At 46.8% G+C, this 70,427-nt stretch overlaps 3 protein-coding genes and 1 long non-coding RNA gene across 6 annotated transcripts; 2 read left to right on the forward strand and 2 right to left on the reverse strand.

Annotated features, from left to right (window-relative positions):
- Positions 1-1,211: 1,211 nt before the first annotated feature.
- On the forward strand, positions 1,212-7,387 carry ZNF343 (zinc finger protein 343). Its single transcript, XM_038572983.1, is given in 4 exon segments — positions 1,212-2,889; positions 3,055-3,113; positions 7,227-7,269; positions 7,272-7,387. Coding segments are annotated over 4 exon segments (252 nt in total). The 5' UTR covers positions 1,212-2,855.
- A 6,163-nt stretch (positions 7,388-13,550) lies between these two features.
- LOC111092082 lies at positions 13,551-15,435 on the reverse strand. 3 transcript variants are annotated; one of them, XR_005377665.1, is made up of 3 exons: positions 15,136-15,435; positions 14,351-14,547; positions 13,551-13,659 (listed from the first exon to the last, which is right to left on the reverse strand). It is a non-coding gene; the product is annotated as an uncharacterized LOC111092082 (long non-coding RNA). The 3 variants fall into 3 exon arrangements; XR_005377663.1 differs by having other exon boundaries at positions 15,183-15,431; XR_005377664.1 differs by lacking the exon at positions 13,551-13,659 and having other exon boundaries at positions 14,348-14,547; positions 15,183-15,429.
- Positions 15,432-24,787, forward strand: SNRPB (small nuclear ribonucleoprotein polypeptides B and B1). The gene is made up of 7 exons (XM_038571793.1): positions 15,432-15,589; positions 18,014-18,165; positions 20,293-20,404; positions 22,548-22,700; positions 23,232-23,370; positions 23,699-23,824; positions 24,506-24,787. Exons 1-7 carry the CDS (start codon positions 15,587-15,589, stop codon positions 24,514-24,516), a joined length of 696 nt encoding a protein of 231 aa, XP_038427721.1. The 5' UTR covers positions 15,432-15,586; the 3' UTR covers positions 24,517-24,787.
- Positions 24,788-37,126: 12,339 nt separating this feature from the next.
- TGM6 (transglutaminase 6) lies at positions 37,127-54,787 on the reverse strand. The gene is made up of 13 exons (XM_038572984.1): positions 54,706-54,787; positions 54,317-54,490; positions 53,334-53,576; positions 52,490-52,608; positions 51,068-51,196; positions 49,444-49,621; positions 49,065-49,203; positions 47,147-47,250; positions 46,827-47,069; positions 45,795-46,136; positions 43,188-43,342; positions 42,760-42,893; positions 37,127-41,918 (listed from the first exon to the last, which is right to left on the reverse strand). Exons 1-13 carry the CDS (start codon positions 54,785-54,787, stop codon positions 41,765-41,767), a joined length of 2,196 nt encoding a protein of 731 aa, XP_038428912.1. The 3' UTR covers positions 37,127-41,764.
- Positions 54,788-70,427: the final 15,640 nt, after the last annotated feature.

Consider the following 70,427-nt stretch of genomic DNA (forward strand, 5'->3'; position numbering starts at 1 on the left):
ATTGATATAAATAAATGTGAATGTAAATAAAGACAGGTTTGTTTCCTGTAAATCATCAGTTTTACTAATTTTCTATGTATCCTTCCAGTATTTTGTTTTTATGAAAAGACAAAGATTAAACACACACATACATGTTTATGCCACCCCACCTTTCTTTCCTAAAGATGTCTTTGGTTAAACTGAAGTCTTTAATCAATATGTAGTAAGACTTATCCACTTCTTCCTTAATGGGTTCTGGATTTTATAGTGTTATTTTTTTTTTTCTATTTTAGAGATCTGTCTTTCCCCACAGTCCTCTATATATTCTTCTATATGTTTCTAAAATGTTTATATTTTTTTTGTTTCTAATCTTTAACTCTTAAACTGCTTGGAACTTATTTTTATGTAAGATGTGAGCTAAGAATCTCATTTCCAATCAGATAGCAGCTTGCCTCAATCCTTTATGAAAAGAGGCCATCCTTTCCTGGCTGTATTGAGATGCTGTATCTACCATACACTAAAACCCCAAATATTCATGGAGTCTATTCTCTTCCATTTACTGTCTGTTCCTGCCCTAACACCACAGTTTTATTTTTTGTGCCATTATATATTTTCCCTTTTATGATAAAATACAACACAGGAAACAAAGCCACACAAAAGGGGTATGTAGAATGAGAAGGAAGTGAACACCGAGGTCAAAAAGGAGAACTTTGTTGGTCTCCCCTTAGATGTCCCTCCATTTGTTTCATTCTGATCACAACTTCGTCCCTCCCTTCCAAAAGTAACCTTTTCCTCAGTTTCACTAAGGCCAGTCACCTAAATATGCATCTCTAAACCTTATAGATTAGCTTTTTTTTTTTATAGTTTAGCTTTTTTATCTTAAAAAACCTAATTATGATTTTTCAAAAAGACTTTATTTATTTGAGAGGGAGAGAGAGAAAGAGAGCATGAGCAGGGGAGAGAGTCAGAGGGAGAGGGAGAAGCAGGCTCCCCACTGAGCAGGGAGCCCAACCTGGGGCTTGATCCTAGGACCCCAGGATCGTGATCTGAGCTAAAGGCAGATGCTTAACAGACTGGGCCACTCAGGTGCCCCCTAATTATGATTTTTTTCAAAGTGTCTTTTATTTATTTTTTTAAAATATTTTATTTATTTATTTGAGAGAGAAAGCGAGAGAGCACCAGCAGGGAGAGGGGTGGAGGGAGAGAAGTAGACTTCCCACTGAGCAGGGAACCTGACATGGGGCTCCATCCTAGGACCCTGAGATCATGACTTGAGTTGAAACCAAGAGTTAGATGCTTAACCGACTGAGCCACTGATACCTCCAAATGATTGTATTTTTATAAGGAAATAGATTTGTCACAGTGGACTTGGCAAACAGAAAAGGACAGTGAAATGAATCTGGATGTACTGTATATAAATTGTATAACTTGCCGTGTCTGAGACGCCTGTTACAGTCAGTGCACTGCCAGAAGATCCTGTCCATGAGGGACTGTTGAGATGTGGAATTTTGTGACACATTGTGCTGACAATTTTTGTTTTCTGCAGATGTATAATATGAATTATACTTTCTGTATAGCCATAGATAGATTCTCATTCCTGAGGTCTCTTGTAATGGAGTAAGAGAGATATTTATTCACCATTGGGAAGATGAGACAGTGAAAATAAGATATTTTTTTTAAATAAGATAATTAAATTGATTTCTCTGGGAAATAACAATATCCAGATTGAAGTTGGTTTTTTACACTCATTTATATATTTTGTAAATATTTAAGTCCCTTAGATCCCATCTTTCCTATATTTTCTTATGACAATCTACATGCATGCAGAAAACCTGAAGGGTTTGCTACACTGAATGTCCGTGTACCCACCTGTGTGGATGGATAGATGTGACGACGCCAGTACAGCAAAAATGTGAACAGTTGGGTCACATGTTAACAAGGAGATTCTCAGGTAGAAATATTTTACCTTAGATTTATACACACGTATCCACACACATATATATCCAAACACTTATACACCTAATCAGTTTACTAAAAGACAACTGGAAGTTGTCCTCTCATGGTAGGTTTTCTGACATTAAACTGTCTTGTCCATTTCTGGGATAAAGTCTACTTGGTGATGATGTTTTATTATTTCTTTAAGGTACAGCTGGATTTAGTTTCCTAATGTTTTATTTAGGATTTTTGCATCTAGTTTTATAAGTAGAATTGACTACTGGTTTTCTTTCTCTCTCTCTTTTTTAAGATTTTATTTACTTATTCATGAGAGATACAGAGAGAGAGAGGCAGAGACATAGGCAAAGGGAGCAGCAGACTCCCAGTGGGGAGCCCGATGTGGGACTCGATCCCAGGACCCCCGAATCATACCCTTGAGCCAAAGCCAGACGCTCAACCATGGAGCCACCCAGGTGCCCTGGAATTGTGCATTTTGACAGATAAGGAAGAGTGGCAGGGGCCAGACTTGAGGGTATACAGGCTGGAAAGGGATGAAGAAGTGAAGTCCGAGGAAGCCCTGGAGCCTGAGGCGCCACGTCAAATGAGGAGGTATGAGAGGACAGGGCCCCTGTGGAGGAGGCCTGGGCTCCGGCCCACAGTCAAGCTCACTGCATTGTCGAATGGCATCTCCGTAGCACAGGTCCTGGCTTCATGGAAGCAGGATGGGCTTTTACAAGTCAGACACCGAGAAGTCAGCCCAGGCAGCACAGGCAGCACAAGTTGATCTGGAGATGAGGTAACTTCCACTGGCCCTTGGGCAGAATTTCACGGCAGATGCCAGGCTGACTCTGGGGCCATGATGTTGCCTGGCCCTTCTGCCCACTGAGAGCAGGGCCAGGGGATGGGTGTTGCCTCTGAAAGAGAGGGGCGACACAGAGACCATGAAGGAACGGACTCAAAATCACACAGTGGAAGGTGAGAGCTGGTGGGCCTGCAGAGGCACCGGGGCGGGGACAGCGAGCTGGGGTTTGGGGAGGATGATTCAGTGCCAGGGGCTCCTTCCTGCCCCTCCGGCCCAGAGGAGCTGCTCTGGGGGCGTCATAGGCGCCGACCCCTCAGAGCTGCTGTTTCTTCCCCCAGGTTTGCCTTCTCCAGCTACTGACGGGCTCCAAGAAAAGGAAGGCAAGCCCCAAATGCTGGTGAGTCGGGTTAGTTTTTTTTTTTTTTTTCCCCCTGAAATGCTGGCTTATTTCCCGGAGAATGAATGCATATTCTCTTTCTCTCTCTCTCTTTCTTTCTCTCTCCCTTTTTCTTTTTCTTTCTTTCTTTCTTTCTTTCTTTCTTTCTTTCTTTCTTTCTTTCTTTCTTTGTTCTTTTTTTCTTTCGTTCTTTTTCTTTCTCCCTGATTCCATTTATTTATTTATTTATTTATTCATGAGAGACAGAGAGAGAGGCAGAGACATAGGCAGAGGGAGAAGCAGGCTCCCTGCGAGAAGCCCGATGTGGGACTTGATCCTAGGATCTCGGGATCACGACCTGAGCCGAATGTTTTATTTCTTGGAAAGAGGAAAGGCATTGGCTCATGCCTGTGTGTCAGAGACTGTCTTAGTCATTTGTGTGTTTTTCTTTGTTGCAAAATATACCCAGAGTATATATTAAGAGTCCAGGAAGCGTTTCAATGTAAGTGGTATTTTTGAAAAACAGATCATTAAAATTTTAAGTGTACTTTTAAGTTTTACTCCATATCTGCCCTAAGAAAACTGCACACTGGACATCTTTTTACTTTTGTATTGCTGAATTTTAAAAAAAATTGTTATCTAAATTCTAGTTATCATACAGTGCAATATTGGTTCCAGTAGTAGAATTCAGTGATTCATCAGTTACATACAAATGCCCTGCTTAATGCCCATCACCCATTTAGCACATCCCCCACCCATTCTCCTCCATCAGTCCTTAGTCTGTTCTCTATAGTTAAAGAGTCTCTCTCTCTTTCTCTCTCTTTTTTAAAGATTTTATTTATTTATTCATGAGAGACACACACAGAGAGAAGCAGAGACACAGGCAGAGGGAGAAGCAGACTCCTCTCAGGGAGCCCAATGTGGGACTCGATTCCTGAACTCCAGGATCACACCCTGAGCCAAAAGCAGAGCTTAACCGTTGAGCAATTCAGGCATCCTGAGTCTTTCTTTTTTTAAAGATTTAATTTATATATTTATTTGAGAGAGAGAGGGGCTCCATCCCAGGACCCTGGAATCACGATCTGAGCCAAAGACAGCTGCTTAATGGACTGAGCCACCAGGTGCCCCATATAGTTAAGAATCTCTCATGGTTTGTTTCTCTCTTTTCTTTCTCCCACCCCATGTTCATCTGTTTTGTTTCATAAATTCCACATATGAGTAAAATCATACGAATCACGAGAGACCTGTTGCCTTTTCTCCAGTTTGCTCATAGGGCAAGGATCCTGAGCCAGGAGGGGCAAGCTGAGAAAAAAAACATGCTGTTTAGTGGCCCTCTTTTCAAGCAGGAGTGTTACTGAGAGCTGATCTTGTTCCTTGCTCCAGCTCCCAAGAATTGCCAAGAGGCGCCAACATCCTCCCCTGGGGGAGAGGCAGGTCTAAGAACTGAACCAGCAGTGTGCTCCCTCAGGTGACTGGCTTTATTTGGAACTAGCATAGGAGGTTGAAGTCTCAGCAGTGCTGCTGAAAACAATGGGGATTTGGGTGGTGAACAGTTAAGGGGAAGCTGCAGTTCCATGAGGCCAACAGGCTATATGCTTTCTCTTTTTCAGGAAATTAAAATACCCAGTAGAAAGGCCAGTTGCCCTAGTGATGACAGTTAAAGTACACTTGCAGTTGAGGGAGCCCAGGTAAATGTGTGATCACAAAGCACCACTGCTTAGGTTATAAGAAGTAACTTCATAGGAATCAGAGAATTAGAGTTGTAGAGTCTTTGTACTGTTCTGAGTTTCAGGAGGGATGCACATTGCGAACCTTTCATTCCTTTTATGCCTGCTTCCGTCTGTAATATCTGTGGTCAGGGGTAATATGCTATGTGTGGTCCTCAAGGGTCGCTATCACCATCAGACCCTATGCCTGGAGCGTTTGGTGTGAAAAGCATTATCATCAAATGTGTCTCCAGTATTTTCAAGTTAAATACCTATTAAATTCCTTGTTAAAAAAAAATCTAGGGGCACCTGGGTTGCTCAGTGGTTGAGCATCTGCCTTTGACTCAGGTTGTGATCCTGGGGTCCAGGATCACCAAGTCCTGAATCAGGCTCCTGCAGGGAGCCTGCTTCTCCCTCTGCCTATGTCTCTGCCTCTCTCTTCCTGTGTCTCTCGTGAATAAATAAATAAAATCTTTTTTAAAAATCTAAATTGTGAGCACTTAGTTCACAGAGTATTAAAAGTATGTGGATCACATCACTTTTTTTTTTTTGGCACTTTCACCTGCTGCCGCAAATTCTGAAGATCAGGTGTGTAAGCTAAGAAGTGTCCTCATTGTGCACCACTGCTATGGGCAGACATTGTAGATCATCAGCAGTTTTCTGAGGAAAAGAAGCACTTTAACCCGACCAGGTTAACGTTTTTGTTTGTTTTATATTTGATTGAGTTGTAATAGACATATAGCAAAGTATGCAGTTCAGAAATGTACCCAGACTCTCAGGAAGTGAACACAGCCATGTAACCAGTGCCCAGATCAAGGCGCAGAACACTGCCACTCGTGAGCATTACACTCCTGTAAGCCTTCTAATCTTCCAGACGATACTCCCCCGAGGATAGTCCTCTCCTGCCTTCTAACATCACAGATTCCTTTCCTACTTTTTGCGTTTTTTTTTTGTTGTTGTTTTTTAATGAATGTCATCACATAGTCTGTACCTTTTTGTGTTTGTTCAACATTGTACCTGGGATTCATTTATGGTAGTATTTGTGCTTCATTTTTCTTCATGGTTTGTTTTTATATGTTTTATATGTTTTTATATGCCCCCCAATAGGCAAGGTATTCTTGAAGAAGAACAAAGTTGGAAAATTGGATTATCAGCTATCAGGATCTCTCATGATGCCAGGGTCATTAAGACAGGGATATTGGTATAAGGATAGACAGGTGAGCCGGTGGAGCAGAAGAGTCCAGAAATAGGCCCATACATAGAACAGTGGCCTTACTCATAGTAAAAGGACTGCAGTGTGTGGAGGTAGACTTCAAAAGAAGTGACATAATTGGTTACTGGCCATGATGTGCACCTGTCATTTACATAGTGATTGGCGGACTGGAGAGCTGGCCTCAGAGTCTGCTTGAGGCCGTTACTTGCAGTTAATATGCCACAGTAACTGACATTTGAACCATTTTGGTCGGGGTTTGGTGTTATTTAACTAAACTATGGCAACTGAGATTTGCACAAGGAATGCCTGTACTTAAAATGGGTGAATCTTCTAAAGCAGTGAATTTTAAATTATACCTTGATAAAGTGTCAGGTTTTAAAAGAAGATTAAATTATCTGTAAATGCCCCTTCCCTTGAACATTACTGCCATTCCCCTGCCAACTGTTTTGCACACGTGACATTCTTCGCTATGTGACAAGTGAAGCATTAGGGGCTTTATTTTTAGCATTAGGGCAGGGAAGAGAGATTTTATTTTTTTAAATGATTTTTTATTTATTCATTCATGAGAGATACACAGAGAGGCAGAGACACAGGTAGAGAGAGAAACAGGCTCCTCACATGGAACCCGATGTGGGACTCGATCCCAGGACAGGGATTACACCCTGAGCCAAACGCAGATGTTCAACCGCTGAGCCACCCAGGTGTCCCTACAAAGACAGATTTTAGTAACCTGCCTCTCTTACAGATGCACATCACTGACCCCATCTTTTCTTTGCAGTTGAAGATTGTTCCATTTTTTTCCTCTAACTCTTCACCGTCCCCTGATGCCCAGCACAAGCCCCCATGTACCTGTGCTCTCCTTCTCCAGCCCATCCTCTCCTCTTCCATCTCAGAGTTTAAAATAAATAAAATGAATCCTCAAGGTCACTTTCCTGAGCATTGCTTGGGGCTTGCAGATTGATTCGCAGATCTTTTTGCCAGCGAAATCCCAAGGGCCAGGAATGTGTTTTTATGTGTCAGCTGTGTGCCCCTTAGATTTTAACACAAAGCCTGTAGGGGCCCAAAGAACTTGATACAGAGAACTGTGTACTCTGAAAAGAACTAGGTCAACTTCTCACATATCCAGGCTCTCCAGGGCCATCAGAAAGGATCGACTCCTCACACTGGGAAAATGGATGGTGGTTTGCTGTCTATTAACCTACTGCTTGTTTTTAGGTACCGGTTACACTCCGGGATGTGGCTGTGGTCTTCACGGATGCAAATGGAAGGGACTAAGCTCTGAACAGAGGAACCTCTACAAAGAAGTGTTGCTAGAGAATTATAGGAATCTGCTCTCGTTGGGTAAGGATGTGTTCTTTCCTTCATTAATTCAGTAGAGATGTATTGGCTATATACTTGTGCCAGAAAACATTTTAGACACTTAGAACACATTAGTAATAAAATAGTAACCCCTGTCCATTAGGGCTTACTTTCTAGTACGTGGTGACAGACGACAAACCAAAAGCTTTAGATGCAGGGATCTCATAACACGGTATGTTAGAAAGTGATAAACGCTACAGAGTATAACATCAGGATAGAATAGAGCAGGATAAGGGAGTATTGAGTGTGAGAGGTGCCTGACTAAAATTTTCAACTGGGGATTTGAAATCAATGAGGAGGGACCATGTGACCAAAGATAGAATGTGCTAAGGGAGTTGGAACTCTGGGTGTCTGGGTTAAGAGCATTTCTGGTGCAGGGACTTGTTGTGCTAAAATGTTCCAGAAGGGATGTACCTGTTGGGCATAAAGAACTGTAAGGTGGCCAGTGAGGTGGGAGAGAGGGGGACAGTTGGCAACGGAGAGAGTAGTGAACATGTCTTCTGCTGCAAAAGGCACAGGTACATGTCAGAGTTTGTATGGCTTTTGGGTTTCGTAAGTCATATTTTTTTTTCATTTACTTAAAAAAACTTACATTGGTTGTTTAAACCTGGATTGGTAAACACTTTCAATTAGGACATTACTCTGGATCAAGAGGTGGCCAGCTTTTTCTGTAAAGGGCCACATAAATTTAGGCTTGTAGGCTATATGGTCTCTCTGTAACTGCTCCGGGGTTGGCCCTTGGAGAGTAAAATTGCCACAGACAACATGTAAGCGAATGAGTGGGGGCTATGTTCCGATAAGACTTGATTTGTGAACCCTGAATTTTGAATTCCATATAATTGTTATGTATCGTGAAATATGATTATTCTTTTGACTCTTTTTCCCAACTATTTAAAAATTCTTGGTTGTGGACTATACAGAAGGAGACAGCCAGGTTTAGCTTGTGAGTTGAGTTGTCCCACTGCTTGTTCTAGCTTAGTGCTGCCCAGTAGAAATATATGAGTCAGGTGGGCTATTTTAAATTCCTTAGTAACTGCATTCTAAAAAGTAAAAACAAATGAGTGAAATTAATTTTAATAACATTTTCTTTAACCCAGTATATAAAAAATCTTACCATTTTAACATGTAATCAATATAGAAAAGTTAGATTTTTTTGTTACTAAACCTTCAAACTCTGGTGTGTATTTTCCAGTGAGAGCACATCTTAATTCAGACTAGCCACCTTTCAAGTGCTCAGTAAACCCGTGTGACTCATGGCTACCACATTAGATCATGCCGTTCTAGATATTTTATCTAGATAAAACATGTAGAGAGGAGTCACATTTTTGGAGACACAAACTAGTTTCAGGCAGAAATTTCTTCAGCAGTTTCCTTCAAATGGCATAGCTATTTCCCCGATATGAATTAATCACATTTTCTTCCATTTCCATCTTGTCCCTTGTGTTTTGATCTGATCCATCAATTTTGGGTTCATCCATTTTGGTCTGGTTCTGTGGATTTTGATTTAGCCTTAGCTGGTCAGCCTAACTAGATTTTGTTTTTATTTTTAGTTTTCTCTTGTCCTATTATTCTCTTCTTCTCTGTTAGTACGTTTAATAGGTTCAAAGGAAAATGTTAAAATGACCTAGTTCATATTATTCTTGATACTGGAAGCCTTGATTCCTTTATTTTGCTCAACACATAATATTCTACAGTTCTCCGGTCTCTCATGGGCTCTTTTGGGCTTTTCTCTTATTTCTTTCTCTTTTCTTAGGCTGATCCAGAGGACTAGTGTCACATACTTTTTTGTTGTTGTTGTTTTTCTGTGTCTCTATTCATATCCTTAAGGAATTTGTGAACTTTAATGATTTTGCCCATCACATATTACGATAAACCCATTTTCTCTGTCACTTGTGCTTTACCTTTATATTTCTATTAGGTTATAAGACAGCACAAGTTTATTCTTAGACTTGTCAAAAATTGAGATCATAGTGTTTTTCTTCCAAAATAAGCTTTTCTTTTTTTCTCTAATTCTTTACATACTCATGTTATGATGTCTCTTCTTCTCTACAGCTAGAAATAAGTGGGCCAATTTCCACTGAAATAATCTTTAAAGCTTTCCTAGAGGGAATTTTTGAGTTAGCTTAGACTAGATAATTCTGTGATAACAAACCCCCTCAAACTTTGGTGGCTTGTCATAGCAAATGTTCCTTTCTCACTTATATTGCCTTTTGTCTAAGTTCAGATGTAGTTCAGCTCTGTTGGTTCTGGAATTCAGACAAAAAGAACAGACTCATCTGAGTCCTGAGGTTGTTAAGAAAGAGGGGAAAGGAGCAATGATGGGATCACATAGTGCATCTTTTCTTTATTTTAAAGATTTTATTTATTTATTTGAGAGAGAGATTGAATGAGCACAAGCCAGGGGACAGGCAGGGGGAGAGGAAGAGGGAGAAGCAGGCTCCCTGTTGAGTTCAGAGCCTGATGCAGGGCTTGATCCCACTACCCTGAGATCATGACCTGAGCTGAAGTCAGCCAGTTAGCCAACTTAGCCACCCAGGCACCCACATAGTACCTCTTAAAACTTGTTTGGAAGTGGCACTAGCTATTCAGTCATCATTGGCCAAAGCAAATCCCATAGCTAAGTCTGATGTGCTTGTGATGGGATTGGTTTGGACATAAGGTGCTGGAATCCTGAAATCATGGGCCATGTTTTTCTTGTCTAATACTGAATCTACAGAGCTTAATAGAGAACCTAGCACTTAGAAACTTCTAGTAAGTATTTGTGTGGGATGGGAAACCTGAAATTCAGATTTATTTCTTTTTTTAAAATATTTTATTTATTTATTTATTTATTTATTTGAGAGTGAGTCAGCATGAGAGAGAGCAGAGAGCACAATTGGAGAAGGTGGGGAGAGGGGCAGAGGGAGAGGCAGACTCCCCACTGAGCAGGGAGCCTAACATCCCAGGATCCTGAGATCATGACCTAAGCCAAAGGTGGATGCTTAATGGATTGAGCACTCAGGTACCCCCACAATTTGTTTCATATATAATCTCTGTAACCACTGATTCATACACCGTTTCCTACATTTGGAAGCTCTTCAGACCAAGTGACTTTTTACGTGGATCAGTCTTGTTTTGTAATAAGAAAAGTCATGGAGGTGATTTCATATAGGTCACAGAGACGGTTAGGCCCAAGTAGAACTGAGTAATGGACAGTTACGTGTTGATGTCAGTATCGATGGCTTAGATTATTTAGTAGAAAGGGAAGGTGAAGGTAACTGAAGCTGTTTACAGCATACAGTGCTTACTTGAAAGGTTCCTGTCTCACGTGTTTTGTTATGGATTTTGTGGAGTGCAATAGAAAATGGAATGTGCAGAAATGAATATAAAGGAAATATTGGTGAGGAACAAATTGTGTTGTATATGTATTATTAATTACAGATGTGGCATAAGACGCTCTGTCCTAGGACAAGACAGAGCTGCCCGGCGGCCCTATGTAGGGCTTCTCTAACTGAAAACTCTCTCTCTCTCCAGCACAACCAAAGCCAGAAATCTACCCAGAATTTGCCTCCTGCCTTTTGGCCTTCTCCTGTCAGCAATTCCTAAGCCAACATGTGCACTAGATCTTTCTGGGCTTATATGTAGAGAATCAGTTCAATCCAGCAGACTCTGTTCCCTGGCATCAGGAGCAGCAGTATCTTGCTCAGAACTGCTGGAGTGGAAATACAGAAGGTCAACAGAGGGAAGGTGGCTCCCAACCCTTGTGTGCGAGGACAGAGGAGACAGAGACCTTAGGTGTATTCCCTAGCCTGCCCCTGGGACAGTCAGCAAGAACTAGAGAAGGCATAATGGTGGTAGAAATAGAGCCCACCTCAGCTCAAAGGTGAAACCTTGTCCAAACAGACTGAGGAGCGGAAGAAGCCTCAAAATCTGGAGCAGTCAGCAGTATGGACTGTGAACCAGATTGTAGCCTGAAATCATACTTAATTACAAGGTAGAGGACCCACTTATAAGGGAAACCCTATGATTGCAGGAAGTATGGGCGAGGCTTTAAAGTTAAGTTGACCCACATCAGATGCCATTGGATACACTCAATGGAGAAGCCTTATATGTGCGGTGAGTGTGGCCGAGGCTTCAGTGAGAAGTCATCCTTCATCAGACATCAGAGGACACATTCAGGGAAGAAACCCTATGTGTTCCTGGAATGTGGACAAGGTTTTAGTGATAAGTCAACCCTCAGAAAACCCCAGAGGATGCAGTCAGGGGAGAAGTCTTGTTTGTGGGGAGTGTGACCAAGGCTTTTGTAGTATGCCAGGTCTCAGCATACACGACTGGACACACTTGGGAGAGAAGCCTTCCTCGTGCAGTGAGTGTGGCCAAGGCTTTAGCCAAAAATGACTCTTCCTCATTCACCAGAAGATGTACTCAGGCGAGAAGCATGATATTTTCAGGGAGTGTGGGCGAGGCTTTAGCTGTAAATCAAATCTTATCAGAACCCAGGGGATGCAGTAAGGTGAGAAGCCTTCTTTGGGCAGGGATCTTGGGCAAGACTTTGGCAATCTATCAGACTGGGACCCAAGTGCCAGGTGAGCAGTAGTCCCTATCTGTGCATGGAGTGTGAGAAGAGCTTCAGAGACATGCTGGTCCTCACCAGGCTTCAGGAACATTCAGGAGAGGAGCCTATCTGTGCGGAATGTGGGCCACTTGGTAGCCCCAAGTCAAGCCTCACCACCCGGGAAGGATGCACTTAGGTGGGAAGTGTGTGCAGGGGCTGCAGGGGAGGCTTTAGCAGTAAATCCACATTCACCCAACATCCTGTGGCCATCCTGGGAAGCAGTGTCATGTGTTCAGGGAGTGCTGGTAGACCTCAGCAAAAGAAGAGGCAGGCAGACAGACAGGATAAGGTGGTGTGCTCAGGGAGGAGCTGTGTGCTTATAGGGAGTGGAGACGAGACTTGGTCAGCCTTTGTCACATAGGGTAAGGATAATCTGTATGTGGACACCCTGGGGAGCTCTGCCCAGATAACCTCTTCGGGCCAGCACCCCTGCCGCTCCACATTACTGTTCCTGGGGCTGCGCAGAGGAGTTCCTTGCTGGGACTTGCTTGAAGCCACAGGGAACTGCGCCCTCCCCACTGGTAGCTCTGGCTTGTGGCCAGTTGATATGGGGAGACAACACCTCCATGCCTGACTCAGCTGGGACACCTCCACAGGGTCACCCGAGATCCAGAGGTCCCCATCAAACAGAATGACTTCTTGGCCACACATTGCAGGTCTGCTTCTGCCCTCATTCTCTGAGAAACCACTCAACCCTCCATTTTGTTGTCTCTCTGGGGAATCCATCCTGAGACACCTTAAGTGTGCAGGGAGTGTGAACAGGACTTTGGCCAGAAGTTGCCCCTCAACAAAGCCCAGAGTATACAGAACAGAAGCTCTGCATGTACGGGGAGGATAGGCCAGGGCTTAGGAAAGGCACACCTCAGTATCCATCAGGAAATAGCTTTCTTGGGAGAAGCTTTCCAAGGGCCAGGAGGGAGGCTGGGAGCAGGATGTGAAACCTCATCTTGTATCAGAGGACATGCTCAGGGAGGGCCCGTGGGTGGAGTTTTAGCCTGCTGTCTCTCTCTCTCTCTCTCTCTCTCTCTCTAAGATTTTATTTATTTACTCATGAGAGACACACGGAGAGAGGCAGAGACACAGGCAGAGGGAGAAGCAGGCTCCCCGTGGGGAACCTGATGTGGGACTTGATCCCAGGACCCCAGGATCACAACCTGAGCCAAAGGCAGATGCTCAACCACTGAGCCACCCAGGTGCCCCCAGCCTGCTGTCTCTTCGTGACAGACTTCAGGGGACAGAGGACTTGCCGGCTGTAGACCACTACCTCATTCACCTCTGAGGGGCTTTCAGAAGTCTTGAGGAGAGGGAAGATGGGTTTTCCCATTTGTGCAGAATGTGGGCCACTCAGTAGCCCTAAGTCAAGCCTCACTGCCCAAGAAAGATGCACTTAGGTGGGAAGTGGTGCAAGGGCTGGAGGAGGGGGTCGTTGGGGGGGGGGCAGCCCTCGGCATATATGACTGGACACATTTGGGGAATAAGCCTTCCTTGTGTGGAGAGTGTGGCCAATGGAGACATGGGCTTTCCCCTTTATGTAATAAGATGGAGTAAAAACATAGAAGCCTTTACTTAAGTAATCTAGGAATGGTCTAGTTGTTTAATTTTCATACATAAAGTCTTTCCCATTTCTCTTGGCCTTTTGTTCCAGTAAAATCCTCTTTGATCAGCTCAGGCTATGTACCTCAGTCTCTCCCCTGTCTGGAAAGGAATTCAAATCCCAGCCTGGATTTCCCACGTGAATCCAACCTTTGAGAAACAAGAAGTCCCAAATCAATCTAATAGGTTTACAGGGGAATCTGAGTCTCTGCATGGGCGGGATGACCTAGGTTCTGGAACATGCCAACTGAAGGGAGGGCCTTCCCAAGTCTCTGGGCACTGGAGGGCTGTCACCTCTCCTACCGAGCTCCCTTTGACTTCTGGGAAAGCTCTTTTCCCAGGGTGGGTCCTCCCTCCCTCCCTCCCTGCGTCCCTCCCTCCCTTCCTTCCTGTCTCTTCAGGTCTCTGTTGAATCTTTCTCTACCCTCTGGAAGTACTGCTGTTCCTCAGTGGTCTGTTCATGTCCTCTGGATCCAGGGACCCTTTAACCACACTCCCACTGCAGTCTTCCAGATTCCAGGGTCAGGTCCTTTAACTGTCCCCCAACTGTTCTCTAGCCCCCAAATTACTGCTTTAGGCTTCTTAGCTATTACCTGTGTCAATTCATAGGTCTAAAGACCCCTAAACACAGCCCTGATACCATGCCCCCTCAGCCCTTCATCCCTGGAGTCCAACCTTGCTAGTGACACCCCCCATCATCCCTCGAAGACAACCTAGCTGTACACCTGCCCTAGTTTGTCAGCAATGGGATTCCTAGCATAATCTTTTCCCCAGTGGAAATGGAATATAATACCATGCTATGCTGTTTTTATTTTCTCCCAATATGCATGATATATCTGTTTGCTGCAGCCCTTCAGGTGCAGACACTATGCAGTATATGCTTTGTGTCAATGTCACCCTGGCTCCCCATGCACATCCAAGTCCCTCGGTGACCCTGCTCCCATCTTTGGCTTGCCTGATGACTGTAGACCAGCTCTGGCCCATGCAAATCTTAAAAAAATAAAAAAAGAAGATTTTATTTATTCATGAGAGAGAGAGAGAGAGAGAGAGAGAGGAAGGGGCAGAGACATAGGCAGAGGGAAAAGCAGGTTCCCTGCGGGGATCGTGATGCGGGACTCGATCCCAGGATCCCAGGATCATGACCTAAGCCAAAGGCAGATGCTCAACCAGTCAGCCACCCAGGCGTCCCTCACCATGTTATATTTAGTATATTAGACCTCCAGGTCAAGCAGGTGGCTGGAGATTTTGGCCACGAGTTAAATAAAGCACCCAGGGTTAGAGGAATAAATCTGAAATTCCTGAGCATTTAGGTAGTATTCACAAGTCATAGGACTGGATGGGATTGGTTGATTGACTCATTTGTTCATGGAAATATGTTTAGAGCTAGGCATTGCGGTAACGAAAAATACACAAAGGAAAATCTATACCCTCAGAACTTGCATCCTAATGGGGAGGAATAACAACAGAAACACGGTATATTAGGGATCACCATTAAGGAGGAAGATAAAGCAGGTAAGGGCGGGAAGGCTGCAGTTTAAATAAGGATGGCCAGGGAAGTCCTCAGTGGGAAAATGTTACTTGAGCTGAAGTCCTGAAGGATGTTCGGGCAGGAGTCGTGCAGGTACCTGGACGACTAGCATTGCAAAGGTGCTAAGGCAGGAGCTCGTCCAGCAAGTTCACAGAAAAGGACAGGCCAGGGAAGAGCGGTGGGACCTGGAGACCCAGAGGTAATGGGGAGGGGCGTGCGGGCAGCTCCGGAACCGATTGAAGCTAGGGAGGTGACCTAACATCCCGGGAAATGTTGTTTGACGTTAGCCCCGCCCCAAACTCCCGCGGGCGTCTAGGCTCCCAGGTCGGCGTTTTGGCCGGAACTCAAGAGCCGACGCCGGGCCGGAAGTAGTTTTTACCCGACCCCATTTTATCCGCGGCCGCACTTCCGGTAGCGGCGGCGGGAAGCGGTGTAGTAGCGGGCGTCTAGGCCTCTGCTGAGGGCAATCCGGCGGGAATCGGAGCCATCAGAACCGCCACCATGGTGAGGACGGGCAGGCCGGCTGCGCGGGAACTTCCGAGTCTGTCGTGGAGTGGGCACCGCGGCCGGTCGGGAGGAGGTCGTGGGTTGGGGGCTCATGGCGGCGAAGGCCCGGGCCGCAGCCGCCGCGTCTGGGCGGGGGAGACTCGGACCGTGGCCTTTGGACGGGTTGGGGGAAGGGAGGGCTGGGGCCGAGGGACGGAGGCCGGGGCCGCTAGGTGGTGGCGAGGATGGGCCCGCGGCTGTCCACGCCGCTGTAGCCACGGTGCTTGGGATCCTGCAGGCACGAAGTAAACTTTTGCGCAATAAATGCGCGTTTGGGGTTTCGGAGCAGACATAAGAGCCTCAGGAGGACTCGTGAAACGGGGTGAGGGTCTGAGGGGGACTTGCGGAAAGCGGGGAGGACTTCTGGCCGAAACTAGAGAGCGTGCTTGGGTCTAGCAGATGGGAGGAGGGAATGGGAGGGAAACCGAAGATGGAGGAAGGGTTCAACTCCTTTGTGGGGCAGGTCTGTGTGAGCGTGTCTGGCTTCTCAGGCACTGGGGCTACTCCACTCCTTTCGCTTTCTAGTTGCGGACGCAGGTAATATGATCCAGAGTGGTAATTAAGCGCTGCGTAAAAGTAACGGGGCGGGGGGGGGGGCGGGATAAGAACGTTTTCCTGGAGTAGATGGTTCCTGAGCAGAGTCCTAACAGGTTGTTACAGGAGTCTCCCCAGCCTCGATGGAAGGGAGTATTGTAGATTGGGAGGGCTCCAAGAGCAGGGCGTGAAGGGCCGCACTGTTGAGGGTTCCTGGAGGGGTCGAGGGGGAAGGGATGGAAGAAGAGATGGGAGGAATTGGCAGGAACCTGGCTACTAAAGGCTTTCCATGCTGCCTGATCCCGTTGGTGATGAGGGATGCCGTGGAAGGATGTAGCCAGCGAAATGACGTGGACGCAGTTGTGTTTAGAAAGAGCGCTCTGTTCTGTGGCTGTTGCGTGTTGGGTGAACCGAAAGCCGGGGATTGTTTGTAGGATTGGTTTGGAAGAGTAGGCACTGGATTCAGTCTGTCTAGGTTCCAGACCAGCTTCCTGGCTGTGAGACGGGGCAAGCTACTTAACCTCTCCTGACCTCAGTGGCTGCATCTGTAAAATAGGAATAATAATTAGCCTGGTTTTTAGAATTAAATGAGATATTTAGAGACTGCTGGGTGGCTCAGTAGTTAAACATCTGCCTTGGGCCCAAGGTGTGATCCTGGAGACCCGGGATTTAGTCCCACATCAGGCTCCTTGCATGGAGCCTGCTTCTCCCTCTGCCTGTGTCTCTGCCTTTCTGTGTCTCTCATGAATAAATAAATAAAATGTTTAAAAAAATAAAAGATATTTAGTGCTTGTCACAGTGCCTGGTACGCAGTGAACGACCAGGAAGACTTACCTATTATAAGGTGGACAGACCAGTAAATGTTGCCATAAGGCTTCAGATCTGTGTGGCTAGAATCTAGAGGGCAGATTTAAATGGGGACACTGGACTCAAGTTAACCAGCTTGTAGCTGGTTAACAGTCATTTGAGGGAGAGTGAGCCACATAACTTGTGTCTCTAGGCAAGGCTCTGATCCACACATTGGTGGGTTGAAAAACCTGTTCTTGTCCAAGCTTACAGAGATGAACAGCAAGCACAGTAACTGGCAAGAAGACGACACTTGGAAGGCTGATACACAAATCAAATGCCAGGTTATTTCTAGAGAGGTATAACTGCCAAAGGCACCTGGCAATTTGCGTTGTGAGTTCTATTTAGTCTGTCTTTTACCAAAGCTACCTTGGAAGCCAGGCTACAAACCAGAAAAGGTTGTTGGATTGATAAAGAAGTTTAAAGACCATTATGTGTTCAAACTGATGAGCACCCTGGCCACCAGAAAGTTTCCCTCCCAAAGACAGTTTTGGAGGCACATTAACATTTTTCGTTTAGGGATTCCATTTGCCTTGCCTCCAAGCTCATCAGCTCCTTTCTGATAATAGATTCTTGCTGATTGGATCCTTAGTGCCAATCATTCCAGCTGTTTTACTCGGTCCTTTAACTGGGCTGTGGGTGTTCCACAGCACTGGAGTCACACACCTGTAACCTGCATAGTGGCAGATGGCTAATCTGGTATGGGGGGATTGGATTAGTTTGGAGATACCTTACTCCTCACCCCTGAAACTGACACAGCAGACACACAGGCAATTGTGATATGAAAAAGACTGATTTTAAGGGAGAGTAAGAGAGTTGTGGGCAGAGGTCTGGGCTGAACACTGGGTGTGGGAGAATTCCCCGGGAAAGGAAGACAGAGCTGAGAAGTTGTTGAGAGAGATAGCCATGTGGAAAAGTAGGCCAGAGCTGGTTTTTAGGAAGGACCAGGGATATATAGGTTCAAAAGAGCTTGACTCTGATCCTGCTGATTTCTCCTTGCAGACTGTGGGCAAGAGCAGCAAGATGCTGCAGCACATCGACTATAGGATGAGGTGCATCCTACAAGACGGCCGGATCTTCATTGGCACCTTCAAGGCTTTTGACAAGCATATGAATTTGATTCTCTGTGACTGTGATGAGTTCAGGAAAATCAAGTGAGAAGTGGGCTGCATGGGGGTGGGATTTAAATTGTGAGGGAAATGGACTGGGTGGGTGGGCCAAGCAACAGGTAGTGATGTAGCCAGCTGGTTCCTTGGTTTGCTCTCCTGTGTTAGAGGGCAGATTTAAATGGGGACGCTGGACTCTTAAGAAATCTCCTTCGTTATTAGCCCGGCAAGCCTTGCTCTCTAGTCGTAGCTGAATAAAAGTTGTAAGGAGGGCTGCTAGGCTTTTTGTTTCTCTGACTTTGTGTGCCCCTGGGTACTGGGGTAAAGGGCTCTCATGTTCTCCCCACAGGTGTGTAAGGGGGGAGAGCTTGATTTTCTGGCCTCATTGCCTATTTGTAAAGCTGTAGCCTAAAGGGCTCTCCCAATGCAGCCTGGTCTGAAACTGCTTTAAGAAGCCTCTGACCCTCTTCAGGGTAAGTGCTCAGCTTCCCGTGTGGGTTTGGGGCCAGTGATTTTTGTTGGCATTTATAGACACAATTAGAGATATTTTCTACTCTTCTATATGTAATTGGATAATTCCCTTGTCTTAAGACTCACAGATTTTAAGCTTCTGGCCTATGAAAAAATGTGGGCTAGCTTTTTGTGCATATTACATTCAAGGCATCCTGAGGCCCAAAGAGGTTATGTGACTTCTGTCATCATTCAGCTCTCTTTGGCCACGTGCAGTGGTCCATGTTATGTTGTTGGTAGCTATGAATTCCTTTTGATTCCCTTTAGGGCTCTTGTTTTCTTTTTGTGGCAAGAGGTCAAGAAGTACAAGAGACAGTGTGGTAGGGATGGCTGAGTGCCAGGTACACATTAGAGAAGGGCCAGCAGGTCAGCGTAGAACTATTCTAAATGGTTCCCTCCTGTTGTTGTTTTAATGAAACTATTCTGATAATTAAAAAATGTTTATTGGAAAACATATTTTAAAAATACATAAAAGTGTATGAAGATTTAAATACCCAGAATGGTGGGGTTTTTTTTGTAGTTTTTTTGTTTTATATGGTTTTTTGATTTTTATGGAAGAAAAATACATGCTTTTATTTAAAAAGAAAATTTAGATAAGGAAAAAGGAAGAAATGTTCACCCACAGAAAACTGCTGTTAATTTAATATAAAAAATATTAAAGGAAACCTATAAGTTTTTAAAGATCAGAGCATTTTGTCTTTGCTTTATTTTTAGGATATTAGTTTTGGCTTTTTCTTTACTTCCCCTATCTTGCTACAGTTTATTTCTCAGTTTACATTTACAGTTGACACTTGAACAACCCAGGGGTTGGGGCACTGACCCCATACAGTTGAAAATCCACGTATAACTTTTGATTCCCTGCCCCAAACTGAACTACTAATAGCCTCCTGTTGTCCAGAGGCCTTGCCAATGACCTAAACAGATTAACGTATATTTTGTATGTTATATGTATTATATACTGTTTTCTTACAATAAAGTAAGATAGAGAAAAGTTATTAAAATCATAAGGAAAATATATTTGCAGTACTGTATCAAAAAAAAATTCACATACAAGTGGCCCCACACAGTTCAAACCCATGTTGTTCAAGGGTCACCTATATAATTTGTTCTCCTGCTCTGGTAGTTACATTGGGAATGTCTGTTTTTGTGCTTTGAGGACAGAGGTGTAATTTCTATATAGTTAATTCTTTTATTGTTTCTATTTCTGAGGTGAGATGAGGGCTGTAGTGACTCATTCTGTGGGGCTGACTTGGTAGTGGAAGGGTGTTGTGTGCAAAGGGCTGAGTGGGGTTCAGTGGACTTGAGTTGTTCCGGCTGCCTCCTCACACTGACAAGGCCTTAAGCTGGAGGGAGGGAGTAGGGTAATGTCAAAGAAGGTTGGACTGCGGAAAGGCCTTCCTGATAGTTATGGACTAACATTTGAGCCAGGGCTGGGCTTTAACTCGTATCCTGTCTCTTGGTCAGTGCATCCCCTTGCCGTAGGAGACAGCCACTTAAAGGGGTGGTGAGTTCAGCCTGTGAAGACTGTCTTAGAGAAAGTTTTTGTACCATTTGTTGGGAGATAACAGTGTAAAACAGATCTTGGAGGCCCCTAGACAGGTGAATGGAGCTTTACCCTTTTCCTAATGCTTGCTTTTTTATTTGTTTTCCTAAACCCATTCTCAGGCCAAAGAACTCAAAACAAGCAGAAAGAGAAGAGAAGCGAGTCCTTGGTCTGGTGCTGCTTCGAGGGGAGAACCTGGTCTCAATGACGGTAGAGGGACCTCCTCCCAAAGATGTAAGTCTGCCTCGAGGGCCACTTTAAGGTGGGGAAGCCCTACTGTGAGCCAGACTCTGTGTTAGGTTCTCTGCATTTATTTCACTGCATTACTCACAGGCATCCTCTGGTTTTTCTCCTGCTTTTACATATAATGCAGTCTCAAAGAGGTTACCCCACAAGTAGGAAGTAGAAATGGGGAACCAGAATTGGAGGGTTCTAACTTTAAAGCTCTCCTCCTTTCCCTCAGATGCTGTACACAGTGAGGAGAAAAGGCACCTAAGGCCATCTGGTCAGTTCTTAATGTGATGGCATTCTACCTGGACCTTGAACAGTCCTCTAACTCCAGGGGGCACCTGGGAGGCTCAGTTGGTCAAGCATCCTACTCTTGATTTCAGCTCAGGTTGTGAACTGAGGGTTGTGAGACTGAGCCCCACATCAGGCTGCACGCTCAGTGGGGAGTCTGCTTGAGATTCTTTCCCTCTGCCACCCCGAACCACATGCTCTTACTTGCACATCCACTCTCAAATGAATAAATCTTTAGAAAAGAACTGGGAGAGCTCAGTTAAGAGGGAATGAAGAAACCAAAGGACTCATGAACATTAATTTAAAATGCTGGATTGTGGGGTGCTTGGGTGGCTCAGTTGATCGAGCTGCCAGCTCTTGATTTTGACTCAGGTCATGATTTCTGGGTTCTGGGATCCCATCCTACATTAGGCTCCATGCTTGGCGGGGTGTCTGCTTGAAGAGTCTCTCTCTCTCTTCCCCTTCCCTCACTTACTCATGAGCGTTCTCTCAATTAAAAAAGAAAAAGTCCTAACTCCAAATAACAGAATGTATATATTTTGTACAGTTAGAGAATAATAGTTAACATTTATTAAGCATCTGCTGTATATCAAGCAGTTCCATATTTTAGTTTCTCCTTACAAGCAGTTTTTTGAGATAAATTATTCCCACTTAATAGAAAAACAGGTTTAGTAACATGCCTGAGTGTCACAGCTAATAAATGGTGAAGCTGGCATTTGATCCCAGGCGGTCTTGGTTCCATAAACACCAGGCTCCATTTAGAAATAGAACAGACTTGGGATCCCTGGGTGGCGCAGCAGTTTGGCGCCTGCCTTTGGCCCAGGGCGCGATCCTGGAGACCCAGGATCGAATCCCACGTCGGGCTCCCGGTGCATGGAGCCTGCTTCTCCCTCTGCCCCTCTCTCTCTCTCTCTCTCTCTCTCTCTCTCTCTCTCTCTCTCTATCATAAATAAATAAAAATTAAAAAAAAAAAAGAGACTTTAGAGCGTCTAACCAGGTTTTCCCCATTTTCATTTTAAGACATCATCAAAGGAATAATTGTCCTTAATTTTACTTTTGTCCACATATGTATTTTTTTAAATTTAATGTGTAATATGTATATGTAATACTTTGTTTTGCTCTTTCACTAAACACTGTAAACAGTTTTCCAGTTAACTGTATGGTTTTTAAAAGTCATGTTAAAAATACTCTCAAGTGAGGAACAGAGTACTTACCCCAATCATTTCCTTCTTTTCTCATACATTGAGACTCATACATTGAAGCCTTTCCAATTACAAATGCAAGGGATTTACCATATTTTTTGGTTAAAGTGTATGTCTATATTCATAACTCTTGGATTGGTTTCCAGTAGAAATTGCTTCTGTTATATAGGTCACTGTAAGTCTTCGTGACCACAACTGGTCATATGATAACCCAAGTCCATTGTACTAATTAATACTAAAGAAGACCAGTGAGGAGGTAGTCCCAGACTATGAGATTACATGCCCAATTTCACCACCAGGTGAGAATCAGCTAGGATTGGACCTCATTTCTCTGATGCCAGGTCAAGTGCTCTTGTCTGCCTTTTAAATGGAGTCCTGGCCCTTTGTTGATTTAATTTTCATAGGAATATTATAGGTTGAGTTGTGGTGTGTTATCTCTAGACTTCCTCTTAAGTTCTTCTAGCCTATGGTAGAGGTGACAGCTAGGCACATAATCTTGGGTGGAAGAGGAATTAACACATAGGGGTGGTGGGGTAGTGTTTTTAAGGTGTTTCGATGCCTCATATATCTTAGGGGCTCCTTTGGCAATGATATTCCAAAGTGTACTTCTGATTCTCTAGGTCCCCAGCATTTTACCATATTTCTTTATTTCTTAGACTGGCATTGCCCGAGTGCCACTTGCTGGAGCTGCCGGGGGCCCAGGGATTGGCAGGGCTGCTGGTAGAGGAATTCCAGCTGGTGTTCCAATGCCCCAGGCTCCTGCAGGACTTGCAGGGCCAGTCCGAGGGGTTGGTGGGCCATCCCAGCAGGTAAGGAGTTGGGGGAAGGCACCAGCTTCTTGTGATTAAAATGAAGGATAGAGAGAGAGGGCCCACAGTTTGGGAAGAGTCCAGAAGAACCAACCTCCGACCATCAGGATGTCAGTATTTCATTGTGCTTTATATGTAGTCCTAGAATCAGATGAGAAGGAAAACTTAACATTGTACATTATTTTGATGCTATTGAAGTAAAGAGATGCATAAAAGGTATTTTTGCTGCCCATTTTGGGGCAGAATATTGCCATGACAACATGAGCTATGCTCTCTTACAGCCTGTTAGTAGTTACACCAACAGTGCTGGTGCTGTCTATGATTTGGACTGGGCCTCCGTAACTCAGGCCTGGTAGATGGGAATGAGCATTTAGGCTTGGTCTTCTCTGGCAGATGGTTTCAGATAGCCTGGTACCTCGGGTTGTAGCTTAGGGGATGGCATGTCTGCTGGGTCTTAACTGAGTTAAGGGAGAGTGGGATGCTGTGTTGTACTGCCCTGTTCTGCCTGACTCTGCTTCTGTGTCCTCTTAGGTGATGACCCCGCAGGGAAGAGGCACTGTGGCTGCTGCTGCCGCTGCTGCCACTGCCAGCATTGCAGGGGCCCCGACCCAGTACCCGCCCGGCCGTGGGGGTCCTCCCCCACCTATGGGCCGGGGGGCACCGCCTCCAGGTGAGGAGCCCTTTAAGGAGACCACAGCTACCTGATGGGAGATAACCTGAGCTGGATTCATGATGAGACATAACATTGACTGAAACTGATGATGAGTTTGGGTAATTAAGCAGGATTACTCTGAGATCCAGCGTGACTGACCATGGAACTAGCCAGACAAGAGCCATAGGGAGCCCCACCTCTTTGGCTCAAGACCCAGTTTCTTAGGAGAGACTGGGAGGGTGGAAGGTCCATCTGTCTCAGAACTTAGTGGACAGCTTTGTTATGTTGCCTGCTACCTTTTTGAGGCAGATACTTGAGCTGTATTCTTGGGCCTTTTCTCTTGTAGGCATGATGGGCCCACCACCTGGCATGAGGCCTCCCATGGGCCCCCCAATGGGGATCCCTCCTGGTCGAGGAACTCCAATGGGCATGCCCCCGCCGGGGATGCGGCCCCCTCCCCCGGGCATGCGAGGTAAGTACGAACAGCAGTGACTCGACTTCTTTAGAGCATGTTGGGATGGGAAATGGAGGGAAGGTTAGATTTTGCTGTACCCTCTGTGCTTCTAGGCCTTAAGCCAAGGGAAGTGAAGAGTGCAACTTTGTCCACAAAGGAAAGAGGGAAAAGGCATTTCTTAAAATCAGCGTTCCCTCCCTCTTAGAGCAATTAGAGTGGTCCTGTACCCAGGGCTCTTCTCAGTGTAGAAGGCAGTGTTCTGGGGGCACTGTGAAATACATTCTGAGAGTCCCCAGCAAAGGCCCTGGGATTGTCTTAGGCCTTTGGTTCTGTTTCTGTTTAACTCCAGTTTGAGAAATGTTGAGATAGATTAGCCCTCTCATTTTATAGATAAGATAATGGGCCCTGAGAGCTTAGCATCCTGCCTCCCAGATTGGTGTTCTTTGCCCCAAGCTATAGTGGCCTTTAAGATAACCCACAGCCACAGTGGGTGACCCCTGTCTCTAGTTCAGGCTTTTTGTTGGTGGGTTTTATAAGCATAAGAAATCCATACATATCCGAGAAGTCCCTAGTTAGTGTGTATGTTATGTCCCTCTGATCCCTTGGTACCTGCAGGGTGTGGGAGGCTGGGGTGGTGGTTGGGGCTGGGGATTTGAGTTGCTGATCAGGCACTGACTAAACTTCTTACTCTTACTTCAGGCCTCCTTTGACCCTTGACCACAGAGTTATGGAAGTAGCTCCACAGAGGCGTGGGCCCGATTGCCACAGACGTGTTTGTTTGTTATGCCGTTGTTCTTGGAGTCTCACAGGATTGTCTGGTTTCCCTTTCAGGGCCCCCTCCCCCGGGAATGCGCCCACCAAGGCCCTAGACTCATCTTGGCCCTCCTCAGCTCCCTGCCTGTTTCCCGTCAGGCTGTACATAGTCCTTTTACTTCCTTGTAGCCTGTGAAACTAGTTTATAATAAACTCTTAAGAATATTGTATTCGGCGTGTCTGTTTAATTTTAGAAAATGAGGTCCTTAATAGAGTCAAGAAAGGTTGCCCTGGAAAAGTTAGCACTAATCTTAGCTGCTTCCCTTATAAAATATTTTAATACACATTCACAGAGATGCACAGCCTCATACTGAGAATTAACAAAATTGGATGAGACATTCCCACGTACCAAACTGGCAAAGATTAGTTTGTTGAAGTAAATACTCATGCTGTTGGTGATGGTGGAGTTAGCAAATCTTTGGAAGACACTCCTTTAGACACTCCTTTTGATAGCCTTTTGTGCAGTACTTGAGATTATATTCATTTTCACATGATAAAGTAGGAGGCTGATACTAAAAATGGTAAACAATCCTATTGAGAGGGGAACAATTTTGGTAGAACTTTCTCCTAGCATCACACACATGCATATAACCTAACCTAACTTTTTTCTTTTTCTTTTAACCTAACAACTTTTGAGTTGGAGATATCCATGATTTCTTCCACTTAAAGTCTGTGTTTAACAAGATAGTTACTGAGTAGCACATCAAGCTTCAAGGGTACAGAAATAGAAAAGGACAGTATTCTAAAGTCTGGGGGAAGACCTACAAAATGCAAAGGGGAAAAAAAGTGATGTACTACTGAGGTGGTAGGAATTTCTTCAGGAATGTAAGGTTGGTTCAATGTAATGAAATACACATTAAAGAAAAAAGCCACATGATCATTTTCATAGATGCAGAGAAAACATTTGACAAAATTCTGACACCCTTTATCATGGTAAAAACGGCACATTAGGAATAGAAAGGAACTTTGTAAATGGGTTTATTTGGAAATTCACAGCCAACATAAAAATGAAAACTAAAGGAATGAGTTACGGGTGTCCCTTTAACCACTGCCATTCACCCTTGTACTGGAAGTTGTAGCCGAGCAATTTAGGTAAGTATACAAAATTAGAGATACAGAAGTTAGAAAAGAAGTAAACCTTGACAAATATCCTATATAGAGAATATCCCAAAGAAACCGTTAGAAAACTAGAGCTGACCAATTCCACAGAGTCGGAGGGCCCAAGTTCACACAGAAATCAATTGTGTAGCTATGCACCAGCAACAATCTGGAAAGGAGATTTAAATCCTTCCATTATGGTAGCATTTCAAAGAAAATACTTAGAAATCTATTTAACCAAGGTGAAAGATTTGTACACTGAAACTAAACATCTTGAGAGAAAATCTAAATGAAAGACCACTCCTATTTATGGGATTGAAGACAATATTGTTAAAATGGCAATACTCTCCAAAGCATTTATAGATTGAGTGTAATCTCTGTCAAAATTCCAATGGCTATCTTTTTCTTTTAATATTTATTTATTCATGAGAGACACAGAGAATAGCAGAGATACAGGCAGAAGGAGAAGCAGGTTCCATGCAGGGAGCCTAACGTGGGACTCGATCCCAGGACTCCAGGATCATGCCCTGGGCCTAAGGCAGGCGCTAAACCGCCGAGCCACCCAGGATCCCCAATGGCTTTTTTCTTTTTTCCAGAAACGAGTGGATCTTCAAATTCCTAAGAAGCCATTAGAGGCCCAATTAGCAAAACCAATCTTGTAAAACGTTCAAAGTTGGATGTTTCACACTTCCTGATTTCAAAACCTAGTACAAGTAGTTTCAGTAGGCAGTGTGGTATAGACATACAGACCAACGGAATAGAATTGAGAATCTGGAGATAAAGCCTTGTTTATACAGCTAACTGATTTTTTGGGAAGTGCTAAAACCTTTTTATTGAAATAAGTTCAGCAAACAGTGCTGGGACCATTGGATAACTAACGCAGGAGACTGAAGCTGGACCTCTGCCTTACTCTGTATGTCACTCATTAACTCAGAATGGATCAATCATATAAATATAAGAGCTAAAACTATAAACCTACCAGAAGCAAACAGGTGAATCCTGACCTGAGGTCTGGTGATGGATTCTTATATTTGACACCAAAAATGCAGGCAAAACAAAACAAAACAATTTGTGCATCAAGATATCAAGAATGTGCGAAAGCAACCTACAAAATGGGAGAAAATATTTGCAAATCCTATATCTGATTTGGATTTAATATCCAGACTATATAAGGAACTTTTATAACTCAATAGCAAAAAGCTCAATTTAAAAGCAAAGGAATGGAACAGACATTTCTTCAAACAAGATCTACAAATAGATAACAAGCACATTAAAAATATGGTCAGCATCACTGATTACTAAAGAGATGCAAATTAAAACCAGAACGAGATACCATTTCATACCCACTAGGATGGCTTTCATGGAAAAAAGGGCACAGAGTGGGGGATAACAACTGCTGGCGAAGATGTGGGGAAATAGGACCCCTTGTACGCTGCTGGCAAGAATATAAAATGGTGCAGCCAGAATGGAAAACCATTTGGCGGTTCATCAAAAAGTTAAACATAGAAATACCATATGATCCAGCAATTCCACTCCTAAGTCCTTTTTTTTTTTTTTTTTTTTTAGATTTTATTTATTCATGAGAGAGGCAGAGACACAGGCAGAGGGAGAGGCAAGCTCCATGCAGGGAGCCCGATGTGGGACTTGATCCTAAGACCCTGGGATCACACGCCCTGAGCCCAAGGCAGACGCTCAACCACTGAGCCAGCCAGGCATTCCAATTCCACTCCTAAGTATATACTCGAAGAGAAATGAAAATCTATGTCTACACAGAAACTTATATGTGAATGTTTATAGTACATTAATCATAATAGCCACTCGGAATAACTCAGCTGTCCACCAGTAGATGAATGGATAAACTGAGGGATAGTACATTCAATAAAATATTATTCAGCCATAAAAGAAATGAAGTATTGATAAATGCTGCCATTTGGATGAACCTTGAAAACATTGTGCTAAGTGAAAGAGGCCAGATACAAAGGGTCACATTATAGGATTCCTTTTATTTGAAGTGTCCAGAATAGATAAGATCATAGGGACAGCAGATTAGAAGTTACTGGGGCATGTGGATGGGGCCAAGGGGAATGGAGATGGATTACTTAGTGGATATGTGGTGATGAAAAAGTTTTACAACTAGAGATAGCTGGCTGGTTATTGTGTAACATGGTGAATCCAACTAAATACAGTTGAGTTCTAATAGTCAAATTAAAGTGGTTAGTTAGGGATCACTGGGTGGCGCAGCGGTTTGGCGCCTGCCTTTGGCCCAGGGCGTGATCCTGGAGACCCGGGATCGAATCCCACGTTGGGCTCCCGGTGCATGGAGCCTGCTTCTCCCTCAGCTTGTGTCTCTGCCTCTCTCTCTCTCTCTCTCTCTCTGTGTGTGACTATCATAAATAAATTTAAAAAAATTTAAAAAAAGTAAAGTGGTTAGTTATATGTTAAGTGAATTTCACCTGAATTAAGAAAAGGGAAAGATAGTTTCTTCGTGTAAAGAGTTTACTAAGGCTTTTAGTCATGGGAGGGACATCTCAGCAGAGGAAAAGGTGGAGGAGTAAGAATGTCAGGGAGGTGAATTTGGCAGCAGCTTTTGGCAGAAGAATCAATGGCTGGCTCAGACCATGTCACAGGAACCTATGCCCTGAGCAACAACAAACTGCTAAGCAGGTAGCCTCCCAGGTGCCTGGGTGACCCAAAGGGTTTTGTACTCTTAGCCTGAGCTGAAAGGCATGAACTCTTATTTTATCACACAAATAATGAACATTTTCTTCAACAAAGGAAAAATGTAGAGTCACGCATTGCCTAGTGATTAGCAAAGTAAAAATACCGGCTGCTCAAAACCATTCTTGAAAATCCATGTAAATAAAGTCTCTAAATAGAGACTCTTGAAGTGTGGACTACATGGTTCTCTATATGCAGCCCTATGTAGAAAAATCCTAGGCACACTTGCATTTGGGAACCAGTGACTAAACAAGGAGAAAGAACAAAAGGAAAAGTCTGCAGTCAGACATCTGGGCATTCCAACTATTTTCTCTTGAAGATAATTCCTATGTCCCTGGTGGTGAAAGAGGTTTGGGTGGAGAATTGCGCATTTTGTCTTCCCTCTAGGCTCTTCACCGGTTTTCATATTAAGCCTCTGTGACATTAGTTCAGTAGGTCAATTGGTCTGAAGCTGTGAGGATTGAATAAGATATCGGGTTTGCTTGGGTTTAAATACAAATTCTGCTTGGTCAGACACACATGCATACTCTTCCACAGTTTATGTATTCTGCTTGTTTCTTTCAAAAATATTATATTATTATAAATGCTCATTAGAGAATGACTAAAGAAAAAATACTCAGATTCCCAACACACTGGCCATTCAATGTTGAACATTTGCCTACTTGTTGGGTTTTGTGATCTTTCTATATCCTCAACTTTCTATTTCTTTTAACATCAAAAACAAACACCAAATCTTTGCAAACATTATAATGACTTTAGTGTTTCATTAAGTGAATATTGTACCTACCACTATTAACCAGGTCTCTGTAGTTGGACATTTAGCTTTTTCACTAACAAATAATGTAATGATCCTATTTTTGCATAAAGATCATTCTATATTTAGGTCATTAAAAAGGAATTTCTGAGTCAAAGATTTCCAATGTTTTCATTAACTTCATTAAAACTTACATTGATTTACCCTGTTCCAAAACACATGGCTATACTTTTTACAACATGCTCCTCAGAATTGATAACAGTCATTAAAAGGAAATACACTTTCCTAGTTTGGCAGCTGAAAATGATATGTCATTGTTGTGTTATTTTTATTTCTGAGTAGGGGAGCATTTGTTTTTATTCTTATCACTTTCCTCTTTTGTGTATTGTTTTTAAAGGAACTTTTGTGATAGACATTTCCCCACGTTATCACATAAGTCTTTTTTTTTTTTTTTTTATTCATGAGAGACACACACACACACACAGAGGCAGAGACACAGGCAGAGGGAGAAGCAGGCTCCACACAGGGAGCCCGATATGGGAATCAATCCCGGGTCCCCAGGATCAGGCCCTGGGCTGAAGGTGGCGCTAAACCGCTGAGCCACCCGGGCTGTCCACATAAGTCTTAATAATGATTGCAGGTGGATGTGTGAGACCTGGTCATTCTTCTCATTTTGGGAATTCATATCTCTGATTTTTCATGACTGCAACTAGGCAATAATGAATACTTCTTTGAATTTTATAAGTTTTTAGGAGAGAGATTCATGATTCAAAGGCAGGCAGTAGAAAAGAAGCTCTCATTTGCTGGATGCAGGTATATGGGTGCACTACCCCTGGAGGGCTGTGTACAGGGATTGGCCAATTTGGTTGCCTGTAGGGAAAAGAACCTAGTTCGAGGGGCACAGGAACGGAAGGAAATTCCCACTGTATACCATTTAGTACTTTCAAACTATGGACTACGTGAGTATGTTACCTGGTTTAAAAAACTTAGTACATTTTAAAAATTAAAAATGGTGAATAATGAACGTACTCAAGAAAATCCACCAGGAGGCAGCATGGCTCCGTCAGGAGAAAGGGAGCCTCTGGTGTATGACCCGCCTGGCGTAGGTGCTGGGATTGTGGGTTGGATTTTAATTCTTCATTTGCTGTATTGTTCTTTCTACAAAGACCCATATGGAAATAAAATACACTTTATTTAAGGGGAGATGGAAATGTCAAGCGCTGCCCTTCTTTGGCTGTGACGCCATCCTTCTGTATATGGGCATAAGTTCCTAAAAGTGGAATTACTAAGGAAGAGGAGGGAGACATTTGAAATGTTGATAGATACACCAAATAAATAGCCTCCAACGTATGATCTTGCACTGTTTATAACAATGTAGGCAGGTGCCTATTTCTTATCCTTGGTAACTCCGTGTATTGTTACGTTGTCAGATATTGTTCAATTTGGTAAGTTAAAAAAAAACTCCTTGTTTTAATTAGTAAATACTTAGTTGTAAGAGAGGGTAGTGATGTTTTCATATAGTCAAAAGCAATTTGTGTGGTTTTTTTTTTTCTGACTGACTTCTCCCACTCTAAGGAGGGCAGGAAATCTGTCCACCTTGTTTTCCCATGGCTCTGTGCATTCAGCACACGTTGTTGACTGAATGGATGGTAAGTAACTTTTCTAGGCTCTGTTTTCTTCATCTATAAAATGCGGGTGTTGTCCTGTTGGAGGGATTGACTCCCTCCCCAAATTTGGTTGGATAGCTGGGACTGATGACCATACATATACATCAAAGGGCTATAAAGAGATTTATTATTGACACAGAGTGGCTTTTGGGGCAGAGCAGACAGGCTCCTGAGCAGGTCTGAAAATGGCTTGAGAGAGCAGAGAGAGGTGACTGGCTCATTTTGTTGTGCTTAGGGGGTGGGGTTGTGGTGAGGGGCCCTTGAGAGGGACTGCAGGTGCCAGGGGAGGGAGCCCACAGGCTTTCTCAGGGGCTTGCAACTGTCACAGTCAAACATAAAAAAATAAAGTTGGGCTTTGTATTACAGGGTGATAGAACAGTCCTCATTGAAGATGGGATGACGTTATATACATAGTAAGGTTAGCACAAAGGAAGTAGGAAATATTTGCCATCATTACTGTTGTTGAGTCTTTCAATCCTAACTTGTAAAGAGTGAGTTTTTTCTTTTGAATATAACCTTAGACTTTTTTTTTTTTCAGGAGTAAGATCTATATAGTGACAGGATTTGGCTACTCTTACTGATGATATGGCTTACTTGTCTGTTTCATCCCAGTGGACCAGCTACAGTGCTTTGCATGGAGTCAAAGAAAGAACATACTCATTTCCAGAATGCCTCATATTGAGGGCCTTGTGTAGGGCTGGGCTCTTCATACATGTTATGTCAGGGAAAGTTAGTTGACATGAATGAAAGAGAATATCCCTGGGGTGTGGGATGGGGAGGTTGGCTGGTGAAGCTGAACATATGCATGTTCTATGATACAGCAGTTCCACTCCTAGATGTATACCCAACAGAAATACTGGCATCTGTTCACAAAAAGACATATATGAGAATGTATATAGCAGCTCTCTTGGTAATAGCCCAAACTGGAAACTACCTAAATATCCATCAATAGGAAAATGGGTAAATTGTAGTATATTGTTTGAAAGATAAGAAAGATAAATTGTAGTATACTCACGCAGTGGAATATTACACATCAAAGAATATGAAAGATCTACAATAGAATAACTCACAACAATATAGATGAATCTTCTGTATAAAATGTCAAGTGACAGATATGTGTAATTCCATTCATATAAAGCACAAATATTAATCTTTGCTTCTACAATTTAGGATTAGGTTACCCTGGGATGGGGCCCAAAGGGAACTTCTAGGGTGCTGGTAATATTCTTTTTTTTTTAAAGATTTTATTTATTTATTCATGAAAGGCACAGAGAGAGAGAGAGAGAGAGAGAGAGGCAGAGACACAGGCAGAGGGAGAAGCAGGCTCCATGCAGGGAGCTAGAGGTGGGATTCAATCCCAGGTCTCCAGGATCATGCCCTGGGCTGAAGGCAGCGCTAAACCACGGAGCCACCGGGGCTGCCCTGGTAATATTCTATTTCTTTCTCTGGGTGCCGGTTACCTGAGTGGATTCGGTTTGTGAAAATTCAGCAAGCTGCACACTTAAAAAAATTTTAATTTTATTTAAATTCAATTAATTAACATATAATGTATTATTAGCTTCAGAGGTAGAGTTCAGTGATTCCTCAATTGCATATAACACCCAGTGCTCATTCCATGGCTGCACACTTTTGATATGAATATATTTCTGTATGTACGTTAAGCTCCTATAAAAATGAAAATGGAATTTTCCTTGGGGAAAATCTCAAAGAAACTTACTATTATGCTGACCGCGGTAGTGTCTCGGTGACAAGACTCTGGCTGGCGTTCCCCTTCTCTTTCTGTATCTAATTTATTATCATTCATTCGTTCATTCATTCATTGCATAAGTATTTATTGCACGCCTACTGTGTACTAGGCACTCTTCTATTCAACTCTGCTGGATAGAAGGATGAGCAAAATGGAATTCCTGTACTTGATGAACTTTATTCTAGAATGGGGGAGATGGACAGTAAATAATATGCATGTAAATGAATTATGTCAAGCGGTAGCCAGTGCTACGGAGGGGAGAACATCAGGAAGGGGGATGGGAAGCGCTGTGAGCGCGGCGCTATTTAGTTAGGGCGGCCAGAGGCGGTCTGTGCAGAAGCCTGTGGGGAGGGAGCAGGCCTGGCAGGTGTGGTTGGGGATGGACACAAAGGATTCCAGGTAGGGGTATGAGAATTGCAAAGGCACCGAGGTGGGAGCGCTCTTTCTTTTTGAGAAAACGTCAAGAAGGTCTCGGCGCGAGTCATCATCAATGTGTCGCATCTCAGCTCCGAATCCTGCCTTCCGGTCAGCGGCGCGATGTTACGGCTCGTCGGTAGGGGGCGCCGGAGAGACACTGCAGGATGCGAGGGCTGCTCTGCCGCCTCCCGCGTGCTCTCGGCCGGCTTCTGCGGGGTGCGCTGCCTGCCCGGGAGGAGGGGGCAGCTCCCGCAGCCCGGCGGGGCGTGGGGGCGGGGTGTCTCGGCAGCAGCAGCTTCTGCACGGAAGATGGCTTTGTCAGCCCGGGCTCCCGCGGTGCACGCCGTGGCCCACAGGCTCCCGGCAGTTTTGTAGGAGCGCCCCCGGGGAGAAACCTTGACCGGCTTTCCCTTGTGTCTGGCAGACTTCCAGCAACTTCCAGTCGTGAGGCACACAGCGACTTCTCCGCCGGTTTGAGGCTTAGCATGTCTTCTCCAGCCAGCGTGACCTCCACCTTGTTGGGGGTCAACTGTGGGCTCTTCCCGGGGCTCTTTCGGCCCATTAAATATAAAATTTCTAAATTCTTTGGAGTGCTCTTTATTTCTTATTAGCTAATGCCCGATTACTGCCATCCTCATTATAGTTAATATTTTATTTATTTATTTATTTATTTATTTATTTATTTATTTATTTTTTTAGAAAAAGAAAGGTTGGGGAGGGGCAGAGGGAGAGAAAGAATCTTGAGCAGGCTCCATGCCCAGTGCAGTCTGTGGCAGGGCTTGACCTCATCACCCTGATATCATGACCTGAGCAGAAATCAAGAGTTAGTTGCTTAACTGACTCTGCCCCCCGGGCGCCCCACAATAATTCTTTATATTAAAGAATCTCCCCGTACAGGTTACTGCATGGTAGATCCTGACTGATACACTCCTTCTGCCTCTGGAGGAGTGGGTAAGTAAGAGAATGATAGGAGAAGCCAGAAAGGGTGCCTGGGAGGACTTTCACTCTGAGTGAGAGGGGGAGCCCATGGAGGGGATTTGAACACAGGAATAACATGATGTGACTTACATTTGGAAGGCTCCCCTGGTTGCCTAGAGGAGAGAGGAGAGGAGGGGGAAGCAGGAGCAGAAGCAGAGAGACCAGGAGGGAGGATACCACAATATTCTAATCAAAAGATGGTGGTGGCTGGCATCCGAGTGGGCTTTATGGTGGTGCCAAGAGGCAGATGGATTCTGGGCATCTTCAAAAGAAGGCGGAAGACAGAATTTGCAATTGGATGTCATGAGATGAGAGAGGAAAACAGGCGTAAAGAATATCTCCAAGGTTTTTGACCCAAAAGGCTATAAGGAGGGAGCTCCCATCTACAGTGGGAGGTGGCAGGAATTGGGAATTTGGATTTGGACTTGAATTCGATTTTGGATGTGTTAAGTTAGACACAAATTGAGAAGCATTTATTTAAGAAAGTCTACCAAAAACAAACAAACAAACAAACAAAAAAAAGAAAGTCTACCAAATCTCGGTAAGACCAATGGGAGTCCATGGCTAAAATGGCTAAAATGCCATGGACTCCCATTTAGAGGGGCTGGTCCCCTACTCCCAGGTCCTTACCAGGGCAAGGCAGGCTGTGAGGACTGAAGCTCTGCAGATGAAGGGGCTGGACTTTATTAGAGAAAAGTGCAGAATATTACATGCCAAGGGGTGATGTCAAACCCAACAGCAACTTCAATGGCAAACTACCTGGGAAGGCCAATGTCACAGTTAGCCTAAGGCCTCCATACTGGTTGTGGCAAGCACCAGACAGGTAGACCAGCCTGAAATTTAACAACAGCTATGTGGGTAGGAGGCAGCCAGAGGGGGTCTTGATAAGATCCTACTTATTCCTGGTGGTCTGGAAGGCTGAGGTTATACCCAAGACTGTAAGCACCTAAAAAAGAAACCACAGAGAACACCTGCCAGCTATTCCTTCCTGGCTGAATGTGAGGTGTTGTGAACATACAACTTAAAAGGTGAGTGGAGGGTATTTGTAAATTGCCTGAACTTTGAATGCATTCCTGAAACCACCCACTGATGCATCAGCAAAGGATGGAAGCCTTCAAGGTGCTTCATCCCAACCTCTGACTAATCATCTACTGACCTAGGGGTGACCTCTAAGAAGTCAGACTGGAAAAGAATTAAAAAAAAAAACCCCAAACTCTGAATAGAAAGATCAGCTGCCAGACAATGCAAGGGAAATAGACTCCATAGAATTAATCCAGGCCAACAAAATGAGCACACAAAGAAACAGCAGTAGCAGCTGCCCCTCCTGGGAGGGATCAGAATTCAGAGTTGGACCAATATCTGATGTAAAATCTCTAGTCTTCAGTAAAAGATTTTAAAATATGCAGCACACACACACACACACACACACACTCATACACTCACACTCACACAAGCTAGGAAAGCATGACCTTCCCTTTACCCCACAGGAAAAAAAAAACCCTAAACAAATAAAACAGTCAATACACATAATCTCTGAGCAGACAAAGACTTCAAAGCAGCTCCTACCAATATGCTGGCCTAATAGATCTGCAGGGCACCCTGCCCAACAACCACAGAACACACCTTCCTAAGCACAGGGTGACATTCTTGACAATGGATTATATACTACACAATAAAACAAGCCAGTTATTTTTAATTTTTTAAAAGATTTTAAAAAATTTATTTATTCATGAGAGACAGATTGAGAGAGAGAGAGAGAGAGAGAGAGAGAGAAAGGCAGAGACACAGGCAGAGGAAGAAGCAGGTTCCATGCAGGGAACCTGATGTGGCACTCGATCCTGGGTCTCCAGGATCACACCCTGGGGTGAAGGCGGTGCCAAACCGCTGAGCCACCTGGGCTGCCCAATTGTTAATTTTTTAAAAAGATTTTATTTATTTGAGAGAGAGAGAGAGTACACGTGTGAGAGAGAGCACTAGTGGGGTGAGGGGCAGGGGGAGAAGCAAACTCCCCACTGAGCAGGGAGCCCGATGTGGGACTTGATCCCAGGACCCCAGGATCATGACCCAAACCAAAGGCAGACGCTTAACAGACTGAGCCACACAGGCATCCCTATCAGCTATTTTTAAAATTAAACCTTTTATTTGGAGATAACAATAGTTCACATGCAGTCATAAGAAACAACAGAAAGATCCCAGGTACTTTTTAGCTACTTTGCCCCAAAGGTAACAGCTTGCAAAACTATAGTAACAGTGTCCCAACCAGGATACTGCCCTTGGTACAGTCAAGGGAGACAACATTCCATCACAAAGATGCTTGCCTTGCCCCATTATACCCACACTGACTCTCATCCTCAGTCTTCGTTAACCTTAGGCAACCATGAATCTGTTCTCTGTTTCTAGAATTTTTGTCATTTCAAGAATGTCACAGAAAGGAAATCATATAGTATGTCACCTGTTGGAACTGGCTTTTATTACTTGGCATAATTCTATGGGGACTCCTCCAGGAGTTGCAGGTATCCATAGCCCATTCCTTATTGTTGCTGAGTAGAATTCCATGCTATGGATGGACCACAGTTGAATTAGCTGTTTCCAGTTTGAGGCTGCTACAAAGAAAGCTGCTAAACATCCATGCACAGGTGCTTGTGTGCACATAAATTTCATTTCCTGGAGTAAACGCCCAGGAGTGCAACTCGTTGCTTGTATCTTAGTGGCTTGTTTCTTTTTTCAAGAAACTGCCCAACTATTTTCCACAGTGACTGTAACATTTTACATTTATTCCGGCAAGTTAAGAGAGTATGTGCCAGCATTTGGCATCATCACTGGTTTTTAATGTTAGCTGGTTTTGTTGCTATATAGTGATATCTCATCATGGTTTTAATTTGCATTTCCCTAATGGCTAATAATACTGAATGGCCTTTCATGTTATTTTTTTTAAAGATTTTCTTTATTTATTCATAGAGACACACAGAGAGAGAGAGAGAGAGAGGCAGAGACACAGGCAGAGGGAGAAGCAGGCACCATGCAGAGAGCCTGACGTGGGACTCGATCCAGGGTCTCCAGGATCACGCCCTCGGCTGCAGGCGGTGCTAAACCGCTGTGCCACTGGGGCTGTCCTCATGTTATATTTTATTTTATTTTATTTTATTTTATTTTATTTTATTTTATTTTATTTATTTATTTTTACCATCTGTATACCCTCTTTGGTGAAAAGCTTATGTCTTTTGCCCATTTTTTAGATTGTTTTTTTACTGTTGGATTTTGAGAGTTCTTTATATATTCTGGATTCTAGTTCTTTGTCAGATACATGGTTTGCAAACATTTTTTCCCCAGTATGGAGCTTGTCTTTCATTGTTTTAACAGGTTCTTTCACGGATGCAAAAGTTTTGAATTGTGATGAAGTCCAATTTATCAAATTTTCTTGCTGAGATTTTGGTAAGAATTGCATTAAGCCTATATAACAATTTGGGGGAGATAATTGACTTCTTATCTTTAGGGAGTCTTCCAATCCGTGACCAAGAGATGTCTCTCCATTTATTTAGATCTTCTTTGATTTCTCTCATCAGCATTTTTTTTTGGTTTTCAGTATGTAAATCTGTATGTTTTGTTAGATTGACATCTGAGTATTTTGTATTTTTTTGACTGATTATAAATGTAAATATAAATTGGTTTGGATTGTTCATTGATAGTCCATAGAGATATAGTTGATTAAAGAATTGGCTCATGTGATTATGGAGGCTGACAAGTCCAATATATACTCCTATTGGTTCTGTTTCTCTGGAGAACCTTGGCTGATTCAAGCACCACCACTAATTACCACAGCCACCTTTCTGCCTTGCCTGCATAATTTAAGAAATAGTCCTAGAAACCACTGAACCTCACCAATGAAGAGGAGGCCAGGGATCTTTTGAGGAGACACCCCTTTAGGGCTGCAGCATTGGCAAAGATAACATGAACAGAAAGCTATTGGAGGAGTCAGGGCCAAGGTGCTGGCCTCTGAATCCCCCTTGTTGGTTACCATCTAGAGACTGAAGGTTAGGACTGCTGACCAATATCAAGGAGAAGGTAGTGAGCCACAGGACACTTTGGACACACTGGCCTTCACTTTGTTCCTGGGACAAACCAAGCTCATTTCCACGAGTCAGACTCCTTGGCTGCAAGCAGAAGAAACTGATTCTTGTTGGCTTAAGCAGAGGGGATGGTGTAGAAATTAAATGCAAATTGGAGAGGATAGTAAGAGATAGACCAGACATAGGGAAATATGGGATTCCACGAGTCTTCAGAGGGTCAAGAAGCAGGCAGCAGGAAACAGCATGGCAGATTGTATATTTCCACATGTATCTATGGCAATATTTCTAGTCCTACAAGCTCTTCCAGAATCTTTCCACTTTTTATGATGAATTGGGTCTGTTTCCTTTTGAAACTTAGAGGAACCGGATGCCTGGGTGGCTCAGTGGTTGGGTGTCTGCCTTCGGCTCAGGGCGTGATCCCGAAGTCCCGAGATGGAGTCCCATATCAGGCTCCTTTGCATGGAGACTGCTTCTCCCTTTGCCTCTCTCTCTCTGTGTCTCTCATGAATAAATACAATCTTAAAAAAAAAAAAGAGAAAGAAACTTGGAGGAACTTTGTAACCATTTTGATGACTAGAATGTGGTAGAAGTGGCACTGGATGACTTCCAATCCTAAAACATAAAGGCAATATGGTGTCTATCTGAGACTCTCTCTCTCTCTCTCTCTCTCTCTCTCTCTCGATGCTTGCCCTTGTACCACAGCCACCATGTTGTGAGGAAGCCCAGACCACGTGGAGAGACTGTGGGTAGGTGTTCCAGCTGACAGCCCAGCTTGGTGCTCGGCCAACAGCCAGCATCCACCACCAGAGATGTATGTGAGTGGATAAGCCTTCAGACAATCCTGACCCAGCCTTTCCACTGTCCCAGCTCCATTAAGTCAAGCAGAGATGAGCTATGCCTACCAAGCCCTGACCAAATTGCAGATTCATTCACAAAATAAGTATTGTGATTATTTTAAATTTTAAGTTATGGGTTGGTTTGTTACACAGTGATAGGTAACTGGAACATGCGACGACCATGTCACAGCAGAAATGACCTGGCTAGGGCACTGCCTGGGACTCCACCATCTACACCATCTGTGATGCCTTCTGAACATTCCCTGCATCCAAATCTCAGGAGAGAGCATAGGCCTTGTCTGAGTCAAGGTGCCCAGCCATGGCTGTGCCACAAGGTAAGTTGAAGACGACGATAATAGTATGTACTTCTTGGAGTTGTTATGAGATTAAATAATTAATATATATAAAGCACCTGAAACAGTTTCTGGCATGTAGTAAGCACACTCATTTAATTTTTCATCTTTTTTTTTTTTTTTGGTTACTATTAAAATTTGAGCTCAGATGTCACTTCCCCAGAGACTCTTTCTCTGATGCCACCATGGGAAGTGGTGCTATCCTATCCCCTGCAACTCTGGGAGAGGTGACATTGGGTTTTATTTTCTCTTTGGCACACATCACTAACTGCAATCAGCTTATCCACAGATTTGTTTACTTGCTTACTCTTATTTCTCATTTTACTTTTTGTACCTTTTAAAATGTTGTGATTGAGTGCCTGTCTCCATCAGCTGGACGGTAATCACCACGAGCACAGGGAATTTGTAATGTCACTGCTCTGTCCTTGGGTTGAACAGAACGCAGGTGGAGACACATTGTCTAGCTTTTCCTTCAGTGGAGGGTTTGTTCCCCCAACTGCTGGGAGTGCTGACCACAGACAACTTCAGGGATGACCTCTGCTGTAGAGAGCTATCTTGCTCAAAGTCACTTGTCTTCTGGGGCAAATCTGTGATAGATGCAGGCATAGAAAGGCCCGGACACCCTGGCCCAACCTGGAACAAATCTCATGGGCCATGCTAGCTCCAGAGCTGCCCTTGGGGTGGGCCCAGGCTGTCACTGGACCTGCATCATGGCTCCATTTCTCCCTCTGCCTATCCTGCTTCCCTTCCACTGTGTTGACCCCCAGGTCATTCCTCGCTAAGTGTCCTGCATGCTAAGCTCTGTCTCAGAGTCAGCCTCCTGGGAGGCACAACCTGGTACAGCCAAGTCTGAGGAAGGTGGGCAATTGGCATTTGCTTGAAGGATGAGATGTCTGGGGCCACTGCAAGGGGCCAAGATAGTCTCCCTGCTGGAAGGAGCATCCCTTTTACTAAGATCCCAGGTGCTTGGCTGGCTTAGTCGGCTAAGCATCTGCTTAACCTTCAGCTCAGGTCATGAGCCCAGGGTCCTGGGATCAAGTCCCACATTGGACTCCCTGCTCTGTGGGGAGTCTGCTTCTCCCTCTGCTTCCGTCTTTGTCTCTCATGAATAAACTCTTTAAAAAAAAAAGTGGGAGATCCCCTCTGTTGTAGTCAGCTTTCAGTACTCCTTCCTGATGCTCAACCCTGAGGAAGTGGCTGCTGCTCTGGACCTCCAGCTGCCCCTCTTATATGGACGGGATCAGCATCCCAAACCCAGGTTTGGAAAGCAGGTCCTTTACACCTCTGGTTCTCCAAGCCGTCATGCTGTGTAGAATCATGAGACAAAAGCCTTCACGGGGGCCTCGGTTACAAGGATCACCCACCACACATGTCCGTGTATTTGTCTGACCTCCTTTTAGCAAAGACTTTCTATGTCAATTATTCCCACTTAACTTTGCATTCAGCAAGTGTCCTACCGCGGATGAACCATTTTGTTGTGGTGCAGATTACTTAAAATTCTCTGGTCATTATAATTCTTTTGGCTGTCTAGAACATTCTGAGCTGAGTCTCATGACCGACATGTGCAGTTATCCTCAAGTCCTGGTGCTCTCCACTCCAGTCCTTGTTCCAGAGGCCTCTGTCCTGTTCTGATGCTGAGAACATGATTGTGTGTAGTATAAGCTGCTGGGGGGTGGGTTCTACAAAGTTACTGTTGCTCTCATTCTCAAAAAATGAATAAACCCTGGGCTGGTGGAAAGAGACCCCTAATGACCACCATGAGATCAGATCTGGGGCTTCATTTTCCCATTCAATCAGGCTCTTCTATTTTCAGCTTCTTCCAGGCAGCAGGGGACTCTTGGATGCTGGGCCTGGGTCTTCAGTGAGGGAAGATCTCCCATTGGTTCAAATCTGATGATTTTCAGAACACAACTTTGGGGTAAAACTTAGATGGTGTAAATGGCATGCACAGACCCCAATGCTGTCTCCAGCTCGCCCTGTGGCTATGGGCAAGTCTCTTCCCTCTGTGTAAAATGGGAGCATTGAGGAATGATTTGGTGCCAGCCCTAACACTTCTGGGATCCTTTTCAGAGTTGGGAGGACACTCTTGGGTCTGGATGCAGTCAGAGCACCGAGGAGCTGAGAGAGAAGCAAGGAGAGCCCAAGGGTCGGCCAGGGTGATGGTGAACAAGCAGGGCACGAGCTGGCTGAGCCGGATGGGCCTCGGTGATTGTGATGTTTGGTCTGTCAGCCTCCCAGTGGTGAGGGTGATCGATGAACATGGAAGAGTGTCCCTATATCATCCATCGTCGTCCAAAAGTTTAAGGCTTGCCGAGCCTAACACTTCATTTCACAGATGGCGAAACTGAAGCCCAGGAGAAGAAGGGACTTGCCCAAATTCACAAAGTGAGGCAGGAAGAGAAGCAGAACTGGAACCTGGGCCTCCTGGCTCCCACTCAAGAGAGACAAAGAGGTGGACAGGAAGGGAAAGGAGGCCATCTCCTCCACTGTCAGCCCCTTGTGGTGGCCAGTCACTTGGCGGTGGCCACGTGGATGACCACAAAGCCTTTGATGTCTGGGAAGTGGGGGCTGATGAGATCCACCTGCAGCTGCCTCGGGCCGCTCTTGGACGGGGTGATGCTGAACTGGACGGAAGCCTTCTCCTGGGGCTCCAGGCTGGGCACGCTGGGGAAGGGGATGGTACAAAGGCAGACCGTCAGCTCCCTCTCCTTCTGCATCTGGCCTGCCCTCTCCAGAGCCCTTGGGATCAAGGTCACACCTTGAGACCGACATTCAAGCCCTGTCAATATGCTTCTAGCTTCTGTTTCCCTGCCACCACTCCTCATTCTTTCCAGCCAGCCGGGCCTGTGCCCTGACCATACCTTACACTTCCTCTCTCTGGGCTTCCACCTGCACCGTTCCTCCCACATCGGATGTCCTTCCCATTCCAATCACACCCAAGGACAAGATCACGTCTCTCTTCTTCTAGGATACCCTCCCTGACTACCCTAGCCATGGAGACCTCTAACTGGGAAGCCTTCCATCCTGCTCCATACCTGAAAAGCTTCTCGATTCATCATGTAAGGCCCAGCTCCACTGTGGCCCTTCCCTGGTTCCACCCCATCCCCATTCAAGGGCTGTCCCTGATTCCCTGGGCCCCAGGGATCCATCCCTCCGCACACATCGCACTGTCCTCATTTGATGGTCCCGTCTTTGAGAACACTTCTTCCGGCAGAGCCCTGTCTGTTCATCCCGGTGTTCCCAAAGGTCACCAAGAGGCTCAGAGAACAGGTCATTCTGATCATGTGATTAAGGGTCACGTGAATGAGTGAGGGGGTGACTGGGTGAGTTATACACCTGAACTAATGACTAAATCAATGAAGGAAGAAATAAATAGATGGAGGCTGGTGTGTCTAGGTCATGAGCTGGTTCCTGGAGGCCCAGAGTCTCCTGCACCGCCCTCCGTTGGTCGCTTTTCCATGGCCCATCCTATAAGGAAGGCTCCCACTCCCAGGCTGACACTTACTCGATGCTGAGCTGTCCCTGGAGAAGGCCACTGCCCTCCACCATCAGCACACAGTCCTCCACTCTCTCCAGGAGGGGGTTGACCAGCGTCACTTTCACAACAACCGCCACCCCCACCACGGCGGGGCCCAGCACCTGGAGGGGTAATCCCCATAAGTCATTGTCCCCCTCTACGCTCCCCCAAGAAACCCATGGGTCCCAGCAGGAACACTAGCTGGAGCCTGGTGTGGGCAGGAATCATGGCTACCCCTTGCATCCATCTGCCCTCCTACTGAGCTCCATCATTATATCTAGCCCCCTGCATCCACGCCGCTTCTCTCTGCCCTTGAGAGCCGAAGCTGGAGCTAAAAGCACAAAACCCCCAGCCTTTGATGCTCTCCCCAAGCCGTGTAGGGGGCCTGCCAGGAAAAGGATGCAGACAGGACTCACCTTGATGGTGATGAAGTCCTCCAGAGTAATGTCCTTCTCCACCAGGAGCTTCTCTCCTTTGGTGACAAAGCACATGGCAGCCAACAGGATCTTCTTGTCCTCTGTCAGGTCTTCCTTATATTGCAAGTAAGATATTGTGATTGGGATCTTTTTCTCTGGAAGGGAAAGCAGAGGTGGGAGTTAGGGGTCTGATACTCTTTTTCAGCTGAATCAGGGGGAAGAAGGGAAGGCTCCATTCCTAGTTACACCTCCTTTGGTCCTTGCCACCAACGTGAGATGAACATTATTATATTATTGTCAGTTTACGGATGAAGATACCTAAGCCTCAGAGAGGTTAGTTTCCGGTCCAACGTCACACAGCAAGTAAATCAAGGAGCCAAGATGAGATGGGATTCAAATTCAGGCCAGTCGGCTACCATGACACCTGACAGTTTCTCCAAAAACTCCTGGAATTGTGCTTAACCTTTCCCTAATCATTCCAGATGCAAATATCTCAGACCATTAACAGGAATCCATTCACTGTTCATTGAGGACCTACAGTGTGCACGGTGTGCCGGGTGCAGAGAAGGGAGGAGAGTCAAAGGTCGGCCTCAAGCTTCCAATCCAGTAAAAAGGCCAACTTCTTCGCAGCTTCTCCAAATCCTCCCTCCCCATTAAGGCCCATCTGAGTCAGCCCCCAAAATGGGAAGCCTTCATGGGTACCCCACTCAGTGATCTCGTGTCCTTTGCCTGCTGAGCTCCTGTGGTCCTCGACATCTGGGGCTCTCACCAGCCGCAGACACCCTGCCTGTGGGTTTCTTTCCCTGGAACATGGGTCACCACAGAGCACAGTGGACTACCGTTATATTTGGGTGTTTTTGGATCATTGTATTTTTCCTTTAGGTACAAATGGGTACAACGTATCTGATTTGCTCCCGCCTGACCACCCTCTGCTGTTTTCTGTTTCCTTCTTGCCCCTGAGGGCATTGGTTTTCAACCTGTGGAAAAAGTCCTTAAAGGATTTGAACCTGGTTCACTTTATGTTCCCCTAGAGCTTTGCATATAGTAGAAGCTTCTTGAATGCCCAAATGCTGATCCATATGTCAAAACTCTACATTGCTGTATGGGTTTCCTTAGTCCAGTAGGTCATGACTAGGTGAATCCTTAATACAACAAGAGCAACAATGAATAATTACGAAAGCTAACTTTTACTAACTTTTACTGCTGGGCACTTGGAAACACATTCATTGATGAACTCATTCAATCCTTACAACAATTTCATGAGCAAGTATCATTATCCCCAACTCATAATATCAATAATGCTATCAATCCCTACAATAACTTACATGTCCCTTAGGTGGTCAGAATTACACCAAACACTTTATATATGTTCTATCATTTACTCCTTGTGTGGTGGGAAATTGGTGGTTTTCAAAGCATGGTCCTGGGACCAGGGGCATCAGCATGACCTGGGAACTTGTTAGAAATGCAAATTCTAAGGCTACTCAATAAAACATTAGCAAATTTAATCCCACAACATGTAAAAAGAACTATCTGTATATTTATTTAAAGATTACACATCTATTAAAATGATGTGGTTGAAGAGCTTATAAAAACATTTGAATAACAATGTGATGTGAACTGAGAGAGACACTAATAAACACTGAGTTCTCACAGTGTAATCAGATCTGTTTGGCAAAAAGCAACAGGCATTAAAACTGGAAGGAAAATATGTTAATAATCTGGAGGTGGGTGGTAGGATCACAGGTGATCTTGCTCTGTGCCCTCGAAATCTTTAAGGAATGTATATTACTTTTAATATGAAAAAAAAAAGCCAGGAGAAAGTGCACGTTAATTAACATTTCCCTACACAGCGTTATTTTGCAATTTGGATTTTGTGAAGAATAAGGGAGCAAAAAAAAGTGAAAAGGTGTGTGACATCTCCTTCACATGTTTTCCCTCCATCAAAACACAGGAGCTTCACCAGAAACTGGGCCCAGAGGAACAGTTTCTTTGTTTAATTGAATCCTTAGACTTCAGAATGTTATGTGAGGGCAGAGAGGGAGCGAGGGGTGGGGGAGAGAGACAGAGAGAGAGAGAGAAAGAGAGAGAGAGAGAGAGAGAGAGAGAGAAACAGGAGGGAAGGGTGCAAGGACAGAGAACGTTGTGGGGATGGCAGTAGATGCGTTTAGAATTTTCAGGACAGAGCCTGGCACATGTGAGCACTTAGTAGCTGTTTCTTACTGGTCCGTGCCTCTCGTACAGGACACCTGCAGCCAGGTGGGCTGCAGAATATGGTGGATTTTAGAAAGGTGACAAGGCATATTCCATAGGTTGTGAAATGCTCCCAGCAGGTATTTGTCCGGGGAGTCAATATTCACATGGCTTGAGATCACCTCACCTGCACTCAAGTTTGCCACCAGATGACCATGGACTTTTACTACTAGTCTCATTAGTTAGCACCTCTGAACTCCGCTTTCTCACCTGTCAGGTGGGGAACAGGAGGCAAAGCACTGATCAAATGCTCAGAGACATCCCTGTCTTTCCTGGGAATGAGCACAGCTTGCTGGGAAGTCCCGCTTGGCCAGTCCCCCTCTCCATGCCCCCCCTGGGCAGCGGCCCCCCTACCTTCTTCGGGCCCCAGTCGCACCGTGTGGGACTCGTGCAGGATCTCGGCCACCGGCCTGCGGGTGTATAGGATGGTGGCACCGCTCAGGTTGACCCGGACCCTCTGGGCCCGGGAGGTGAGGTTAGCTAAGCACAGAGCCAGTCTCAGGTCGTGGCCCAGCATGGGTGGCTCCAGCATCTTGAACTTGCCGGTGACGCTGGGCTTGGTGGCAGGCTCCATGAGGTCCTCGCGCCACAGCCCGCGGCTGCCTGCCCTGCGGACCCGGGTCCTCCTCCCGGGGGCTTCCACGCCGAACAGCTTCCTCACGGCCTTACGGTACACCTGCCTCTCCTTCCGGGACCCTGGGGGCATCGCACCTGGTGAGGTGGGTGTCCCTTTCCTGCTCCTCCCGTCCCGTCCCCCGGCTTCTCTTGTGCCATCTCACCTCCTCCCCACGGAAAACCACCACTCCTTCACCACTTCAATCCACCACGCCTGGAAGGGCTCCAATGGACAGCCCAGGAGCCAGGTGCACACCACGGCCATAGGCACCGTGTTTGGTTCGGGGACTATTTAAATACATTTTAAATCAATCATCAAAGACTTCAGATCGGGCAATTTCTCACAAAAATACAGGTCTGCAGCTTCTCTGCCAGCTGGGGCTGAAGACTCATCTGATGAGGACTGCCCACATTTTTGTAGACTTGCTATGTGCCAGGCACCGCAGTTCCAGGTGCTATATTTTCCCCCTAGGAAGTCGGTGCTACCATCAGCCACATTTTATAGATAAGGAACCAGGGGCACAGAGAAGTAAAGTGACTCAGAAGAGCCTTGAGATTTGAACCCAGGCAGTCTGGCTCCATATCCATGTTGTTAATCACACTCCCTTCCCACTGTCTCCATGGCAGGGATGGTCTAGAGCCGGGTAATGGGTGCTCCCCTCACCATCATAACACACAGGGCAGGGCCCGGCCCAGGCTGGTCTGCGGTGGGCCCTCTGCGGCAGACAGGGCATCTTGGGGGGCTGATGGGGGCCGCCCTATTGCCCTTACCTTCTGGATACTTGTAGAGGCCCGTGATGTCCACGCGGGAGTCACTGCCCACGGCCTTGGTGCTGATGCACCTCCCAATCTTCTTGGTGTCCGAGTACACCCGCTCCCGGCTCTCATCCTCGTGCCAGAGCCAGGTGATGTAATCTGCATTGACCTCCGCGAACACAAAGGGGCCATCGTGGGCCAGGTGCACGTCGCCCTCTCGGATGGCAGTGACGGAGGCTGGGCCGCACCGGAACATGCCTGGGCAGGAGGGATGGGCGTGAGCAGCAAGGGTGAGGAGGAATGGGAGTCCGGGGTCCTTCAGGCTGAGCCCATACCTTCACTCTCCTCCTGGGGGGTGGCGTCCAGAACCTGCCAACCATTGTAAGAGGGGCCCAGGTCCCGGCGGGCGAACCAACTCTCATTCCAGACGTGGAAATTCCTGCCACAGAGATAAGATGGGGCAGGATGGCCTTCAGTGAGTACAGAGGCCCATGGGATGGCAAGTTCCTATTGTGAGCCAGGCCCTGGCCCCAAACTCTAGGTATGTATATATATGTGTGTATATATATTCTATATATATGTAGGTATATGTATGTGTGTGTGCACATATGTGTTGTTCAAGGTACAAATACAATCACAAAGAAGACAGAACATTTTGCCCTCTTGCAGCTTACATTCTAATAAAGGAGAAGGTTAGGGAGACAGGCAAAAGTAGGTAAGCAGATAGAGAAAACAAATACAAGTACCAATAAATGCTGTGAAAAAAGAGACCTGAATGGCAAGTGACTACTGGAAACCTGCTCTAGGAAAATGACATCTAAGATGAGGCTTAAATAAGAAAGGATTAGGGGATCCCTGGGTGGCTCAGTGGTTTAGTACCTGCCTTTGGCCCAGGGCATGACCCTGGAGTCCTGGGATCATGTCCCACATCGGGCTCCCTGCATGGAGCCTGGTTCTTTCTCTGCCTGTGTCTCTGCCTCTCTCTCTTTCTCTGTGTGCCTCATGAATAAATAAATAAAATCTTTAAAAAAAAATAAGAAAGGATTAGCCATTGGAAGAGTGAAGGGAATAGTGTTCCAGGCAGAAGGAACAGCATGTGCAAAGACTCTGAGACAAGAAGAGCTTTGTGTCTTTAGGGAACTGAAAGTATTGTAAGTATCTCTGGGCTTCAGCCAGTATGGGGTTAGGTAGGGGTCAAACTATGCAGAGCTCCGTAGGTCCTGGTAACCTTGGTAAAGAATTCAGACTTGAAGTTTCCTGTGATAAAGATGAGAACATGAGACTAGCAAAGCAACATTATTTGCACAAGGTCACACCATAAGGAAGCAGGAAAGAGAAACCCTGGTTGGCCTGACATGGCATCTTTATAGCTGACCTCAGGACTCCTCTCTAGGAGGCAGTGGTCTTTGTGTGGGAGAATATTTGGATAAGCACTTGGGGGTAAACTGATAACCTCTGTGGTGACAGGGGTCCCAACATCAAAAGACAAGATATTTTGGTTTTGTTTTGGTGCAAGATGAACAGCATTACATTATGCTGCTAATACTGAGTCGGTAAAAAGTGGAGGAGTGAGGGGACTGTGAGTATGTATGTCCTTGCGTCTGCAGAGCCTCCCTGTGAAGAGGTGTAAGAAGCTAGTGGCCGCGCTGCCTCCGTGAGGACAGGAGGCGGGAACCCGGTCGGGGGGAGACATCACTATAACCCATTTGGTACCTTTTGAATATTAACGCACATGCGTGTCTTTCCTATTTAAAAAATCACATTAAAATGAATTGTTTAGCGATGCCCGAGTGGGTCAGTGGTTGAGCGTCTACCCTTGGCTCGGGTCATGATCCCAGGGTCCTGGCTTGGAGCCCTGTGTCCAGCCCTGCGTCCAGCCCTGCGTTGGGCTCCCTGCTTAGCAGAGGCTCTGCTTCTCCCTTTCCTCCCCTTTCTTGCTATTTCTGTCACTGTCTCTCTCTCTCTCAAATAAATAAATAAAATAAAAAAATAAAATGAATTGTGTAAAGCCTGTGGGAAGAGTCTTGCCAGGGCTGAGACACACACATGGCCCGAGACAGCAGACAAAGAAGCTGAGGCAGGACACAGGGGTGACCATGCATAGGGAATCTCGGGGAAGGCTCAGTCCCACGGAGGGCGCCCTGGGCTTCAGGGCAGCCAAATCTCCAGCCCACCCACCTGGGCCTCTGGGTCATGTGTCCCGGGGCCATCCCTCTTGCAGACGGGCTGGGGACCCGGGGGACTAGCACCCACCACATGCTGTCCTCTGTCAGGTCCTCCAAGGTCCGCCCGAAGGAGTCCACGTATTTGTCCACGCTCAGGTTCCTGTCCGTGTCATGGGCCGAGTTAAAGTTGGACACGACTCGGGTGGCGATCCCCAGGCATCTAAGGACTAAAGAGCAGGAGCCCCCCAGGAGGTGGAAGGGACCCCGCCAGGAGGCGGAAGGGGGCAAAATAAAAGATCCAAAGTCACACAAATGAACTTAACTATTTGGTTTCTCTCATCAGCAACCAGACTCCTATTTCCCCATCACCAATAGGGGAAAAACTTGGGGTGGGGTCTGTGTACATGTATGCAAACGAAGGCAGATGATGGAGCTGGCTTGGGGTCAGGGGACCTTTCCCTGGGTACCTGTGCACATGACTCCAGCGAAGACCCAGCACTGGCCGTATTTGACAGGCTTGAACCTGCCCTTGAACCACTTGTGCAGAATGGCCACGCTGCCGCTCCAGTGCAGGGGGCTGGTGCCGCCGCCGTACTTGCCCTGCCACTGGCCTTGAACCACGCCCCTGTCATTGTTGCTGTTCACCTGGGCAGAGGAGGCCAAGGGTCCACCACCAGGCAAGGCTTCCCTCCTCGGGACCACGCCATTGTAAAAGCATCTCACACTTTGCACCAGTCATTCAGGGCCACCTCTTACTTTTAAATTATCTGAAAACTGGAGGCATCTGCTGTCTTAAAATACCTACTTTGGGTACCATTTATTGTTTTTAATTACCTTCCATTGGGATACCCTATTGTTGGAAACTACCTATGATTTTACAGCATTTCTTCTTTTAAATGATCTATCTGGGGGGCCGTTGGTGGTATAATTATAGAGGCAGCTAACATTTATTAACTGTTTACTGTGTGCAGGCCCCTATTCCAAGGGCTTCGTGCATACCATATCAACCCATTTCAAGGTAGATTTTGTTATTTTCTTTTTTTTTTCATACGAGAAGACAGATTCAAAGGGGTTGAGGGACCCATCCAAGTCACACAGCAGGTTAGCAAAAGGGTTGGTGAGCCCCAAGTTTAGGACTTTTGACTTAGAGCCCCACAGGGCTGTGACACTCCACTGTCTGGAACCGGTCACAGCTTTTGAGTCTCTGTTTTTCAACATTTCTCTAAGGTCTCGAGGAATGAAGTGTATCAACTCTGAGGAAAACAGCTTCATACATTCCTGGAATCACAGATATCCACCCACTTATCTTAGCACCTGCTTACAGTAGGCCTTCTGGCTATCTTTTGAGGAGGAAGAAGCATTATTGTGTGAAACAGAATAAAGACAGGCCTCCTCTGGTGGCGAGCTGGGCCTCTGTATCCCCTCCCTGAGTCTGGGCTGGCCCGTGACTGCTCTGACTGATGACTATGGGAGAAGGGAAGCTGTGCCAGTTTCCAGGCCCAGGATTTCTGTGTGCGACTCAAAGCTTCCAGTTCTTCTGTTTTGGAACAATTGTTTCAGCGAGAAGCCAGCTGCTGTGTCTGATTACGCTGAGATCACCATGCTGTGGGGAAGCCCAAGCTGGCCACGTGGGAAGGCTGCATGGAGAGAGAGCCATGCCCAGCCAACCTCAGCTGTTCTAGCCAGCCCAGAGCAGGAGCCAAAAACGATCCCAAGCAAGCCACCTTGACATTCCAGCTCCAGCAGACACAGCATGGAAGAGAACCAAAGAACCACTGACCAGTAGAACCAAGGCCCCAGATATATGGTCTCATGAAACCATTGCAGCCACCTGCAGGTGTTCAGACACCCCCAGCCGAAGCATCGCGGAGCAGACAAGCCGTTCTCATGGTGCTCGGCCCAAGTCCCTGATCTATAAAACTGTAAGCATAGTAAGTGGTTGTTTTGCGCCACTGAGTTTTGGTTGTGGTTTGGGACAGTGATAGAGAATTAAAACAAAATGTGACTTGGGAAGATCATAGGGTGTGATCCTGGGGTTGGCTCAGGGGCCCATGAGGAAGACTGTGTGCAGGGAACGGTGGAGCTCCTTACCATGGCGCTGATTGCCCTGGTGACATAGATGGGGTCGTGGCGGTGGGACACGTCGGTGGCTGGGTCATTTTGGTGAAGAGGACTTCGGTCCAGGATGGAGAGGCAGATGTCCAGGATCTCCTCCTCAAACTGTCCGCAGAGAGGCTGTGCTTAGAGGCCAGAGCTTCACCCGCATTCCAGGCCCTCCCGCGCACGATGCTTGCCCAATAGGTCCCTTGTGTTTTGCAGGGAAATTTGCCTACTTCCACCCAGGAACACCACAGAGCATCCCAAGTCTCAGAAACCCTCCCTCAAAGAGTCACTGGTAGCCAGAAACTTCATCGTAATCGTGTCCCCACCCTGTTCAGTATCCACCCCCAAGACTCCCCCACTACCCATGGTAAAGTTCGTGGTAAGCTGGTGACCCTGGAGCCGCATCTCTCCTGCTGGCACACTCCTGTTTAAATGACTTTTTTCAAATACATTTGCATGAATTGACAACATTTCAAAACTGGAGGATCTTTGCATACAAATTAAGATTTCTGGTCTCTGAAGGTCTCTGAAGGTTCTTTGGAAGGTGTGGGGAGCCCTGGGTTCACTTTCATATGGGGTCAGAAGAGGTGGGTGCCGAGGAGTGGTTACCCCTTAAGTGGACCCTAAACTCTCCAGGACCTCGTCTGAACCCCAGACTAACTTCCAGCTGCTCTGCCTGATAGTCAGGGTCCTGGACTTGCCCAGCCAACCCTTTTTTCAGGGCACCTGAAGGCCAGGCAGCACCTAGTCCTCTTGCAGTCCTCCTCTGCTCCCTGACTCCCACCACCATGCGGCTGTGGGCTCTGCCCTCTGCCTTGTCACGTTGTGCCCAGCTCCACACTCAGCCCCAAGACCATGAAGCCTCCACAATACCTGAGGTGGGGTTTTAACACTCTTCTGACTTCCCTATGCCCCCTTCTCTGCCACTCTGATGCCCCCGTGTCCCCTCTGCCATCACATGTTTTACTGTAACTATTTATCTGGCCAGTGGCTCTGAAGTGTGGTCCCAGACCAGCAGCAGCAGGACCACCTTAACCGAAATGCACATTCACAGGCCGCACCCCAGGTCTCCTGAATCAGTGCCTCTGGGTGGGGCCCAGCCACCTGTGTGTTTTGAAGAGCCCTCCCTGGGACTCAGGAGCTTGCCCAAGACTGAGAACCAACCCCACCCCCACCCCCCGGGCTCTGAAGCTATTTATTCTTCTGTACTGCACTGCATCCAAAGCACCTCCCGTCCAAGGACCCAGCGCAGGCCTCGGCACAGCTAAGAGTAGTGAATGAGCGGATTTGCTCTAGGGGTCAGCCTCGCTTGTCCCTGGCGGGAGGAGGTGAGCAGGCTCAAGGGCTCCTGCGCTGACTTTCTGCACACCCCACCCTGCCTCCCCCCCGCTAGCCTGTGCCCCTGGAGACCTGCCCGTAGTTCCAGCCCTGGGCTCGGATGTGTTTCTCCACGCCTCGGAAGATGATCCCACTGTCGTTCAGCACGTACTCCTGTCTCTCCTCCTCTGAGTCCAGAAACACGTCGTCCTCTGAAAAGCAGTTGTCAGGCCCGGCTTGGGCTGGAGCTCTCTGGCCTTGCAGGCCTGGGGTAGGGGCTACATTGGGGAGTGCCTGGAAACTTGGGACAGGGAGGGCAAGAGGGGCTGGCGGGCTTCCGGGCTACCTTCTGGCCAAGCCCATTCCACCAGGGGGAGTCCATTACCCAGGCGAGGACACCCCCACCCAGCCCCAGACTGAGGGACTTTAGCAAGATGACCCCGCTTGATGCCGACAGCAGCCTCATGTTTCTTAAATATTAATAATAGTACTGACCCCAGTACTCCTTACGATGTCCTGTGTACATCACAAGCATTAGCACTATGATTTCTCACCATTATCCCAAGGGGTAGGCGCTGTTATTACTCCCACATCACAGATGGGGAAACCAGGACTCATGGAGGGAGGCGACTTAGCAGCATGGGGACTAAACCAAGGCTGCTGATGGCAAGAGCTTGGGGCTCTCCTCCCATAAGGCCCCATGCTTGCTGACTGCCCCCGCATACTGGAAACCACTGATCCCTGCCCCCTGGCATAGGATCCTTTGTAGCACCTGCTACCGGGTTCCTCTGCCCAGGGCTCACCTCTGCCTAGGCCCAGCTGTTTTGGCATTCACCTGCCTGTTGCTTAGCCTGCCTCCCAGATCCCCTGCTAAGGGCGGGCCCACCTCTAGGACAGCTTCCAGGAAATCCTCTGCCTTGGACTTGCCAGCTCCTACCTGGGCACCACGGGTTGAAAAGGAGAACAAATTCGCCCAGCTTCCGGTCATTTTGCTTTCGGCGAGAGGAGACCCTGGTCCTCATCAGGTAGCGGCCAATGACAGCGTTGGGAGGGCTGGTGATGCTGACGGTCATGGTGTTCTCCGTCTGAGCCTCCTCCACCGCTGTCCAGTTCTGGCCCACATCCGGCTCCGATATCTGGAACACAGCTTTGGTGTGGCAGTCCTCAGATGCCTGGGGTCCTGGCAGAGAGGAGAGGGAATCGGGAGATCCAGGTGCCCCTAGGAAACCCAGCTCTAGGGAAGAAAAGAAAAGCTACAAGCCTGGAATCCACTGCAATGTTCACTTCCTGAATTGCCAGGACACTGTTGGGGGCCACCTCCACTGTCCCCATGTCCCACCCACCTCCTGGATCTAGGAGAAAGTAACAGGACCCCTGAAACCAAAGTCTGCCATTCGTCTGTCAAGGAAAGAAAAGCGGACAGCCCTGGTGGCCCAGCGGTTTAGTGCCACCTTCACCCCAGGGCGTGATCCTGGAGATCTGGGATCGAGTTCCACGTCGGGCTCCCTGCATGGAGCCTGCTTCTCCCTCTGCCTGTGTCTCTGCCTCTCTCTCTCTCTGTGAGTCTGTCATGAATAAGTAAATAAAATCTTAAAAAAAAAAAAAAAAGGAAAGAAAAGCTTGGGCCCCAAAAGTATCTGAAGAATTTCCACAGTTTTCCAGAGCCCTAGGATTCCTTAGTAGGCAGAGAATTCCAGAGCTGTGGCATCTGTCCCATCACCTGCTGGCAGTACCTGCCAGCCATCCTCAGCAAGTGTCATCAGGAGCCTCTAGGGGTCAGAGCTCGCCCACCTGCAGGGGTTGGGACCTGCTTCCCTCCAGTCTGGGTTGATGACCAAGAGGTCTCAGGTCACCGGTCACAGGACAGATCTTTCTGGATGTAGACCCGGGGTGGGGTGGGGGGGCTGGCGAGACAGGTACCTGTCTCCACGGTGAAGATGATGGTCTCCTGGTCCTCCAGGGCTCTGCTCAGCTCCAGCCGCAAGGTGAACACCTGGCCCCTGCGAACCACCAGCTCAGGGCCGGGGTACTCCTGGGTGTGGTGGGCAGCACCATTTTTCCGGCTGTGCCAGTCCACCTCGGTGACTCTGACCCCTGAGTAGGGCAAGGGCAGGGAGGTGAGGCGGAGCCCTTGACACGCTTCTCCCCTGCGCTGTCTTGCCCTCCCACCTGCTTCAACCGGCCAGTCATTAGCTCCTGCAGCTTCTTTTTTATCCACTGTGTTATTCCTTTTATTCCCTGTATTCGTTATTCGCAGTAGTTCCTTAAAGTGTCCATGAACACAGAATTAGCAAATACTGAGCCATTACTCTTAGCCTGACCCCCAACCCACAGCCCCCGAGCGCCCAGCTGACAGCCGGCGCCAGCTTGGCAGCCGTGGGCCTGAGCCATCTTGTAAGCAAATCCTCCAACCTCTGGTCATGCTGCCTCCACTGATCCCAAATGAAGCAGAAGCAAGCTGTCCCCTTGAGCTCTGCCCAGATGGCGGGTTTGTGAGTGAGAGAATGATAGCTGTTGTTTTAAGCCTCTAAGTGTTGGGGCGGCTTGTTATATGGCAATAGATAATTGAAACATTCAGGGGCCACAGGAATAACTGGGGTAGAATTTCCCAACAAGCTCAACGGCATCAGGACTCAAAGTTAGATTTTATTTAAGTAGTATCAGTAAATGTGAATTTCCTCCCACCATCCCTCCTTCCCTTCCTTCCTTCCTTTTTATACAGGGGGAGGGGTAAAGGGAGAGGGAGAGAGAGAGAGAATCTTAAGTGGGCTCTACGCCCAGTGCAGAGCCCCATGCTGGGCTTGATCTCATGACCCTGAGATCACGACCTGAGCCAAAATCAAGAGTTGGATGCTTAACTGACTGAGCCACCCAGGCATCCCATGACACATTTTTCACTTCCAGGTTTGGGTTGTCAGTTCATACCTGCTAAACTTTTCAACATGCACCTCTGGTGTCTGGATAAATCTTTAGGACTCTTCTTCAACAATAACATTCAACTTCTTCCCAATATGTAAATCCTAACTCAGAGGCCTGATAAGACTGTCCCAGGTGATGTGAAAGCCACCCTGCCCCCAAGTATGATAATAAGAACAATAAGATGAATACCTAATACATATATATTTAACACACACCATGAATTAGACATTATCTTCTGTGATTTACATTTATAAATTCAGTTAATCCTGTCACTAAGCTTGAGGTAAATACTATTATTACCCCTCATTTTACATATGAGAAAACTCAGGCACAGAGAGGTAAAGTAACTTTACAAAGGTCACACAGCTAGTATGGGTGGTGCCAGGGTTCCAGGCTATCTTGCCTCTCTGGTGATCAAGGGCCGAAACCAGGAATTATCAACTCTCGAGTCACTGGGGTGTGGAATGGGGCAAATACAGGATTTAGAGCCAGCAAAACTGGTCTGACCCCAGTTGTCGTCTCTCTTGCCCTTAGACAAGTCACCTCACCTTTCTGAGTCTCATGGTCCTGATCTAAAAAATGGGGGCCATGATAGCACTTACCTCACAGGATTCTTGGAAGGATTCAGCCATGAAGACTGCCCCCTTGCCCCAGGAAATCCAGTGATGTGGCATTTTGCATATAGAAGGCACCAAGAAAGTGTCATGTTCTTTCATCTTTCTGGGGAAGGTGGGACCTACACTCTGATACCACAGGTTTCTGTCCCTTTTCCTGCTTACCCTCTGCCTCCTCCCATGGGCAAGGCCAAGTCTAAGCCCTCCACACAGCCTGGGAGCCCTGAAGAAGTCCTACAACAAATTCTTCCCAACCTTCCACCATAGCTGGAATGGATCTGGTCCCAGGATTACTCTTCATTAGCATCTAACGATTATGGACCAGTGACAGGCAGTTGTTAACAGTGCAAATGTAGCCACTGTACCTCCTGGCTTCCATGACTTCTTGGGGGTGCTTCTCCTCCCTCAAGGAAGACTCTTAGCTCCTCAGCCTGGTTTTGAGACCTCCACTGAGAGGCCAGGTCCCCTATCCAAAAGGTCATCACTCATTTCCCCACCCTTGGCTCCTACAGTAGCACATCCCAGAGTCGCTTAAACGTGGGTCAGCATCCTCGATATGCCATGTGCTTATGTGTATCCTTCAGCCTGATTTAACGTCTCTTGTCCATAAAATGGGTGTAATAATGGCTTTTTCTCAGCTTTTTTTTTTTTTAATTTAATTAATTTATTTTTTCATGAGAGACACAGAGAAAGAGAGAGGCAGAGACACAGGCAGAGGGAGAAGCAGGCTCCATGCAGGGAGCCTGACGTGGGACTTGATCCCGGGTCCCCAGGATCACACCCTGGGGTGAAGGCGGCACTAAACCACTGAGCCACTCGGGCTGCCTTTCTCTCAGCTTTAATAATCAGATTGAATAAGATGATGTGTGGAAAGCACTTGGCATATATCAGGCTCTCACCAAATGTCTATTTTGTTCCTTCTCCTATCACATGACACGATGATTAATTTTATGTATCAATCTTGCTGGGCCACGGTGCTCAGATATTTGGTCAAACATTTTTCCAGGTGTTTTTTGTGAACGTGTTTTGTGGATGAGATTAAAGTTAAATTGGTAGACTTGAAATAAAGCAGATTACCCTCCCTCATGTGGGTGGGCCTCATCTATTCAGTTAAGGGCTTAGTAGAACAAAGACCAACCATCCCTGAGCAAGAAGCAATGCTGCCAGCAGACTACCTTTGGACTCCCAGTGGAACTGTAACTCTTCCTTGAATCTCTAGCCTACCAGCCTGCCCTACAGATTCTGGACTTGCCAGTCTCTATAATCGTATAAGCCAGTTCCTTAATAAAACTCTCTCTCTGTCCTCTGTATTGATCTGTCGATCTATCATCACTCTATCTGATAAAATGCAGCAACATGGAAGCCACCATGCTGGGGAGGACCTGAAGAGAGACCAAGATAGAGATGTCTGAGGATCCCAGTCACCGGATACAGCAGGAAGAAGCCTCCATGATGATTGCGCCCCAGCCACAGTCAGACTGCAAGGCTTCTAAGCAGTCTTGGTTGGAGGTCTGCTGCTGATACCACTAAGTTTACATTTCCACTGTGATTTCTCCCTGAAGCCCAAACAATATATTCAACCATCTACTTGAAATCTCCATTGGGCGGTCTTCTAGGCAAATCCAGCCTAATACACCCAAAGCAGAAATCTGGATTTCTTCTCCACTCCATCTTCAAATCCCTACTCACCTGCATGTTGGTAGATGACATCTCACCTGGCACTCAGGTCCAAACCAAGGAATTTTTGATTTCCCCTTTGCTCTCACATCCCTTATCCGATCCAATCATGAAGTCCAATTGTGGCCACCTCCAAATCCTTCCTCAAGCCCATCACACACCTCGTTTTCCATCACTACCCTAGGCCAAGCTATGGACATCTTTCTTGTCTAGACAGCAACAGCCTTCCAACTGGTGTTCACTTATGAGGAGGTGGTGAGCTGGTGCTAGTTTCCATACCCAGGCCTGAGGGTCATGGAAGAGGCTGGTTCTAGCTAGCTCTGACTAGGCTGAAAGCCCTCGCCTGGCATCCTGATTTGGGGATAATGACCGAACATGTGAATGGGAACTTACACAGCTGACATGATAGTCCGAAGCTTGGGAGCTCCTACAGCCCTTATGAGCAAGGTGGATGAGCAAGGATTGGTTCCAACAGCGTCCTGTCTGGAGGGAGCCGTAACAGCAGTGCCAGGGACTTCCCACTAGCTCGCTAATTCTCACATCTGAAAGTAAGATGGGGAAGCCTGCCACCAATTTAGCCCCAGTAGTCCTTGGTCAGGAACCTTCTCAAGTCCATGAAATTTGAGCTCAGGTGGCCTCTGTTTTGTCTGCAAACACAGGCAGGAGCTCCAGTTACCTCGTACATGGGACTGCCAGCAGTGGAGCTGGAACGGCCATTAGAAGCCCAGTGCTGGGGATGCCTTGGGTGGCTCAGTGGGTGAGCGTCAGCCTTCAGCTCAGGGTGTGATCCCGGAGTCCCAGGTTCTAGTCCTGCACTGAGCTGTCCGTGGGGGTGCCTGTTTCTCCCTCTGCCTCTATGTCTGCCTCTCTTTGTGTCTCTCATGGATAAATAAATCTTAAAAAAAAAAAAAAAAAAAAAGAAGCTCAGGGGCTGCATTTTACTGACCAAACAGTGAGACTCGGAGATGGGAAGAAAGGGACTTCTTCCCCGGGGACACTAAGTCAAGCCACACACTATAGGGGACAGGCCAGAACAGGATGCAATTGTTTGTTTTTTGTTTTTGTTTAGTTTTAGGGGATAAGTGAGGAGCAGGGGATAAGTTTACTGGGTGATAATTATCTTAGTGCTGGCACACCCCAGGGATTCTTGCAAGGGGGGTGGTTAGGAGGTAAAAAGAGTCTCTGGGCTCTGGGTCATGGGTTCAAGTCCCAAGGATCCCACCTTGGCTTCACCTTTTCCAGTCACAGCCCAAACCAGCTCCCACCTCCCTTCTGGGCATCTGTGGCCTTATCACAGTGGGGCAAGAGCGGGAGGAATGAATCACAACAGCCATTATCATCATTATCCCCAAATCTCAAAGACCATCTCTTTTACTACTTCCTGCCGGAGTCAAAGTCCCTCCTCTGAATTCTCAGTGGATGCAGGATTAGAGTTCCAGCCTGCATACCGCAGAGGCAGCTTGTTCTCCACCCTGATGTTAAAAAGTGCTCCCTTCTGCTGAACTATAGGCTTTTTTCTCCCCATTTACCCCCATTTGTCTCCGCTCTGCCTTTCCATTACTCTCACCAAACACAGGTCTTCCTTTTGGTCCTTGTTGGCTTTGCAGAGGGCTGTCACTGAGAAATCCTGACCTGTTACCCTTACCTGCGCAACATCTGCCCTGACCCAGGGGGTCACTGCTCAGGTGCCTGAGCCATCTGTACTCGTGAGCATCACACTCTGGTGACCTGACATTCGTGGGCTGTCAGGGCTGGGGGTGGTGTGGGGCCAGGGTCCCATGGGGAGAAGGCAACTCTTCTGGAGATTACAGCCTAGTTTTGCCCTAACTGGTGTCCTCAGCCCTCATGGGGGTTCACGGGCACAGAGGATGGGAGCCTTCCTATAGGGCAGTCCAAGGCCGGGAGACAGATGTGCATGTGGGATGGTTTCCAGAACGCTTATCAAAACAAACCCGATGTCACCTCCTCCATGTGCTCAGCTCCAGTTCTGCCGGGACTAATGTGTCTCTAATCAGTCATCAGGGAAGCCCAGACATAATTGTTTGCTTACATGTCTCTCTCCTCCACTGGACTGTGAGGCCCGAGAAGGCAAAGCCTGGGTCTTATTCTCTCTGGGTTGTTAGAGTCCAGCTCGGGGCCTGGGGCAGAGTAGAGGCTCAGGGAATGTTGGTCAGATGAATGAATGTCCCTCCTTGTCCCTCGGCGGAAACTAGGGTGTGAAAGGGAAACTCCCCAGCTTCCTGGCACGCCCCTGGGGATCAACACCTGTGCCCTGCCAGCTCCCCACACCCCAGCCCCCCACCCACCCATAATCCCCTCTGTCAGGCTGCCACATTCCAAAACCTGCCCTTCCTTCCTGTCTTTCTTCCTGCAGCAGGCCTGGGCCTAGGTGGAGTACCTGCCACTGGCTGCCTGTGGGGTGTGGGTTAAGTTGCTTCCTCTCTCTGGGCCTCGGTTTCTCATCTGTGAAATGAGTCCAGAAGAGCTCTTCGGGGTTGGGTTGTTGGCAGTTTGCTGAATCAAGTGCTTCGATACCCCCAGGACTCCTCTCAGACCCTCTCCACAACACACGCATCCCACCCCCCCTAAGCCCCTAAGTGTGCCTTCCTTTCCACAGGCATTGGGCACCCGATTTCAGAGGCACATGCTTCAGTTCCAACACAAGCTTCACCGATCATTGGGGCTGTGTGACCTGAGGCAAGTGACTGAACCTCTCTGAACCTCAGTCTTCTGGTGAAAAACGGGAATTTGTGCTAGTAGCCACCTCCTCAAGTTGTAACGATTAAGGGAAACAAGTCACGTGGAGTACTTAGAGCAGTAAGTTCCTGGCACATATTAAGTGCTGTTAATCAGATTGTCAGTGCTGGCACAAGGACTGCTGGCTGCCAGTCCAGTGCTCTGCCAATTAGTGTTCTCCTGCGTCTTCCACTTATTGGCTGTGCAGTGCCAGGTAAGTGAGTGGACCTCTCTGAGGTTCAGATTGCCTTCTCTGAAAAGTGGCAATAATAATACTTTGCTCATAGACTTTTCGGGAAGATGAGGTAAGGACCCTAAGCCGGGCTAGGAGAAAAAGCATCTCCTAACCCAGGAAATCCAGAGAGTGAAGGGCCATTAATAAACACTCTCGGGCAACAAGCTTCAGCCAGGGTGAGTGGTCTCCCTCTGCATATGGTACTTAGCTCAGTGCTGGGTCCACGGGTAGCTGGGTCAGTACCCGGGCGGCCTCTTCCTCTCCCCACATCTCCCCCACCACTTTGGTCCACGCCTCCCTGCTCCCACACACATTGTTTTTCTTTTTATTCTCCCTTCTTCACCTCTTGCTTAAATCACTGCATGGCTTCCACAGCCTCACAGCATTTTCCATCTCACGCTGTTCAATCCATCCCGTTACTATGGAGAAACCGAGCTTCCGTGTGGAGACGGGACTCTCCTGGCTGCACCAGGGTCAGCCTGTCACTTTCCTTGCTCTGGAGCCAGCAGACCCACAGCCACTATGCTGGCATTCAGGGTCCCTCACCACCGGCCCCTGCCTGCCACACCCCTCCTGGCCAAGGTCATCTCCTTTCCAGCTCACCTGCTTACCAGCTGGCCCCAGACAGCAGCCTGAGAACGAGTTCTACTTGGAGGGGAGGTTGGCTGCTGCACCCCCAGCTCTTCACCACCACCCTCAGCTCTGGCTCACCCCCCAGCCTTTTCTCCTCCTGCCCTTGGGTGACGCCACAGCTGGCAGTGCTCTCCTCCCCAGATCTCCATCCCAGCCCCAGGGATGACACCCAGTGGGGTGAGCCCAGGAGGCTCTGCTGACACCAGCAGTCTCTCCCAGACTCTGGACTCCATGTAATTGGTTTTTAATGGGCCCCATTATGACCCTATCCTGAGTGTGCTTCACGAGCACCTGACCTCCACAGCTAAATGATTAACTGGGGAGTTGCCTGGGGCCACTGCCCAATCTCTCTTTCCTTTCTGGCCCTGTTGGAAGCTGCTGGCCTCTCCCACCAGTGGGCAATAGTGAGAACATCCCAGCCAGGGCCAACTGTGCACAGAGTATGTCCCTGGATTCTTAGAATTTCCGAGCTGAAAGCTTATTAGAATCCCATAATGGCAAAAGGGCCTCATTTCACTTGCTGGCACTGATTGACTGCTAGGACTGCTAGAAGAACTATGCTGAGTTGAATTCTGGGGCCACATTTGGGTCCTGTGGGGGGTGGAATTTGGGGGTCAACTAGTGATGTCTGCCATGGACAGTGGGGGAAAGAGCAACAGCACACAGGCCACAACTTTGCTTTCAGAATCCCACGTCTTGGTCATTCATGCACTAATTGCACAGTGGCCAGGTGCCTACTGCTCTGAGGAGGAGGTCCTGAGAAGCCAGGAAGACCCAGACCAGGGAATTGAATTTGGCCTGTCACTTCCATTTGCTAGGTGTGATGGGTCTCACCCTGTTATTTTACAGGTGGAGAAACTGAGCTTCGGAGGGAGGAATGGCCAACCAGTGGGTTAGCAACAGATCTGACACTGGAACCCCCTGTTCCTGACTTTGCTCCCAGAAGGGTCTTTCTCAGCAATTAAAGTTTGTCCACTTTAAAACTGATAGTATATCAGAGCAGTAGGGAAGAGGGGCCTCTAGGTACACCCTGGAAAATAGATCCCGAAGGAAGCAGAGCCAGTCCCCTGTGACCCAGGGCTAACAGGGAAGAAGCAGCACCAGCTCTCGAAACAGCAGTCTGGGGTGTGAGCTGGGGTGGCAAGGCCTGGCCCTGAGGGAGCAGACCATCCCAAGAGCCAGGAGAGCCCCGGATGCCCATAAATATTAGCAACTGCCAGGGTGGAATGAGGACAAATTCAAATATGACAAAGAAACTAAACTACCTGCTTTTGAAAGTCAAAGAATAAACAAGAGTTGACTCATGTGATTGTCACATGATCCTGGACAATAGAAAATAAGTGGTATAACATTAGGAACATCCTTTAAAGACCTGTGAGAGGAGGACCCCTGTGTGGGCTGTCTTGCTCACCCCTGGACCCCAGCACCCAGCCAGAGGAGGCTTAAAATATGTAATTGCTAGCAGACAAGTTCCTGGGGTGGAGGCAAGTTTGCCCTTCACTATATTGGGGCCACAGTGGGGGTGCATTTTCTGTGTCTGCGGCCTAGGAGGTCCCACATGAGATATTGTGGGGGCGTTTGGCACACTTGATTTTCATCAGTTCCTCGCAGCAGGCCTGTGAGATGATTTGTATTATAATTCCCTATACAGATGAGAAAATGGAGGCATCAAGAGCAAATTCTCCTCAAGGTCACATGGCTATTTTGACCTCAGACAGAGTTGCTTTTGCCCTCGAGTCTTTGGGGTGGGAATTTGAAGAGGATGCAGCTCATGGGGTCTCTCTCTGTCCCCGATCTCTTCCTCTGCTCACCAGGCAGGTGGGGAAGGCCTGGCACCAGGCCAGGGAGGGCCCTGCCATGGCCTTGCTGGGCCATCCCAGGATGGCTCTTTCTATCTCTGGGTTTCCACGCTCTCAGGAACATGAGGGAACAGTGCATGGATCGTGCAGCAATGCAGTCCTAGGGATCCACTCTCGAAGTTCCACTGCATCGACCCCCCCCTTTCCTGAAGCTCCTCTCAGGGGCCGGTGCCCCGGGGCCCAGGCCCTGCCCACTCACCTGCCATGCCGGGGCAGGCCTGCCCTTGCTTCCTCTGCGCGCGGGTGTGCGGACCGTCTGATCGGCGTGTTGGAGCAGCCAGCCAGCCAGCCCCGAGTTCACGAGGCAGATCTCGGGGTGCTGCTGGGCAAGACAGTCAGCATCCTAGAGGAGGCGTGGCCCTTCTCACCCTGGCAGCGACACCTAATCACCCACTAATTGCCCTGGGTTGCACCTCGAGGGTGTCCATCGTGGGAGTGGCCTCGGCCAAGAGACTTTCCTAGCACAGATTTGGGAGCTGGGCTGTGGGAGAAACTTAGGCCCAGAAAGGTCACAAGCCTGCCAAGAACAGAGGAGGGGGGAGCGGAAAGCAGCTGGGAGCTGTGGTCTCCCGTTCTCATCCTCCCAGCAGCCTCCGATGAGAAAATGGAGGCCCAGAGAGGGCGCCCTCAAGGCACATGGCAATAAGTTGCAGAGCCGGACCGGGACCCAGTGCTGGGGCTGTCTGGGGCCGGCTTCTCCCATCCTGGGTGAGAGGAGGAGGTTCCGAGGCTGTGGCGCTCTCTTCTGTGCGGCTCCAGAGGCACCTACAGGAGTAAGGCCTAGGGTCCTCCCCTGGGCCATGCCCCCAACCCTGCCACACCCTCCGCCCCCTGCACGGCCCACTGCCCCACTGAGGGCTCCGGCTGCAGGGAGGAGCCCTGAACATCAGAGGGAGGAACTTCAGACCCACGTAGGCCTGGGTTTGAAGAACAGCTCATCTTCTGGTCACAGGAGCAGCAAAATGAAGATAGTGGCCTCTCCTCCAATATGGACAGATTGACCATAGGGGTAACCGGGATAACTCATGGATGGGTCTGGATGGCCAGGGACCCTGACTCACCTACCCCTCCCCTCTTGCAATTGCTCATTCAACTCCTATAGTTGGACCATTCCTGAGCTTGTCTGCCTCCTCAAAGTCTGCAAACTTTCCAGTTTGAGACTTCTGAGGGTTGGGGTGGGGTGATAGGGTTGGCATGCTGCTTTGCCTCTCAGGCCTGTGGGAAATCTACACTGGAAATTGGAAGGAGAGACTGTGGGAGAAACTGAGGCCCAGCTTCTGTCTGGGCCCAGACAGCCTGATTCCTTGGGCTTCTTGCAGGGCCCTCCCCCTGTCAACACAACTGCCAGGGGTGATGTCAACCTAAGCTCTTGGGAGGAGGTAAATAGGAAAGAGGGGAGTGGCTCTTCCGTTCAAAGGCAAAGCAAATTCACCAGACTTTGTGAGCTGGCTCCACCCTGAAGCTTGGAGACCTGGCCTCCACCGGTGCTCTTGACGTTGAGCAAGACCTCTTCATCTCAGAACACCTGATTTCTCCACCTGTGACTTAAGAGGACTGCCTAAAGTATGAAGCATCATCCTAGCTCAAAGGCTAAGATCCCGGGGCTCCAAGATTCTGGACCTCAAAGCTTCTGAAGTGTTCCTTTGTCAATTAAATAGAAGGACTTTTATTTTCCTGGGAATGGGAAGAGGTTTCTCTTTGTTGGGAAGTGCCTTGAGGGGATGATTGGGGGCTCAAGGAGGCTGGATGGGGCTGGGTCAGGGAGGAAAGGTGGAATGGGTGGGGGGAGATTCTGGGAGATGGGGGGGGGCAAGGACGGGCTGGGTCAGCAAGTGCTGTGATCCCTGTGATCCCCTGAACATGCAGGAAAGTGTGTAAAAACCCCAAGTGTTTGATGTGGAAAGTGGCAGAGGGGTTGAGTTCTGCTTGCCAGTTTGATGCAGGGCAAACATTTTTAATGGGCTGTTTGCAGGCCTGCACTGCCTTTAATTACTGCCTGCTGGCCCCGGGCCCTGGTGTTCCTCCCTCCTGCCCTGCAGCCTGCAGACCCGGGCCCTAGGAAGCTGCCTTTCTGCCTGTGAGGGTCAGGCTCCTCCCCACTAATCACTGTCTCATCCGGGGCCCTTTATGTTTCATCTTGGGTTGGCCTGGACTGGGCTCCCAGAAAATGGGGCATTTAAATGCCACCCCCCCACTTCCCTCCCCGTGCCCCTACCAGCTCAAACAACCCCAGACGACAATCCATACTCAAGCTTAGAGGAGAGCAGTGTACTCTAGGAGGAGAGCCAGGAGACTGGGCTCTTTTATCTCCGGGCCAAACTGTGTGACCCTCCGCCTCTCCGCCAGTCCCTAAGCTTCTCTGGGCCTTGGTGCCCAATAAGATGGTAGCCCAGGTCCTACTGGTTCTGGTCTCCTCTGATTCTAAATGATCAGGAAGGAGCCAAAGACTGGGACTACTTGGGATAATCCAGTGTTGCTTCACAAATTAAAATCCCTGTCTGTGGAATAAACATATGTTTGTTTTTTTTTTTAAGATTTTATTTATTCATGAGAGAGAGAGAGAGAGAGAACAATGGGGAGGGGCAGAGAGAGAAGGAGAGGGAAGCAGATTCCCCGCTGAGCAGGAAGCCAGACATGGAGTTCAATCTCAGGACCTGAGCAGAAGGCAGACACTTAACCAGCTGAGCCACCCAGGCGCCCCTAAATACGTCCTTTACAAATTGTTTGCTTTTCTGATTGTAAAGATAATACATAACTCAAGTAGAAAATCCAAGCAACGCGGAGAAGGAAGAAAGTATATACTTCATGCATATCGCTGCAAACATGTAAATAAATTCACAGACATCCCGCTGTACGGAGAGGTGGATTTATAGCCTAACCTTTTCACTGAACCATGCTCACATCGTGCTCCCTTTCCAGATCACGGCATACACACATGCACAGTCATCACTAGTGGCATTTCTAGTGTTAATTTACATATTTTGCTTACTTTCCCCGAATTGATGGGAATGCCATTTTTTCCCGGGTTTTTGCCCTTATGAAGAAATGTCATGCTCTTTGTGGAGGTGTTTTGGTGTCCTTGCATTTCCGTTTCCTTGACGACAGACATCTGGAGAGCTTCTTTGTCCTCTAACCTGCTCACTGAGCCCTAGATCTTAGAGTTGGGGTCATGCTAATGGCCCCTGTTCCTTTGGTGGGAGGAATATAGAAAAACAGGGGCTTCTATCTGGGCAGTGGAGGATGGGGTGGGGGCTTTCGAGGGGGGGGCGCAGAGCAGCAGAGACCTAGGCAGGGCCTTCCCTTTAAAGAGGAATGGAAAAATAAATAAATAAATAAATAAATAAATAAATAAATAAATAATAAAGAGGAATGGATTACTCATAGGCTTCAACCCAGCAAAGTGGGCTCCAAAAACAATTTTTAAAAATGATTTTTAAGGGGTGTCTGGGTGGCTCAGTCAGCTAAGCATCTGCCTTCAGCTCAGGTCATGATCTCAGGGTCCTGGGATTGAGCCCCCCAACATCCGGCTCCCTGCTTGGTAAGGAGTCTGCTTCTCCCTCTCCCTCTGCCTGTGGCTCTGCCTGCTTATAGTTTCTTTCTCTGTCAAATAAATAACTAAAATATTTTTTAAAAATAAAAATAATTTTAAAAATCAAAATGATAACTTTGGGAAATAGAAGGATTTGGGGGGTTATTTAATTTCAAATTTACTCTTGTTTTAATTATAAGAATTGGAGGGCACCATGACTTTTCCAAGACTCAGGGCACCTGCCTGGCCCTGCCTTGGAAAGTGTCAGAGGCAGAGCTGTGAATCTGTGAGTGTGCAGTCAGCATCACCTGGAGCTGGTTAGATATATAGACTCCTGGGCACTTTCCCAGGCCCTCTGAACCTGAGTTTACATTTTAACAGTTCCTCACATGATTCATATGCATAATACAGTTTGAGAAACTCTACTGAGAGCAGTCTTTCTCGAAGGAAGGTCTGGGGTCACCAAAGCTCTTTCAGGGAATCTGTGGAGCCAATCCTATTTTCATAGCACTAGGGAAGCTTTCTTTCTTTCTTTTTTTTTTAATTTCATTTTTATTCTCTTGTGAGTGTACAGTAGAATGTGTGATACGTGATATTGCAAAAAACTGAATGGAAAAGCAGATATGAGACTATAGCCATTTTCCTAAGAAGCCTTCTCTTTAAAGAGATTCTTCAAAAAAGAAAGTAAAACAATGCTATTCTTACTAATTTTATTTCTTTGATTTGGAAAACACAGTTATTTTTCCTAAATATATGTTATTTGTGTTAAGATGCAATGGGTTTATTAGTTTTTTTAAAAAAGATTTTTATTTATTTATTCATGAAAGACACACAGAGGGAGGCAGAAACACAGGTAGAGGGAGAAGCAGGCTCCCTGTGGGGAGTCTGATGCGGGACTTGATCCTAGGACCCTGGGATCACCACCCTGAGCCGAAGGCAGATGCTCAACCACTGAACCACCCAGGTGATCCAGTTTTATTATTAGTTTTTTTTTTTTAGTTTATTAGTTTTTAAATGAGCTAATGAATAAACATTTTGTGAGTTTCTTATTGTTAATTTCTAAATTGGTAAATATCCAGAGCTATAACCCACAGAAGCAAACCTTCTTCGGGGTCCTCAGTAATTTTTTCAGAGTGTAAAGAGGTCCTAAAACCTGAAATGTTTGAGAACTGCTGGTCCAGGTATACTTTCCTCTGGGAAGTGGGAGTGGAGAGTGGGCCTGAGGCTGTGGTCTTTAGTAAAGAGGAGTCCGTTGGCTAGAAAAATCCCAAAGCAGCTGTGCTCTGCAGGGGCAGCCCACTCATTTCCAGAGTCCTGTGGCTCCAGCGACTGCAAGCGTGATGCTGTCTGTGGGCAAATCCCAAGGTCTGAGCAGCCAGCTGGACACACGATCCCCTGTGTGCTCAGGCTGGGAGTCATCTACATGGTCTTGGGAATTCATCTTCACAGGACAATGAGTCAGAAGGACGAAGCTAAGTTAGACCTGGACTGGTCTGGTAGCAGGCTGTCCCCTCCCGTCTCTGGGCCTCTGTCAACCTGAGCTGGGAGATGGGAGATGATACGGCTCCCTCCACCCTGGGGGAAGTCATTGGGTAACTAATAAAAGACTCTAAAGCCCTAACTCATCTCTACATCACTTCTTCCTCAGAGTATTAACCACGGTGACATAGCTAGCTGGCGTTCAGGCTCTGGGAGGGAGATGTTTGCGTGGCTGGAAGGCAGGTCTCCATTCAGGTCACCATCTTCAGCAGACCTCCTTGTTGGCCACTGTGGGAGGGCCAGAAGCTTCGGGCAAACCAGGAGATCACAGGTAACCTGCCTCCCGACCTGTATCCAAGTGTTGCCCTATTCATCTACCTGCCTGTCTATCAAACATCATCAGGACCTAGAAGCTGCTCTGATGCCGCAGAGCTTTTACAGCTTACTGTGTTTTAGAGTTGGGTGTTCATGATCCCTTCATATACTCACACATTCATTCACTCTTTCCAAAATTTATTCAACAAATATATCTCTGTACCCACTCGAGAGTAAATAAATCTCTATGGAACCTACATAGGCTTCAGTACTTGTGGCATTTTTTTTTTTTAAATCAGTGCTTATATATCAATCTATTTTAGATCCTCCTCTTGATTCATCATTGGTTCACTCATTCTTCTTTGAGGATAATATGTTTAAAGTATTTTCAGCTGTTTTTCTTGTAAATTATGTTGCCTTGGGACTCCCCACCCACTGAAGTGGAGAGCGATGGCAGGCATGGTTGCCTGATCGGATGTTCTGGTTTCTGCTTGCTTTGATTATTACTGCCTAACAAGACAATGATCTTTAAAGCTTGGCCTTGCCAAGAAAGGGTTTAGTAAACTTTAAACCTCCCCTAACAGTCAGGAGTCAGGCCTAATGGATAAGACTCTCAAGGTTACCATAAGCCAGGGCCAGAGATCTCTGGATATATCATTGAACTCCTTTCCATCTGGGAAGTGAAGAAAGTCCCCCCTCTGCTGATTGCAGGAAAGAGAAGGGACACCAGAGGAGGAGAAGCAGGAAGATTTCTTGACCTGACTTCAGGTCTCCCAACTGAATTTCCAGAGAGGTAGGAGGACAGACAGGGAGGTGTTGGTAGCTACTGCCAGAGTGCCTGGGTGGCTCAGTCGGTTAAGTGTCTGCCTTCAGCTCAGGTAGTGATGTCGGGGTTCTGGGATGGAGCCCCCATCAGGCTCCCTGCTCAGCAGGAATTCTGCTTCTCCCTCTGCTCTCCCCTGTTCACGTGCTCTCTCTCTCACAAATAAATAAATAAAAGTTAAAAAAAAAGAATTATTGCCAACTAACCTGTGGTGGGAGATCAGAATTATGGTTGCCTTTAGGGGTGAGTTGGAGACAGGGATAGACTGGGAAGGGACATAAAGGAACCTTCTGGGGTGATTGGGATAGTTGATTGGGATGTTTGTTACACAGGTATTGGTAAACTTCAACAAATGTATACTTGATATTTGTATATTGGGGCACTGGGCTGGCTCAGTTGTAGAGCATGTGACTCCTGGTCTCAGAGTGGTGAGTTCAAGCCCCACTTGAAATCAGGTGAGTTGGGTGTGGAGATGACTTAAAAAAAAAAAATCTTTACGACATCTGGGTGATTCAGTGGTTGAGCGACTGCCTTTGGCTCAGGTTGTGATCCCGGGGTCCTGGGATTGAGTCCCACATCAGGCTACCTGCATGGAGCCTGCTTCTCCCTCTGCCCGTATCTCTGCCTCTCTCTCTGTGTCTCTTATGAATGAATAAATAAAATCTTTAAAAAATAAATAAAAATCTTTAAGAAAAGAATTTGCATTTTTCATTGTATGTGAATTTCACATTTAAGAAAAGAAAAACTGTAAGCAAATTTCAAACTCTAGTCAATGATAGATGTGAACTATTTAGAAGGAAGTGTACTGATGTCTGAAATTTAATGATAGTGCAATTGAAATGCAACAAAAATGAGATGGAGGGATGGATGGAGAGATGTGTCATAAACCAAGTAAAGTCACATGTTAGTGGTGGCAGCTAGGTGGTGGGCATATGGTGTTCACTATAAAATTCTTTGACAAAACTTTGTAAAAGGTATGTTCAAACATTTCATAATAAAATGAAAAAGGGCTTTCTTTCCATGGTGCATCATCTTATCTAACTGCCCAGCCCCTTTTGAATGCCTTTGCTGAGTATGATGAATTTCCAGCCTCAAGAGTATCAACCCAAAGGCAGAACAAAGAAAATCCTGGCATCCCTTGCAGTTAGGATTTAGACCTGTGACCTACACTCATCAGATCACACCAGACTCAAGCTCAGAGTGTGTAGTCCT

This window comes from Canis lupus, chromosome 24, assembly GCF_011100685.1.
Source record: "Canis lupus familiaris isolate Mischka breed German Shepherd chromosome 24, alternate assembly UU_Cfam_GSD_1.0, whole genome shotgun sequence".
In the NCBI taxonomy this organism is placed as follows: domain Eukaryota; kingdom Metazoa; phylum Chordata; class Mammalia; order Carnivora; family Canidae; genus Canis; species Canis lupus.

Excerpts from the sequence above, each read along its gene's own strand:
- SNRPB (XM_038571793.1), top strand. Across the intron at positions 22,701-23,231 it reads TTGGTGGGCCATCCCAGCAG|GTGATGACCCCGCAGGGAAG; the intron begins GTAAGGAGTTGG and ends GTGTCCTCTTAG. Across the intron at positions 23,371-23,698 it reads CCGGGGGGCACCGCCTCCAG|GCATGATGGGCCCACCACCT; the intron begins GTGAGGAGCCCT and ends TTTCTCTTGTAG.
- TGM6 (XM_038572984.1), bottom strand. The coding sequence starts at position 54,787 with ATGGCTCAGGCCCACGGCTGCCAAGCTGGCGCCGGCTGTCAGCTGGGC. Across the intron at positions 54,491-54,705 it reads GGTTGGGGGTCAGGCTAAGA|GGGTCAGAGTCACCGAGGTG; the intron begins GTAATGGCTCAG and ends TGCCCTACTCAG. Across the intron at positions 53,577-54,316 it reads CATCTTCACCGTGGAGACAG|GACCCCAGGCATCTGAGGAC; the intron begins GTACCTGTCTCG and ends CCTCTCTGCCAG.